At 44.4% G+C, this 72,089-nt stretch overlaps 2 protein-coding genes across 7 annotated transcripts in view; both read left to right on the top strand.

The window, feature by feature from the left end:
- Positions 1-4,002, top strand: part of BLOC1S1 (biogenesis of lysosomal organelles complex 1 subunit 1) — a 10,242-nt gene extending 6,240 nt beyond the window's left edge. For all 3 annotated transcript variants that reach the window (XM_069970065.1, XM_069970062.1, XM_069970064.1), the window contains exons 4-5: positions 2,104-2,236; positions 3,460-4,002. In XM_069970065.1, the coding sequence (XP_069826166.1) occupies positions 2,104-2,236; positions 3,460-3,570 (244 nt within the window). In that variant the 3' untranslated portion in view covers positions 3,571-4,002. The remainder of the gene's footprint in view (positions 1-2,103; positions 2,237-3,459) is intronic.
- A 26,278-nt stretch (positions 4,003-30,280) lies between these two features.
- RDH5 (retinol dehydrogenase 5) lies at positions 30,281-68,840 on the top strand. Of its 4 annotated transcripts, none has more exons than XM_069970058.1 (5): positions 30,281-30,460; positions 49,789-50,118; positions 51,287-51,545; positions 64,825-64,988; positions 66,488-68,840. In XM_069970058.1, exons 2-5 carry the CDS (start codon positions 49,806-49,808, stop codon positions 66,709-66,711), a joined length of 960 nt encoding a protein of 319 aa, XP_069826159.1. In that variant the 5' UTR covers positions 30,281-30,460; positions 49,789-49,805; the 3' UTR covers positions 66,712-68,840. The 4 variants fall into 4 exon arrangements, with proteins under 4 accessions (XP_069826159.1, XP_069826162.1, XP_069826160.1 ...); XM_069970061.1 differs by having other exon boundaries at positions 30,323-30,350; XM_069970059.1 differs by lacking the exon at positions 30,281-30,460 and adding an exon at positions 36,867-37,038.
- Positions 68,841-72,089: the final 3,249 nt, after the last annotated feature.

Genomic DNA, 72,089 nt, shown 5'->3' with positions numbered 1-72,089 from the left:
CTGCGTATACGGTGTGTGGGTTTGTACCCTAAGGGTACAAACACACACAGCAGATACGCAGCAGATTTGATACTGTGTTCAGTTATTTAGATCTAATCTGCTGCGTATCAGCTGCGTATCTGCTGCGTATCGCAGCAGTAAATACGCAGCGTATAAGCCGTGTGTGTTTGTACCCTAAAGCTGGATTTGGTAGTTTTTGAAAGACTGTTTAGATGAAGCGATCTGCGAATTTTCAGCAAACAATCAACAACGATTTTAGAACATGTTGAAAGATCACGGTGAACGATTTATCGCTTGTCGCTTGATCGTACGCATTGTTTACACGAGCGATTATCACTCAAATGCCATAGTTATCACGAAAATTTGAACGATAATCACTCCGTGTAAAGGGACCATTAGGTTATGTGCAGAACCCAGGCAGACCACCTGCCTTGGATTGTGCAGCTCGCGGCCGCACGCATTTCCACCTGAGCCATAGACTCTGTTCTATGGTCAGGCAGATTCTGCTGTCTGCCCGAAAAATGAACAGGGTAATTCTTTGGGCGGATGGCATAGTCTATGGGAATGGCGGAGATGCGAGCGGGGGGCGAGCTGCCAAATTCCAGGCAGGTGATCCACCCGGGTTCTGTAGTGTGCACATAACCTAAGACATGTTCACATGTTTTGTATTTTTTTGTTGCACAGTCGCAGTACTGTTGCGCTTATGCTTTTTTTGGTCACAAAATTGGGGTAAACATTATATGATTTTTGTCATTTGCAATTGTGGTACATTTGTGTCATTTTTAAAAACTCCGTCCTACTGCAAAATATCTAGTATCCCATGATTCCAAGTCATTAGAGGGAGGGGCTGCCGTGTGGATCATCTGTCCCAGATTCTGCCAGATTTGATGGAAATAATAGCACAACATGCACAATTAGTCTTCCTGCCAAACTGACCAAAACCTTGACAGAACCGGACAGACCCTATTTTACATCCATTGTGTCGGTAAGACCCTTTTTATCTGCAGGTAGAGGTGGCTACAAAGTCTCTTCTTCCTTTCCTTTCACCTCCCACTTTCTTTCGCACTCTCGTTCTTGTACTTATTATACAGCAGGAATGCTTTGTAGACGTTAGTAGCCACTTATAACAGTCTAGTGTTTAATCAAGGATAAAAAACAAACAAAAAGTTAGTCTGGGAATTGGATACTGGAGCCTATCTGCCTTTGTCTGATCCTGTCGTACATTACCCCATGGTGTATTTTGTTTATGGTGTGAGCTTGGCATTACTAGATAGCTTGGTGAGAGCACCATACATTCAGTCCAGCTGAGTCCACACTCACAGGATGCAGTCATCATCACATGGCTGGGCGGGTCATTAATGGCTCGTCCTGCAAGTACTAAATCCTGCAAATTATTTTTAATGGTGCTTTTTGCCATTCTGCCAGACACTTAATCAGCACTTAAGGGAGTGGTGCTACAGATTTAGGACATACTTTAGCAGTAGTGAAGGTCTGGACTTCCTTGAACTTAATTTAATAATCTCTTATAATAACTAAAGCCGAGTTGTCTCCACCAGCATAACACTCTGCATAGGGAGCACAGTCATTTTTCACCAATATAATAATAAACTATTGTGAAACCAGATTTTCATAGACCTAGGAAACTATGGGGTATGACCCCAAGATGATTTATTGAATAGCAGTGATTGAAATGATTGTAACATACTGTGATAAATTGAAATAAAAAAAAAAATTACAGCTAAACAGCGGGTGCTGCATGTGCTCCTCTCATCTCGTATATCTTTTACAGATCTTGCCCATAACTTTCTCTACTCACAATTCTACAAGTATTTGCTACTTATTTTATGGCACAGAAAACAATGTGGCCACCAGATGGCGCTGTATGATCACTGGTAAATACTGAACATTTTTTCACAATCATATGCTGAAATCTCCTTCAAGCCATCAAGCAACAGTGGATTTTGTCTTCATTTTGGATTTTTTCCTTTGATGTAATTAGATTGTAGTGGTATTCTTTTACAATGTAGTGGAAGGAATTGCTAAGCAGCCATGACAAATTAAAATATAATTGAAAGAGGAACTATTGTTGTTGTTTTCATGCAGTGTGGCCCAGGCGTATGTAAATCAAAGAAAGTTGGACCATGAAGTGAAGACGCTGCAGACACAGGCTGCGCAGTTTGCAAAGCAGACAACCCAGTGGATCGGCCTGGTGGAGAACTTCAATCAGGCATTGAAAGTAAGTTTCACAGATGATTATGGGTTACTGGGAAGCCAGGCACACCCTGTTTTATCCTATTGTGGCCATTGGCTGCGATACAAAAAAGTATATAACATTTTTTTTTACTGCATAGAAAAGTGCAGGCTCATGTGCTCTCCTGTCCAGTTAAAAAAAAAAAAAAGCAATGCTAGCACATACCACCAGAACAGACATTCTTTCGGCCTCCTTTGAGACAGTGTGGGGCCTAGGGCTCAGGAATGTATGCAGTGTGTACATATTTCTAGAAACCTAAGAAACTTCGATTGAACTGGTTTACACTTTTCCCTTTCGGAATAAACATAGGGGGTCTACAACTGCAGGTAAACATTATAGAATTGCTACAATTGGAGAATGGTTGCTTCCAAGAAAATACACAAATCATAGATGTGACAAAAAACATTCCAAATTCATGAAAGGTGCCTCAAATACAGTATATGAAAGAATCTGAATTTATTTAAAGTGATACTGTGACCTCCTTTTGGGTAGGTGCCATTTTTATTTTCAGCCCCATCATCCATAATACTTTTTGCCTCTGGAGTCCACTGAGTCTGGAGTCCACTGAGTCCCCTCTCCCTGCCTCACTCTAGCACTTGCTGCATTACTTTTGCCCCCAAAGGGACATCACAAGGAGGGGTCGTGGATTACAGTGCTGGACCAAGGCAGGGAGAGATGGCTCAATGGCCAAGGTGTCCCACCTCGGTTACACTGTCCAGTAATGACTAAAAGCCTTTCTGCACCTAAAGGAAGACAAGGACTCCAATGGCAAAGTTATTTATTGTATATGTTTTAGTGCTATGGATGCTAGACGTCTATATTTCTGCAGTAAAATGGAATACGATTGCTCATTTTATACTGTTACAAGCCGTAACTTGTGAAAAAAAAAAGAAACCTCACAAGCTTTTGCTGAACAAAACATACAATCCCAAACATACCATCGTCTTCCAACAAATGCATTTTCTGTATTATGCTACCAAACAAGTTCTTGCTAAATCCTACAACCAGCTTTTGCTAGGCTTATGTGAAGGTAAGCATATAATAGCTTTGGATATGGAGAAGGGGGATTGATCTGTTTGCTTTAACAATGGACGCCACAACTTCCTGGTCCCCCAGTAGCCATGCACGTTTTTTTCACCATATGTAAAATGCATCTGTGTTCAGTTTACATTTTTTTTAGATAACCTTTTTTTTCCTCCCCCATATAGGAGATTGGTGATGTAGAGAACTGGGCCAGAAGTATTGAAAAGGACATGCGTATAATTGCCACTGCTTTGGAATATGTGTATAAAGGCCAACTTCAGCCCTCTGCCTCCTAAACCATAGCGTCCAGCCTAATAACTTCCATACCGCAGTATCTTCAGAAAGATGTGAGATTACTTGAAGAAAGGAACCCTTATGTTAATGTGACCGAAGTGTAAAATAGCTTCTTGCCTTTTGATACGCTGAACTATTTCTTGTGCAATCCATCAGGGTTGCATAATGATTTAACTTCACAATAGTTACGCTGTAGCCTGGGGCTTTGAATAGAGGACTAACATGGAAGTATTATGTTGTATCTTACTAACAGCTTATACTGAATGTCCAAGTTTCATAACTGCTTTCTTGGCTTAAATAGCCACAGTCACGTAAAAAATGCAGAGCAGACAACCCAGAACGTAAAACACATGTCTAGCCAGTTCTGTAATGCATTCAGTGGACTGTATTTCTGAATTATTTTTATATTTAAATGTATTAAATATGTAGAAACATTGGTGTTCAAGTACCAATCTGTGGCTGATGCAGAAAATGCATATTTCTTTTTATAACGCCAACATATTCCACAGCACTTCACAATCCTGGACAACACAACTTCTTTTGGCCCTTTAATGTTGTTTTTTTGGCTGGCTGTCATTTCACTACCTATAACAGCCAATGTTTGCAATATAACAGCCATTGTATGCATCTCTGTATGAGAGCTCCCTAAGGGTATGTACACACTACAGAATCTGCGCGGATCACCCGCTGCGGCTTCCAAAGCTCACGGTCGTGCACATTTCCGCCCGTGCCATAGACTTCATTTCATGGTTGGGCGGATTCCACCGTCTGTCCAAAGAATAAACAGGTTCATTCTTTGGACAGACGGGGGCGAGCTGCGGAATAAGCCGCAGGTGATCTGTGCAGATTCCATAGTGTGCATGGTGAGGGTTTGGCGTTTTTTTTCAATGGAATTTCTTCTGCTTGTCTCAAAAACGGCAATACTTATGCGTATGGTGTTTTTTTTTTTTTTTTTTTTTTGCTTCTTTTGCCTGGCAACTGTGTCATGTGCTTCCTGAGGAAAAGTAAGTTCAGCCATTTTGCTGCTCTCAAGATATATGTGAGAATGAGGGAACTTCCCCAGAGGACTTAGGCTCCTTTGTCTGCCAGGCCAGACCTGCGCCACCTCTGTGGTGGTATTCTTCTCCCCCCCCAAATTCTTGAACCACACCCAGGCCGGATCACTGGTCTCCAACTCATGCACAATGTTGGAGAACAGTGATCCAGCCCAGAGGCGGTACAGGAATCTATGGAGTGGGCGGAAAATACCACCACGGAGGCGGTGCAGGCCTAGGGCATGAATGTTCTAGGCCCTGCCTCATTGATAATGCTACTGAAGATTAAGGCTCTGTTCACATGTACAGACTCGCAGCTGAAATCTCGATGCGAGTTTTGCAGCGAGATCCGCTACGAGTCAAGGTCCTGGCAAGTCCCAGTACTACATACTCCCTTCCAGCCAATCAGCGGCTGGGCAACACACTGATTGGCTGTGCGGGAGGGCAGGACCCAGGGATCCCGTGCAGCAAGGAGAGGTAATGTATATACAGACAGCGGGAGCAAAAGGGGTTGAGGGGGTGGCTGCAAGACCGCTGCGAGTATGTAGTACTGGGACCTGCCAGGACATTGACTCGTAGTAGATCTCGCTGCAAAACTCGCAGCGAGATTTTGGCTGCGAGTCTATACATGTGAACAGACCCTAAAAGATAATTTTTCTGCCAAAACACCGCACCAGCAACATTTTTGAAAAAACATTGGGGAAGGACCTTACCACATCTAAAAAAAATGGTACTCGTAGTTGGGGGGGAGTACAGATTATTCTCTGTACAGTGGGTACAGATTAGCTTTAAACATATCCTTTGTTTAAAGGGTCCCCTGATGATAAGTTGATCACAGGGTACCGTGTTGAGAACAAATGAAATCTAGGGCAGAAAGTGTTCAGCTGAAAGCAAAGAATCATGTCACACACTTACTCATGAAATCTATAAGCTATGTACATCCATAGCAAAAGACTATTAACTCAGAATTCCCTGGGGCCTATGGATTTTCTAAGCCTGTCATCCCTTTCAAGTCAGTGCCTATACATGTACTAGAAAGCCAATTGTAATGCTACATTCTGTTGTCCTCTACTTGTCCAAATCACCTTGTTTTACTACAGAGTAAGGCCCCGTTCACACGCTATTTTGTGCGGCCAGCTGAACATCACTTCATCTTAATTGAAATGTGGGGTGGGCACATTCGCGTGTGCCTATGCTCCAATTAACCATAGCAAGCAATGTCCATGGCCACGAGCCGCTTTTAGGGCCCTTGCACAATAAGGAAATGACATGATAACTTGCTGCGGATTCCGTCTCTCGCCTCCCACGCCATCCCATTTGAAGTTCCGCCCATAGACTCCATTCTATGGTCAGGCGGATTCTGTTGTCCGCCCAAAGAAGTGACTTGTCAATTCTTTGGGCAGGTGACTGAATCTGCCCGAGCATAAAATGGAGTCTATGGGACAGGCGGAAAGTCAAGCAGGAGTGCGCACAGAATTCGCGGCAAGTTATCCACGTGATTTCCTTAGTGTGCAAAGGCCCTTACATTGTGTACACTGATTATTTTGTGCGGCTGCTATGGAACATGTCAGTTTTCTGTGCGGCTGCAGTGTATGCAGATTGTATACACTGCCTCTGTTGTTCCTCAGAAAACAATGTTATTTCAGCCTTTCGATAAATAGCGGCCAATGTTGCAATCTGCAATAATGGCCGTAATTTATTTTAAAAATACATTGTGTGAACAGGGCCTAAAGCAGGAAACCAAGAGTATGTTTCTCAAGGATGGTGGACACAGAAACCTCTCATGCACAAGGGTGTGTGCTGCACCACGTTTTATTGCTGCTCATAATGTTTAGTATGTATACAGATTACAGACAAGTGGGAACGACTAATAAAAAGGTAAGTATGGCTTATTGAATTAAGCACATCAAACTGCTTACATTTTATCCATTTATTAAGTTTACACATTCAAGATTAATCTATGGTAAATCCAAAGTGTATTTTACTAAATATCTCACGCTGACCCTTTCTGTAGCGGATCTGTATGAAGTTTAGCCTTATTGTGATACAGTGGGTATAACCCACAGCCTTTCCATGCGACTTCTGCAGATGTAAAGAAGTGCACTGCAAATATAGGTTTTATCCTTATGGATTTGTCTGTTGCTGTATGACATGCCCAATTCTCTCACATTGGATGCAGCTTATCTAGAGCTACAGTATGTCACACCTGTCTAATAAAGCCTTTTACGTGATATTCTGTACCATGTGCATTGGGATGTCCGGGTTCAAGATGCTTTGATGTGCTACAAAACCCTAGAAAGTGCCATAAAAATGCCAACTAAGGACATGACTGGGGATTGCCTAAAGCAGTTCTATTTCTAGAGCAGGCCTATCATTTTATGCGCTCAACTATTATTTACTAGAGGCAGCTGGTTGACGTTAACACTTTGCCTTGTATCCAGTCGCTCATTATTTTTACTATGTAAAGGCGAGGTTGGGTAGCATCACGTGCTTATATATTCTGGACACCTGCTGTTTTCCCTCAGTATGATTGTAAAGCTTGTTTTATGCCTTGTGTTTTGTCCTCCGCTAGGGAGACGTTAACTGTTAATACCAGCATTGTGTTACTACATCCCTGACCATCTGCCTGGGATCTGATCTACAGCACAGTCATGTAATAACTGCTGTCCTACCATCAATTTTTAGCTTTTTAGATTAGCATGCATCATATTGACATCACTCCAAGGGGTTTCAAGGTGCCTGTTGGCGCTGCAGTTTATCTGCATCTTTTGCACTATGAGCAGGTTCAGTAAGGCTATGTTCACACTACGTAAAAAACACAGCCATATGTCATAACAACAGCGTTATTTTGCAAATAACGTCTGTTATAAAATACGGCTGTGTTTTTTACGTAGTGTGAACCTGGACTAATATGGTAATCTGTGCACATGTCTTTGCATCTAACTTCTTCAACCACTGGTAATCAAATGCAGAGATTTCCAGATTCGGACGGACTCGAGTCATCTCTAGTTTTGAATAGAGATGATCGAACAGGGCCGAGGTTCAGGTTCGTACGAACCCGAACCATCGGCATTTGACTTCCGCTGCCTCAGCGTTACATGGGGAAGGTGGAGACAGCCCGAGTACCGTCTGGAAAACAGAAATACAGCCTATTACAGCTGTCTCCACCTTCCCCACGAAATGGGAAGGCAGCGGGAGTCAAATGCCAATGGTTCGGGTTCGTACGAACCTGAACCTCGGCCCTGTTCGATAGTCCGTCCGAATCTGGAAATCTCTGCATTTGATTACCAGTGGTTAAAGAAGTTAGATGCAGCCCTAAGGAGTCCTGAAAAACAGCCTATGGCCCAGCCTATTGCTCATCTTTATTTGAGACCTAAAGGTAGAGGAGCTTCTAACATGATGGAAGGCCAGAAAGTAAATGAATTTGGCTTTGGTAAAACCAAGCATTAAAGTGAACCTGTGACCCCTTGACTACATCCTGAGCTGGTGACACTACTGGATATATATCAATGAGAGCATTCAGAACATACCTTTGTTTCCTGTGTCTGTGTTTTTATTTTCATAAAAAAAACTTTATTTTGGCTTTGAATAGTGTCAAAGAGGCGGAGCCTATTCTCTTGGAACTAGCACACCCGTGCTCTTGCAGCATTCGATTAGCAGTGGCTGAAAAAGTTGGATGCAGCCCTAGGAAGTCTGAACAGCCTTACCAGCCTTATGGTGTGTTTAGACAGAGATTTATCTGACTGATTCTTGAAGCCAAAGCCAGGAACAGATTTGAAAAGAGGAGAAATGTTAGTCTTTCCTTTATGACCTGTTCTCTGTTTATAGTCTGTTCCTGGCTTTGGCTTCAGTAATCTGTAAAATAAATTTGTCTGTCTAAACACTCCATTAGGGCTGCATCCAACTTTTTCAGCCACTGCTAATCAAATGTTGCATGTTAAGGTTCGCTTATCTCTACTGATGGCTAAACTGGCTTTGTTCAGAAGTAAAAAAATATATATGTGCAGGATGCTAATAGTTCAGTCATGGCCAAAAGTTTTGAGAATGACACAAATATTATATTTTCACATGATCTGCTGCCCTCTGGTTTTTATGTGTGTTTGTCAGATGTTTTTATCACATACAGAAATATAATTGCAATCATATTATGAGTAACAAAAGCTTATATTGACAGTTAGAATGAGTTAATGCAGCATGTCAATATTTGCAGTGTTGACCCTTCTTCTTCAGGACCTTTGCAATTCTCCCTGGCATGCTCTTAATCAACTTCTGGATCAAGTCCTGACTGATAGCAGTCCATTCTTGCACAATCAATGCTTGCATTTTGTCAGAATTTGTTGGTTTTTGCTTGTCCACCCGTCTCTTGATGATTGACCACAAGTTCTCAATGGGATTAAGATCTGGGGAGTTTCCAGGCCATGGCCCCAAAATCTCTATGTTTTGTTCCCTGAGCCATTTAGTTATCACCTTTGCTTTATGGCAAGGTGCTCCATCATGTTGGAAAAGGCATTGTTGATGGCCAAACTGCTCTTGGATGGTTGGGAGAAGTTGCTCTTGGAGGACATTCTGGTAACATTCTTTATTCATGGCTGTGTTTTTAGGCAAGATTGTGAGAGAGACGATTCCCTTGGCTGAGAAGCAACCCCACACATGAATGGTTTCAGGATGCTTTACAGTTGGCATGAGACAAGACTGGTGGTAGCGCTCACCTCGTCTTCTCTGAAACAGTCCTCAGCCGTCCACTCCCTTTACCTTTTGCAGAATATCAGTCTGTCCCTGATGTTTTTTCTGGAGAGAAGTGGCTTCTTTGCTGCTCTCCTTGCTCCAAGAGTCTCCGCCTCACAGTGCTTACCGATGCACTCACACCTGCCTGTTGCCATTCCTGAGCAAGCTCTGCACTGCTGGTAGCCCCATCCCGCAGCTGAAACACTTTTAAGAGACGGTCCCGGCTCTTGCTGGTCTTTCTTGGGCGCCCTGGAGCCTTTTTGGCAACAATGAAACCTTTCTCCTTGAAGTTCCTGATGATGCGATAGATTGTTGACTGAGGTGCAATCTTTCTAGCTGCGATACTCTTCTCTGTTGGGCCATTTTTGTGCAGTGCAATGATGACTGCACATGTTTCTTTAGATAAAGTGTCCAGTGGTGTCATTCTTACTTATTCATGACAGATTGATCTCCAGCCCTGTCCTCATCAACACCCACACCTGTGTTAATGGAGCAATCACTGAAACGTTGTTAGCTGGTCCTTTTAAGGCAGGGCTGCAATGATGTTGAAATGTGTTTTGGGGGATAAAGTTCATTTTCTAGGCAAATATTGACTTTGCAAGTAATTGTTGTTAAGCTGATCACTCTTTATAACATTCTGGAGTATATGCAAATTGCCATTTTAAAAACTGAAGCAGTAGACTTTGTAAAAATTAATATTTGTATCATTCGCAAAACTTTTGGCCATGACTCTACAGTGATACAGCAGGTCCTATGGAGCATGCTGAATAGTGTCATTCCATTGTGCACCATATGCCAATTAAGATTCTTAAAAGGAATACCAGCTGTGTCCATGGGCAAAATGGACAGTTTTTCTCTTTACATTTTATTAGATTTTTTTTATATAAATGCCTTGTTATTTTCATGTTCTTTTATGCTGTGTTTTCATTCATATAAACTGAACAGCCTTAACATTAAAACAGGTAAATAACATTGATTATATTAGTGAGATATATTAGGCAGGAAGTGAAAAGTTGGGAGCCCCTCCAAAAGGCAGGTCTTATGGGGTGTTATTTGCATGCAGTGCTTAGTACTCGTGTTGAGCAAACCTACAGTAAATGTGAGCAATGTGACAACTTTTGACCGCTTTAAAGCCATATTACATGGCCTGATGCACAGTGTAAGCAAGTGCTGATCGCTAGATCTGTGCTCGCTTACAGAACCTATTACACAGCTCCATAATGGTGCAGGGCTTTATATATATTGTTAGTGATCTTGCATCCCTATTGCAAATAAATGGAGTTCATCCGGCGGGTACTGGCCGGGATGAACTTCACTGACACGGCCATGTCACAGAACAGCTGGTGTCTTACGTAGTGTAAACCCGCCCTTAAACTAGATATTCTGGATAAGCAAAAACATAGCTACTTCCTCACAATAACAGCACCATCCCTCTCCTCAGGTTGTGCAAGGTATTACAATTCAGCTCTATTCACTTCAATAGAAATTAGTTTAAAAAAAAAAAAAACATAATTGACCATAATTCCATAATTGACCAACCATTTCTCACTGTCAATTACCATTGCCTATGGAGCTGCATATGTCTGAAAACCAGTGTCTGTTAGTAGCCACGCTGTCATGCTAAAGTTCACAGTGTGAACTGCAGTACGTATTTTCATTGAAAACAATGGATGCACACTGCACAATATTCTGGCAAATATGTTGTTTTAGTTTGACTAAAAGGGAATATGGAAGCCAAACTGTACTAGTGAATACACAATATGTATATTATTATTTGAATGTTTTTATGTATTATATTCTTAGTATTGACTGATGTTACCTTTGGGCACAGTTTGGCAAAAGCTATCAATAGACGCCCCTCTTCCCCATAGTCTTCTGTGATGGGCAGTACCATGGAGGCTTTGTACTGTTACTTAGCCCAAATAGAGCTGCAGATCCAGGATTAGGCATGAGGATAGGGCCGATGCCAAGTGTTCTCTTATACAACTAACTCCTTAGAAACTTGGTAAATTCCAGCAGGAGTTGTAGGACAATATGACTTTGTTCTTCAGCTATATTTGTGGTCCGTTAATAAAGTTCTTATACAATTACTGTTCTATCACATTGCACTTTTGTTCGATTGTTTCTACATATTTTTAGACTTCTCTTACACGGCCATGCTCGTTCCTCATTTTCTGTTGAATTTCTGTAAATTTTCCATTCTAAGTGCTAGACATTATTGGAGATTGTACAGTATCTTTAGTCGACATAAAGTAATGCAAGACTAAAGGAACTTAAAGGGAACAGATCAAGATGATTGTGCTGATATGGCTCCCAGCTGCACCCTCTAGATGTTTATTGCAGCTCCCCTACCATAGTGCTGCGTCTGCCGGGTTACCTTTACATCAGGGAAAAACATGTTTTATTACATCAAGCGGGGAGGGGATGCTGTACAAATTCATATCTTCTACTGTGATCAAGAGTCATAGAGGAGTCGTGGTGAAGCGTTTGTGCAGCAATCTGGCATGCCTCACCACTCCATCCTTCTCCCTCTTTTCCATAAATATTCTGTGCCAGACAGCCTCTTGTGCCGTGCGTGCCATCCTGACAGTTCTGACATGCCCCAGTGATATCACAGGCCGCGCACCTCCTCTCCGTGCTGCTCACATAGGTGCTGTAGACCAGCTCTGTGTCCCAACTGTGGGCATTGGCTTTAGCCCCTCATCGACTGTGCACTTTCAATCAGTGTCAAAGTTCATTGCTGACATCGCTCCCTCCACATACCAGTGGACGCGCTCAGCGCACGTACGCCACTCCTCCGGTCTACGTATGTGAATGCTCCCCCAGTCTACTCTGCCTGTGTGCCCCACAGGTGGCATCTGTCATAGCTGTATATTGGAGGTATAATTCAGAAAATCACCCCCTACATGTGCCTCCAACAAACTCTGCGACTACTGTGAAAGAGCTTAAAGTGTATCTACCAGCTGTAATTCAGGCTCCAAACTGCTGACACTCTTAGGCCCCTTATACATTGACTGACTCAGCGCTGCAAGACTTTACAAGGCTTAGTCATTTGTGCAGTTGGGCAGAATCATTCATTAGGCCTATTGACTTCACAATAGTTACCCACACATGATGATGATTTTATTGCCCATATAAAAGATGCACCGCTTGCTGGCCCTTTTTTACCCATGTCAATTATTGCCTGCTGATAATCTGTACAAGGACCCTTAGGGTACTATTACACGGAATGATAATCGGCCAAATGGGCCCGATTCGGCCGATTATCGTTCTGTGTAATAAAGACAACGGTCAGCCGATGCTCGTTGTCATCGGCTGATCGTTGATATAGGTTCTGACCTATAATTGTCGGGCGCCGACCACGCACCGCTACGTGTAATAGCGGTGCGCAGCCGGCGACTGCAATATATATTACCTATCCAGGCTGCAGGGACCCGGGGAGAAGCACAGAGGAAGAGGAGCTCTGCAACCTGGACAGGTAATGTATAACGTTTAAACAAAGGCTGCAAGGACATCGGATGTTCCTGCAGCCCTTGTTAAACGATTATCGGGCCGTGCAATAGGCCCAGTAAACGGGCGCAGATCTAGCAGATCGGCGCTCGTTTACATTTATTATCATGCCCCCATCGGCCCGTTTAATAGTACCCTTGCTGTTAGGACACAGAGACACATGGTAACTTTTATATATCTGTGCTTCCATAATGCAGAAAATTACTTATATCATTATTCTACTCAGTTCCCTGACCTCCCTGTTGGTATCACTTCTAACTTTACTAATAATGAAGGTTACAGTGTGTTCTGTGTGCAGTTGGAGTGCTGTGGTTTTCCTTTAATCTGTTGTCAATGGACAGACCAGCCCTTCTATTGAGCCCCACTTACTACCAGTGTACAGTATCATTGACATTACAGAGATCAGCGCTTATTTACCAAGGGGATCAGGCTATCTATTATGACGTTTAAGCTGGAAGAGAGGGGGCCTAGTGTTCGAATGTTCAGGCCGCTCACTGTAGTGCAGCATGAACATCAGAAGAAACAGGAGAGGGAGCAGGATCTGCACAGAGAGAGAGAAAAGTGTGAAGGACCTGATCACATGACTCAAAGGTCCTCAACCTTACAGTGTGGGGCTGGGTTCACACTACGTATATTTCAGTCAGTATTGTGGTCCTCATATTGCAACCAAAACCAGGAGTGGATTGAAAACACAGAAAGGATCTGTTCACACAATGTTGAAATTGAGTGGATGGCCGCCATATAACAGTAAATAACTGGCATTATTTCAATATAACAGCCGTTGTTTTAAAATAACAGCAAATATTTGCCATTAAATGGCGGCCATCCACTCAATTTCAACATTGTGTGAACAGAGCCTTTCTGTGTTTTCAATCCATTCCTGGTTTTGGTTGCAATATGAGGACCACAATACTGACTGAAATATACATAGTGTGAACCCAGCCTAAAGATACACCTGGCAGAGAGGAAGAAGACTGAACTGTAAGTGCTGTATATGTTAGTGTCAGTCAGTGTCTCTGTCAGTTAGTCTGTCAATGTCAGTCAGTGTCAATCTCAGTGTGTCAATCTCAGACTGACACTGACTGACAGACTGACTTACACTGTGAGTCAGAGTGAGTCAGTGTCAGTCAGTATCTGTGTCAATAATGTGTGTTTTGTGTTGGTGCATAGTGGAGGGGCCCACTGAGGCTGTCGTCTAAAGGCCCACAAATACCTGGAGCCAGCCCTGAGTGTAATCAGGATTTTCGCCAACATTGGGTGGCTATTGAGGAAGAAATGGGACCGTAGTCCCAGGCTGCATGGTAACGCCTTTGGAAATGTGGAAACACATCCTTAGCATCTGACCCCGTTCAATAGATTTACAGCACCTGCTCCGAGCACAGTACAGCTGTCTGAATGCGCTCTTGTAGCTATGTGTATGTGCACATTGCATTTTTACTTCCATTAGCTCTGTATACTGGATGAAACTGGAGCCTTCTCAAAAGGTTTTATAGCTTTTGAAAGGCTCTATTATCCCGGACCAGTACTGCAGCTCTGAACTACTCGTGTTTATATAAGCTTATCACGTGTTGCGTAATCCTCTCTCCAGACTTTTCATAATGGTTTGGCCAGCTCAAAAGACATTTCTCCTATAACACATTTATAGAAAGTGTTAAAAGTGACTCCAGTCATGCAGTCATGTGATGCAACCTAACTGTGATGTGGAGAGGTCTCTGGAGAGTCCGTAGAGAACATTCCACAGATCCAGGGAAGAGAAATATCGCTCATCTTTTGTAATAATTCATAGCCTGGAATTATAGCTGGACCTTTCTTTACCCCCATCAGGGACTGAAATTTAAAGGGGTATTCCAACTTAAAACTAATTTGTCCCCTATCCACAGGTACAGCACTCGTCTCTCACCATAGAGCCATGAGTCACGTGCCATACCCGAGTGTCTATTCAAAACAAAGGAGCCAGGGGAAATATGGAGATTGCCTTGAGGTTGGACCCCCCTCGATCTCTTACTTGTTCCCTATCCTGTGGATAGTAGACAAGTAAGTTTTAGGTTGGAATACCCTTTAATACCAAAGACCTGCATCCAAATCCACTGGTTATCACATAATGCTGGATTCTGAGGAGCCTCATAAAGGAGATGCGATCTTTGTTGTTTTTATGTTGTTTTTGAAGCCAATGTCAGAAGTAGATCTTTAAAAAAAGGTTACGTATATAGGGAACATTTTTTCCCCCTATTTCTCAATTTATAGTTTTGGCTTCAAAAATTGTGTGTGTCATAATTCCCTAACTACTACTACATAATTAAAGGGGTATTCCTAACTTATAAAGGTGGCTTCCTGCTCCCCTCTGGCTTGTCTCCAGTTGATTGGTAACTTGAAAATGTGCAATTCTTCTAATTCCCATTGAAATAATGGGAGTTGTGCAAATGGCATGGTGAATTATCTGAACTAGTATCATATAATGTTAATAATCCTGTAGATTGTCAGTAAACAACCTTTTAAAAAAAAAAAAAAAAAGGACCAAAATAGCTGATTTATGGTTGCAAAATTCAGTATATATGAAAAAAAATTATAAAAACTCAAATAAAAAAACCCTATCTACATTAAAATGGCGCCAATTAAAACCCCAGATTAGAACAAAAACAGTGGGCCCTCAAGCATCATAGAGAGAATAATCTAAACATGTAGTGATCATACCACAGATGACTGTGTCTTCTGTTCCAGAACCTCCGTGCGTTAATCACTGATACTGGCGATTTACCTTGAGATGAGGTTTCCCTTCCGCTTACCTTACTATAATTCTTGCTTTGTTTCTAGATACCAGGTATCATTTTCTGATGCAGATTCCCAGTATACAGTATGCCTGGTTGTCTCTGATTCATTGTTTTCACTTATCCTTGCAGTAAAAGCTGTACAATAGCATTATTATGTTCTGTGGTATACTTCACTACATCTTTGTATGCAACATATGTGCATATCCTAACAGGATAAATATGAGCCATACCAGCCAAAGGTTGACTTTTTAAGCTATACAGGTCAGAGTTATCATCAGTTTACATAAACTTACTGTAGGTTGATTTCATTATAATGTATTTATTCCCCCCAAAAGAGCGCTGTCATCTATTACACGCATTGGCAGTGAGCGGGTGAGTGCAGGGGGGGGGGGTGCCCGGGTGATCGCTAGATTGTCTGGGTAGCACATAGTAGATAGCAGCGTCTGCTGCCGCCGCTCATATTCCACTGGGCAACGGCAGCAGATGGTTGCTATCATAGTCGTTTGTCTTTCAACATGTTGAAAGACAAACAACAACGATCAGCCGACATCGTTCATGTCGGCTGATTGTTGCCTTCTATTACACAAGACAATTATCAGCCGTTACGAATACGGCCGATAATTGACTCGTGTAATAGGGCCTCAACAAACTATGGCTCTATCAGGTTGTATAGGAGATCTGCTTTGTATATGATAGAGATGGGAAACCTTCATCCCTCCAGCTGTTGTAAAACTACAATTCCCATCATGCCTGGACAGCCTTTGTCCAGGCATGATGGGAAATTATAATTTTGCAACAGCTGGAGCGCTGTAGGTTCCCCAACCGAGGTATATGACATAAAGAAACGCATCATTTCTATATCCAGTGGATTAGAAATTTGCATACAACAAGGTGACTGTGCCTTTTATTAGTTTGGAAAATCCCAGAAAATAATGTCATGTCTTCAGAAGCTTTGATCTCATGTGTGATAATAGGCGGTGACCTATGGTGGTGTTTTAAGGCCTACTTGCCTCTTTGATATAATGGAAAAATCTAAAGAAATCAGCCCCGAAAATGATTATGGACATTGTATGGTTCTTGGGAGCAAATCCCAAATGTCTGAAGGTCCCGTGTTGATCTGATCAAAAGATATGTGAGTTTACACACCATAGAGCCACACAGGCACCATACTATTCAGGAAGGAGTTGCATTCTGGGTCCCAGAGATGAATATACTTTGATCTATTCAAGAACAATAGCTCCTCGGGCACAAATGGGCTTTTGAAATAAACACTAACCTTACTTGCAAAGCCTTGTCTAAATATGAGAGCATTGAGGCCAAAACCTGACTCCAGATCTGTCAGGACCAAGAGGCCAAACCTCTTGGAAGGCCCCAAAACACGTGACCCAAGTTAAAAAATTTAAAGGCAGTTCTACCAAATACTAACCATGTGTATGTAAACTGAGCCGCTGGGAATGTCATAGAAGAAATAAAAGCTGAAATAAATCACTGTCTATTATTATTTTGACATTTCACGTTCTTAATATATAGTAGTGATCCTATATGACCTACGAGAGGGAATGTGGGCTAGAATGTCAGGATTTGTGAAAACCCAAGATTTAATGAGTGTGACTGAGCTGTATGTATATCTTACACATTCCATTACCCAGCACCCAACACCCCTGCCACCCGCTGAGGCTCACTCGTACAGTATATACTGGTGCCTAGTACCTCCTTTGTTTGTCCACTTATATTATACAATAGACTCAGGGATCAGAGGAGGCCACAGTGTTTGAGAAAAGCCTACTATCTTGGGAACTTAAAGAGGCATTCCAGGAGATTGAGCAACAAATTTTTTAAGGGGAAAAAAATTAAAGTCTATTATTGTATTGGTGTGCAGCTGTATACTATGTATTGCTCCTGTCCATTTCAACCTGGGAAGACACTGTATTGTCCTTAAATAAGATAACTAACACAAAGTCTAGAACAATGTCTGTCCGATTGCTTTATCTCACATATTCTGGAAACATCCAGAAACATTTTAATACCGTACCTATATGTAAACACTATTTTTATATGCTGGACCCTATACTTCATAGTTTATCAGGAAACAGGAGGCATGTGTCTATAGTTCTTTCACTGTTCACCTTGCAAAACAGGGTGAGGATGATGAGGAAGTCAGGTTAGTTCAGAGTAAATTGTATATACAGTAGGACACAGAAGTCTTTCATAACTTGTGATCTAACTCTGTCTGCCGGGTAAGGACTCTCCCCTATTAACTGAGAACATTAATTCTCCCATTGTTCTATGTAGTTAATCCTCTTACTGATCCGCATCAGGAGAAGAGTTTAACCAAAGCAGCTGAGCTGAGAGTGTGGGAGCAGAAGACTCTGTCCTGGGAGAACACACAAGGAATGTCAATCACATGACAACATTGTGATTGAAACTTTCACGATACTCTACTACACAAGGCATTATCAGCTGCTTTATATGCAGTGGCGGTCTTTGGCACCAAGCACCCCACTCTTGTGCTCAATACCGCTGGACAGGGCCGCTGCCCCGCTCGCTGCTGCCATCTTAACTGTAACTATGAGCACTCGTATACACTGAGTATAAGTGTTTTTTTTATTGTGTTATATACTATATGGGAGGGGGAGCACACAGGGGTCTGTTTAACTGGGGGAGCGCACATTGGGGGTCTATATAAATGGGGGAGCACACAGGGGGGCTATATAACAGGGGGAGCACAAAGGGGGGCTGTAGACTACTGGGGCTTAACAGAGGGGTCTATATACTACTGGGGGCAGCACACAGGGGGTCTATATACTACTTGGGGCAGCAGAATGGGGTCTATATACAACTTGGAGAGCACACAGGAGGTCTATATCCAAGTGGGGGAGCACACAGGGGGGCTATATACTACTGGGGGAGCACACAGGGGTCTATATACTACTGGTGGGGCACACAGGGGGTCTATATACTACTGGGGGAACATACAGGGGGTCTATATACTACTTGTGAGGCACACAGGTGGTCTATATATAACTGGGGGAGCACACAAGGGGTCTATATAATGCTGGTGGGGCACACAGGGGGTCTATATACTACTGGGGGAACCACACAGGGGGTTTATATACTACTGGAGGAGCACACAGTGGTCTATATCCAAGTGGGGGAGCACACAGGAGGTCTATATCCAAGTGGGGAAGCACACAGGGGGGCTAAATACCCCTGAGGGAGCACACAGGGGGCCTATATACTAGTGGGGGATCACACAGGGGGTATATACAACTGGGGGCAGCACACAGGGGGTCTATATACAACTGGGGCAGCACACAGGAAGTCTATATACTTCTGGGGGAGCACACGGAGGGGCTATATATAACTGGGGGAACACACAGGGGTCTATATACTACTGGGGGAAGCAAACAAGGTCTATATACTACGGGGGGCAGGACACAAGGGGTATATACTATTGGGGGCAGCACACAAGGAGTATATATTACTGGCGGTAGCGCACAAGGGGTATATACTACTGGGGGCAACACACAGCGGTCTATTGTTTTGGAACGCATGTTGAGGGGGGGGCCCCAGACATAACTTTGCTTGGGGCCCCAGAAATGCCAAGACCGCCCCTGTATATATGTACAGAACCACTCGCTAAATTATCTTATTATTATATACTTATTCTGTCCAACAACAATTGCCCATTGTCTAACATAAACTTCAGGACAAGGAGCATACACTAACAATCACTAACAGCAGCCAATATAATACCTATATGGATTATCACCAGTGGCGCAGCCACCATGAAGGCAGACCACGCAACTGCTATGGGGCCTGTGCAAGAAGACTGCTATCTGGCCCTTTCACTGTGAGCATTCATAATGAGTGCTGCGTAGCTCTGACTGACAAACCATTGGCTTTCCGTCCTGCCAGTTTCTCTTGTGGCCGGAAGCAGCATTGCAACTCCAGCCACAAGAGGCTGCTCTCTGTTTATGCTCCCTTCCGAAGGAGTGACGTCACTTGTGCTTTTCCGAGCTGGGAGAAAGAAGGAATGCTGGAGGATTGTGCTGGGCCAGGTGAGTATGTGGGGGCCATACATTTGCTATGGGACCTAGCTATGCACCTGATTATCACTAAAAGAATATAAATACATTTTAAGCTAGGGCTACAAAACATCAGGGGTCACGTGACCAGATATCACTGCGTCAAGTACTTGAACAGGGGAGAGTGGGATGCAAAAAAAGAGTTTAAATTATATCGATGTCAACCCTTTGGATTTCTGCATTGGTTACTAATATAATGGTATTGTTGTTTGTCACAATCATAAAAAAAACACAATGTAACAAAACTAATAACACACAAACAGTCTTTTACTGAGCACATTGAGTAAACATCCACAGGGCAGGGAAAAAGACAGTAAAGTCCTAAATGTATTAACTTGTAGATCCCCCTTAAGCAAATATAACCTTTACAAATTGTATCTGTGGAATTCAGATTAGTGGTGCGTTCACACCTACAGGATCTGCAGCTGATTTTCTGCAGCAGATTTCATTTAAATAACTGAACACAGCATCAAATCTGCTGCAGATCTGCTGCAGATCCTGTAGGTGTGAACGCACCCTAGAGGTGTTTTATGGCCAGTAGCGGATTTTCATAAATCTGTTTCCGGCGGTAGCCTGGGGGCCTGAGCTCCTGGGGGGCCCATGGCCACCCAAAAAGACTGATTCTTTTAGTGGTGAAATGTCTTCTGGCTACAGTTCTGCCATGATACAGTACTGCCATTGTTACAGTGGGTTGGGGGAGGGGGGCAGGCTTATTGAACAGCCCAGGGCCTATGGTAAAGTTATGGCAACCCGTTTATGGCAATAATTCTTAAAGCCTTGTACACACTGTCCTCTTTAGCTCATGCCACAAAATCTTGATAAGGTTTAAGATAGGTTATTCCAAAACATAAAAGGCCTACACACAGGATTACATTACAGGCAGGAGGAGCAATGATGCCATTACATCAAACATGAGGTGAGCACTGTGTGTGTGTATATTGGCTAGGTATATGTATTGGGGCCTCTGATCTTCTAAGGCCTTAGCAATGCACCCTAAAATCCCTGAAATAGCAGTTTTTGTATTTTTTTTAAAAATATATTTAGCATTTGGAATCGTATTTTTATTTTGCCAAGGATGACACATAGGGGGACATTTATGAACATTACGCCAGGGAGAAGGTGCAGATTCGCCATCTGTACGCCCCGCTCGCCCAATGGGTGGGCTGGCGGAGCTTATGGGGGCGTGATGAGGCGGAGAGGAGGCGTGGCCTCCTCCCATGCCTCATTTATCATGATTTATGCCTACTAGCTGGAAGCAGGTATAGATTTGGTACACCAGGCGAAGGTTCGGGCCTCTTAGTGAATCCTGCCGCGAAAAAGGGGACAGGGCTTCATATAAGACCGGCGTACTTGTACGCCGGTCTTCATAACCCCCCCTCCCCCTCCATTGTCTATAATTGGCCTATATACTTACAAATGATTGTTAGATCTCATGCACATGGTAGTATTTCATACCTATATCGTTCAGATTCATAATAGAACGGTCATAGACATTTATGTTCCCATACTGTACCTCCAATTTCATATCATGACCTGTTTCATCGCTGGCCGTGTAACCGAGGTATTCTCTCTTGAATGCATAACTTACTTCTATAATATGAAACCACAGGGACTCTGTGACCCTCACTTTGCCCCGTGCATGAGGCCTGAGGGTATAGTTATTTTAATAAAGTATCCAGCAATAAGAGGAGGGGGATTACAGCGTTATTACATATGACAGTTATATATTATTAATATATAGGAGGAGGATGTTCTTACTTGAATGGTAATTCTTGCATATGAACGGACCCCATAAATATGGTCAGATTTCCTGATAAAGGAGGTTACAGAGAAGAGTACTTGAAAAGTCTAACAGCATCCAATGGTGAAAAATTTTTTTTTTGTATTTCAAATGTATGTGAGCCCTAAGGGTATTTGTTTTAGAATGACCCTTACTTTGACAAAGACCCTTAGGGGGTTGAAATGCTGCTCACATGTATTTGAACTACTAAATAAATTCTGAAGATTTTTCCACCATTGGATGCTCTTGGGCTTTTTCACGTTTGCATGTCCTAGAGAGACATGTCAGAAGTTCATCAGTAAGGTCTGGGTGTTCAAACTCTCACCAATTGTTAGAGCTGGGATAAAAACTCAGCTAAGCACTCACCGTGATCTCCATCTAAGTTTCTCTGCATTCTTTTGTGTACTGGCTGTAGTACCACTAGAGTCCACTTCAGTTAACAAAAAGAAAAAAGGAACAAGAGTAGTTTCCCTCCAGGAGCGTCCCCTTGGCTGGGCCCTTCCTGGAGGGATATCTGGCTAGTTCTGTTTTCGAGACTCTTAAATGAGGCTCCACGGGCTCTTGTTTTGCATATTCATGTTTCCCAGGGAGCAATGCACCTAGGATTTCACTGCATTGAGCGCTTTAACTAGCAGCCGGAAGTGTTATCTTTGGCTGGTCTTCCTGAGATCGGTGATCTGTTTCTAAAAAGTAGAATAAGGCTCTTTTCACATCCAGTTTTTCCTGCACGTTAAGCACATGTGCTGAGAAAGTTCTTGGTGGATAAGTCTATTTTATCCATGGGCCCATATCAACCTGACATAAGACTTTGCCTTTTCTATATAGTAGACCACCACAAATTACATATACTAAGTGTTGTAGAGAAAAAATAAATAAAAAGCAAGAAAAATGGGGAGCGATCTCTTTTCCTTAATACCGACCCTAAAGCATGGAATATTGCATATAATTCTACTCACGTCTCGGAGGGGAGATGGACCTTCTCCCCCCCCCCCCCCATTGCCCGGAACACTGATATTACTCCTTGGTTTGGCTTCTCTGGAGAACAGTTTTCATACTCAGACCAGGGCTCTCTGCTGTGAAGGCTGATATCACTCCTGAGTGATATCAGGAGTGATATCAGGAGTGATAACAGCGTTCACAGCAGAGAGCCCTGGTCTGAGTATGCAAACTGTTCTCCAGAGAAGCCAAACCAAGGAGTAATATCAGTGTTCCGGGCAACGGGGGGGGGGGGGGGGGGGAGTAGGTCCATCTCCCCTCCGAGACGTGAGTAGAATTATATGCAATATTCCATGCTTTAGGGTCGGTATTAAGGAAAAGAGATCGCTCCCCATTTTTCTGGCTTTTTATTACTTTTTTCTCTACATATCCATACTGAAGACTGTACCAAGGATCCGGAGGGTGTAGCGATCCTGACTGAACTGACTACGAGCTAATACTGTGCGTTGTACTGTAGTGAGTGGTGGAGGTTCGCCACTCACCAAGTGTAAGTTTTGTTTTTTAAGTGTATCCAGAAGTATTTTCTGAGAGACTTGCCGCTCCCAAAGTATATTTTTTTCTGTTTTATCATTTAATATACTAAGTGTTAACATTTATTTAACATTAAACTCTATTGATGACATATGGCGCTGTATGCTATATAGTGGCACATCTTAGTCCCAGTGTCGGACTGGCCCACCAGATGACCGGAGGACCCTCCGGTGGGCCCCCAAACTGTATGCATAATGTATAAGAGAAATGTAATGTGAACAGAGACATTAGAATGCTTTTAGTGTTCAGATTCTAACAGTTGTAATATAATCATATTTGCCAGATTAAACATTATAATAGTTGCAGGTAGAGCAGTTCTCCTCAAGTAGTGTTGCTGAAAAGAGCCCATTGGCCCCTCTGCCAAATTAGAAGACACTAGTGTTGTAAAAACCAAGGGGTCTTATATAAAGGTACATTGGTGATAATAATTATATTTTTTTGTTATTAAACAGTTTATTAAAAAAACATTTATAGGGAATGCTGTGGTCTCACTGATATGAAGAATACAAATGCTTCCCACTATTGAGCTATCAACATCCTAGATAGATGTTTTGTCCAGCAGTCTTGGTTTCCATGGATATGTCAATTTGAATGAACTGTGCATTGATCCTGCTGAGTCCTGTTCAATTTATAGCCAGGTAGACATCTCTTCAATAGAAATGATCAGATTGGATATTTACCGCTGTGTATCTTGTCTTTGTTGAGCTGTATCAGCTTTTTCTCTGTTTTCAGCTTTTTCTTTGTAGATAAAAATCACTTCTGAAGAATGAAGGGCAGTATATCCTGGAAGACCTTCTTCAAAATGAATTGCAATATCACATAAAATTGTAGTCACGTAATGTCAACTGTGATTGTAATAGAACTCCATAGGGAAATACATTGTATGAGATTGCATAAATTGTATGAGATGAAAATCAGTGATTTATATAAGTTCCCACTAGTTGATCAAGCTTGACCTTCGGGGATTTACGAGGCACATGGTGATACAAGGCATCTGTTTATAAGGGGCAATTGGTTCTTATTGGCCAATGCTATAGTGCCACACTGGACAGTGGGTGGTACCATGGTGCTGTCATCTGTCCTGGGGGCCATATTTCACCACATTTTCCACATAGTTCTATGGTGTGGGTGTTGCAAGTAATTGGGTTGAGATGAATCAGTTTTATTTATTTTGACATTGAAAGTTCTCGTCACCATTTATTTTATTTTTTTTACAATGGCAGTGTTATACCTGAAGCTGAGACTTTACCTGTCATTATAAAAAAAACATGTTGACGTCAAAGAGATGTGTCAAACATTTTGATCGGTTGGAATGTAAATGTTCAGAACATGACAGATCAGGAGAACGAGCCGGGAAAAGTCCATGCACAGTACATTCTCTTCCGGCTCTGTGTTATGTGACCTAGACGGTTGCATAATGTAAGTCTATTGGGCCATCCAACACAGAGCAGGGAGAGAGAACACACTACGTGCAGACTTCTCCCGGCTGGTCTCCTGATTGGTCGCGGTCTAAACACTCAAAAACAGATCAAAACTGTAAACATGTCTGTGACAAAAGAGGATCCTGTTTTAAAATCTTCATAGTTCATCTTAAGAAGAAGCAGCATAGAGGACATTATAGATCAGTACTGAGCAGTATAAGCTGTCAATCCAGCACTGGGAGAAGATCTGCCATGATTTTACAGTTTGCGCTCCATCTTCCCCCCTTCCCTCTCTCTAGACTTGTATAGACAGCATGTTACTGATACCTCAGTGAGTTGTTAGTCACTCTTGTAAGGGGTATAGGAAATAAGACTTTTTTTCTGTGATCACAACATTACACAGTTTTGTATATATATATGTATATATATATATATATATATATATATATATACACACATATACACACATATATATATATATATATATATATATATATATATATATATATATATATATATGTATATATATACACACACACTACCGCTCAAAAGTTTGGGGTCACCCAAACAATTTTGTGTTTTCCATGAAAAGTCACACTTATTCACCACCATACGTTGTGAAATGAATAGAAAATAGAGTCAAGACATTGACAAGGTTAGAAATAATGATTTGTAATTGAAATAACATTGTTTTTACATTAAACTTTGCTTTCGTCAAAGAATCCACTGTTTGCAGCAATTACAGCATTGCACACCTTTGGCATTCTAGCTATTAATCTGTTGGGGTAAGCTGGAGAAATTGCACCCCACGCTTTTAGAAGCAGCTACCACAAGTTGGATTGGTTGGATGGGCACCTCTGGCGTACCATACGGTCAAGCTGCTCCCACAACAGCTCAATGGGGTTCAGATATGGTGACTGCGCTGGCCACTCCATTACCTATGATAGAATACCAGCTGCCTGCTTCTGCTGTAAATAGTTCTTGCACAATTTGGAGGTGTGTTTAGGGTCATTGTCCTGTTGTAGGATAAAATTGGCTCCAATCAAGCGCTGTCCACTGGGCAGTGGCGTAGCGACCGCGGTCGCAGGGGTCGCCACCGCGACCGGGCTGCTACCAAGGGGGGGCCCGCGAGGCCCCCCCTTACCACTGCACTGCCCGCCTCCCACTCCCTCTTGTGACCGCAAGCAATGTTTTGCTTGCGATCACAAGAGGCAGGGGCCCCCGGCTGTCTTGCGGCCCCCAGGAAGCTTTGTGTGTGGCGGGGGGGGGGGGAAGTACTTCCAGCGCAGGGAGCATCGCGTTAAGAAAAAAAACAGGTCCCGCGAAGCTCCGCCCCCTCCAATCTAAGCCCCGCCTCCCGTCGGGGGAAGCCCGCCAGCGCGTGTGACCTGGGGGCTACAGAAATCATGCAGGTGAGTATAGATTTTTTTGTTTTTAAGGGGATGATGGGGGTGTAGTGGTATGATGATGGAACAAGAGGATGATGGGGGTGTAGTGGTATGATGATGATGGAACAAGAGAATGATGAGGGGTGTAGTGGTATGATGATGATGAAGGAACAAGAGGATGATGGGGGTGTAGTAGTATGATGATGATGATGATGGAACAAGAGGAAGATGAGGGGTGTAGTGGCATGATGTTGATGATGATGAAGGAACAAGAGGATGATGGGGTGTAGTGGTATGATGATGATGATGGAACAAGAGGATGATGAGGGGTGTAGTGGTATGATGATGATGATGGAACAAGAGGATGATGGGGGTGTAGTGGTATGATGATGGAACAAGAGGATGATGAGGGGTGTAGTGGTATGATGATGATGGAACAAGAGGAGGATGAGGGGTGTAGTGGTATGATGATGGAACAAGAGGATGATGGGGGTGTAGTGGTATGATGATGATGGAACAAGAGGATGATGAGGGGTGTAGTGGTATGATGATGGAACAAGAGGATGATGAGGGGTGTAGTGGTATGATGATGATGGAACGAGGATGATGGGGATGTAGTGGTATGATGATGGAACAAGAGGATGATGAGGGGTGTAGTGGTATGATGATGATGGAACAAGAGGATGATGGGAATGTAGTGGTATGATGATGATGGAACAAGAGGAGGATGAGGGGTGTAGTGGTATGATGGAACAAGAGGATGATGGGGGTGTAGTGGTATGATGATGATGGAACAAGAGGATGATGAGGGGTGTAGTGGTATGTTGGAACAAGAAGATGATGAGGGGTGTAGTGGTATGATGATGGAACAAGAAGATGATGAGGATGTAGTGGTATGATGATGATGATGATGATGATGGAACAAGAGGATGATGGGGGGTGTAGTGGCATGATGATGGAACAAGAGGATGATGAGGGGTGTAGTGGTATGATGATGAAGGAACAAGAGGATGATGAGGATGTAGTGGTATGATGATGATGGAACAAGAGGATGATGAGGATGTGGTATGATGATGATGGAACAAGAGGATGATGAGGGGTGAAGTGGTATGATGATGAAAGGGCAGGAGGATGAAGGGGTAGTAGTATTATGGTGGAGGTGGTTGTAGTATGATGATGGAGGGGCAGGAGGATGAAAGGGGTAGTAGTATGATGATGGAGGGGCAGGAGGAGGGGACAACATGGGGGGCATCTGTAAGGGGGATAAAATGGGGGGCATCTATATGGTTGATAACATGGGGGCAATCTATATGGGGGATAACATGGGGGGCATCTATAATAGGGACAACACAGGGGGCCATCTATAAGGGGGAAACATTGGGGGGCCATCTATAAGGTGGACTACACAGGGGGTGTATACAATAGGGGGATATGTACTATAAGGGAGTCACATATAGTCAGGCTACCCACTAAATGAGGGTGTAAAGGGGCCAATACAGATGTGCAGTTTGTAGAGAGATGAGGATGGTGTCAGTGTGAGGAGCCTAATATGTTTGTCTGGCAGATTCTGTGGATTCGTGGCTCCAAAAAGTTCTCATAATGGCCCTGGGCAGATGGAGAAGATGAAAAGGGAAGAACTCCGATCAGAGAAGACGTCCCCTGTGAGTCACCTGATATATTTGCACTGTAATGTATATGGTGTATAGAACCTGTGTACAGTGCGTCCACCTCTATATGACTGTATGAAGTGATATTGGTCTATGTACAGAGGATTATATTCAGTAGCAGCGGTTGTGTTAGTCAGTATGTGGTAAGGGGGGGGCCCAAGTTGACCTCTTGCACCAGGGCCCAAGAGACATTAGCTACGCCCCTGCCACTGGGTATGGCATGGCGTTGCAAAATTGAGTGATAGCCTTCTTTATTCAGAATCCCTTTTACCCTGTACAAATCTCCCACCTTACCAGCACCAAAGCAACCCCAGACCATCACATTACCTCCACCATGCTTAACAGATGGCGTCAGGCATTCTTCCAGCATCTTTTCATTTGTTCTGCGTCTCACAAACGTTCTTCTGTGTGATCCAAACACCTCAAACTTGGATTCATCCGTCCACAACACTTTTTTCCAGTCTTCCTCTGTCCAATGTCTGTGTTCTTTTGCCCATCTTAATCTTTTTCTTTTATTGGCCAGTCACAGATATGGCTTTTTCTTTACCACTCTGCCCTGAAGCCCAAAATCCCGCAGCCGCCTCTTCACTGTAGATGTTGACACTGGTTTTTGCGGGTACTATTTAACCCCTTAAGGACAGAGCCAATTTCGATTTTTGCGTTTTAGTTTTTTCCTCCTTGTGCTTAAAAGGTCATAGCACTTGCATTTTTCCACCTAGAAACCCACATGAACCCTTATTTTTTGCGTCACTAATTGTACTTTGCAATTACAGGCTGAATTTTTGCATAAAGTACACTGCGAAACCAGAAAAAAATTCAAAGTGTGGTGAAATTGAAAAAAAAAAAGCATTTTGTTTATTTGGGGGAAATGTGTTTTTACGCCATTCGCCCTGGGGTAAAACTGACTTGTTATATATGTTCCTCAAGTCGTTACGATTAAAACGATATGTAACATGTATAACTTATATTGTATCTGATGGCTTGTAAAAAAATTTAAACCATTGTCAACAAATATACATCACTTAAAATCGCTCCATTCCTAGGCTTATAGCGCTTTTATCCTTTGGTCTATGGGGCTGTGTGAGGTGTCATTTTTTGCGCCATGATGTGTTCTTTCTATCGGTACCTTGATTGCGCATATGTGACTTTTTGATTGCTTTTTATTACAATTTTTCTGGATTTGATGCGACCAAAAATGCGCAATTTTGCACTTTGGGATTTTTTTGCGCTGACGCCATTTACCGTGCTAGATCAGGAATGTGATTAATTAATAGTTCGGGTGATTACGCACGCGGCGATAGCAAACATGTTTGTTTATTTATTTATTTACTTTTATTTATAACCTGGCAAAAGGGGGGTGATTCAGACTTTTATTAGGGGAGGGGGCTTTTTACTATTAACAACATTTTTTTTTTAACTTTTACACTTATACTAGAAGCCCCCCTGGGGGACTTCTAGTATAAGTGCTTTGATCTCTCATAGAGATCTCTGCAGCATAGATATGCTGCAGAGATCCATGAGATAGGCACTCGTTTACTTCCGGCTGCTGCAGCCGGAAGTAAACGAGTGCCGAGCCGGGGACGGCGCCATCTTGGAGCGGTCCCCGGCCGGCTTCAGAAACGGAGATCGCTCCTCCGGGATAACATCCCAGGGGAGCGATCTCCGCCACTAGACACCAGGGAACAGCTGAATCCGGTAATGGGATGCAGCTGTCATGTTTGACAGCTGCATCTGATTACTGTATTAGCGGGCACGGCGATCGGACCGTGCCCGCTAATACCTACGGTCCCGGGCTACATGCGGCACCCGGGACCGCCGCGGTTCAGAGCGGGGTCGCCGCGCGGCCCCGCTCTGAATGTCCTTACCGGCATCAGGGCGTAAATATACACCCGATGTCGTTAAGGGGTTAATGAAGATGCCAGTTGGGGACCTGTGAGGCGTCTGTTTCTCAAACTAGAGACTCTAATGTGCTTATCTTCTTGCATAGTTGTGCAACACGGCCTCCCACTTCTTTTTCTACTCTGGTTAGAGCCTGTTTGTGCTGTCCTCTGAAGGGAGTAGTACACACCGTTGTAAGAAATCTTCAATTTCTTAGCAATTTCTCGCATGGAATAGCCTTCATTTCTAAGAACAAGAATAGACTGTCGAGTTTCAGATGAAAGTTCTCTTTTTCTGGCCATTTTGAGCATTTAATTGACCCCACAAATGTGATTGATGCTCCAGAAACACAATCTGCTCAAAGGAAGGTCAGTTTTGTAGCTTCTGTAACGAGCTAGACTGTTTTCAGATGTGTGAACATGATTGCACAAGGGTTTTCTAATCATCAATTAGCCTTCTGAGCCAATGAGCAAACACATTGTACCATTAGAACACTGGAGTGATAGTTGCTGGAAATGGGCCACTATACACCTATGTAGATATTACACCAAAAACCAGACATTTGCAGCTAGAATAGTCATTTACCACATTAGCAATGTATAGAGTGTATTTGTTTAAAGTTAGGACTAGTTTAAAGTTATGTTCATTGAAAAGTACAGTGCTTTTCCTTCAAAAATAAGGACATTTCAATGTGACCCCAAACTTTTGAACGGTAGTGTATATATATCACATTTATGGAAAACAAGAAAATAATTTTCCCAGTATCCCTAATACTCCTTGACTTGCTGCCAGTTTTCTTTAGATTTTTTTTGCCTCTCTTCACTACAGCCTGTCATCACTATAACAATGTGTTAATAGCACAATCTCCTCCTCATCCCCCCTCTGTAAGTAAGTCTAGGAAAATCTCTCCTTCAAAGCTGATGGACTTTGCCTACAAACAGGGTCCATCTCACAATCAGCCTGGCGGAGGGAAGCGCAGCACAACACTGCCCAGAGGTAAAGAGATTGTTACTACAACTAATAGCCAAAGCCTCTGACAGCTGTTTCCAGAGACCCAGAGATCCTGCTCCACCCAAATACTGTATACCAAACAGGAAAAGCCTAAGGTAGGAGCTGCAATGACTGTGTGTGCTGTGTGCATTTCATGTCACTGACAGGCACTGCTGTCACAATGCTCTGTTTGTTAATAATTTACTCCATCTCTACTAAAGTGACCACATGCTGGCTTGTGTCTTTTATCAGATCAGTGCAGATGGTATAGGAAGTTTCACTAACATATGGCGAGCTACTACTTACCTATAACATCATGTGCTGGATGCTGAAGTCTAAATTGTACATGAAGGCACTGCCGGCGTAGTGATTTATTGTATTGTTATGTGTATTGTTATTGTTTGGTAATATAATGGCTGTCAAACAAACAGGAACATCCCCAATTACCTATTTGTTATAGTGCTGGGCTGTTTTTTCAAGATCTCCAGATCAACCTTCCGATTTACTTTAAGCTTATAAGAAAGGATTACGGAACCAAAACGCTTCTGATAGCTATAGTAGATTGATAGTAAACTTCATGCAGCATTAAAGGCACCTGTTGCAATTTAATATTTATCACATTTACCACTCAGATCTGCAAAATGTTGGGTACTGAGCAGAAGCTGCCACCAACACGACTACTTAAATAGAGGACTACATGAATTTTACTTCTTGTATACAGTATACTGATGGGGAATATAGTGGTGCTATATAATAAAGTAATTATTATTGGTATTGTTAGCAGATTTTTAAGAAAATTTTCTGTTAAAAGTTAGACTGGACAGGAGTGAAAGAGAAGGCAGCCTGAAATATACAGAGATTAATAAAATTCCTTAAGGGTAGCTTCACACGTACCGACTCGCAGCGTTAATAACGCTGCGAGTCGGCTAGGTCCTGGCAGATCACTTTCACTACATACACACAGCGGTCTGAACGACCCCTGCGTGTATGTAATTCTGCCGGCCGCTTAACCCTTTCAGTTATTAACGCTGCGAGTCGGTACGTGTGAAGCTACCCTAATTGGTTATTGTCGTTTCAAACTTCACGCCACACAATTGCCCATATGATTCTTTACATTTTTATAAATCACTAAATGACTCCTTACTAAGAAAAACAGCTATGTATTGGCCACTAGATGTCTCCCTTCTCTGAAATCTGCTGTCAGCTGCCTGTTGTTAGGGGAGATCCCTCTTTAGTGGACAGACACATAAAAATACATTATAGTAAGGGGGAGCTATTGTTCTGTGCCTCAGAGAAAATGGTGAGAAAGATTATGTACCTGTGTCTGCAAAGGACCAGAGGATCTACAATGTCCATGCAAGGTAAATCAAGGCTTTCCTCTCATAGCAGCTACAGGGATTAGTGTAACAATTTTCTTGCTTTGCTGTTTTTTTTCTTTCTGCTTTCTTGCAAAGCCAGTGCATAAGTTACACCTCCATCACATGTCCTTTGTAGTAGTGTACTGTATAAATAATCCCCTAGCACAATGCCAGGTTGTTCAGTGCTTAGGGTAACCCTTTGCTTGCTTTCCTGTTGTTTCTTCCATGTCTGCTCACATAGCATCTTGCAAAACCCCTGTACATCAATAACTTCTTCTCTGTCCACATGCCAAATATGTTTAAAGGGAAATTCACAAAAAAAATCTTTCAGATCAACTGGTGCCAGAAAGTGCCAGAGATTTATTTACTTTTATTTAAAAAATCTCAAGTCTTCCAGTACTTATCAACTGATGTATGTCCTACAGGAAGTGGTGTATTCTTTGCAGTCTGGAGAACAGAAGAGGGTTTTCTATGGGGGTTTTCCACTGCTCTGGACAGTTCCTGACATGGACAGAGGTAGCAACAGAAAGCACTGTGTCAAACTGGAGAGAATACACCACTTCCTGTAGGACATACTGCAGCTGATAAGTACTGGAATACTTAAATATTTTTTACACAAGTAAATTACAGATCTCTGGCACTTTCTGGCACCAGTTGGTTTAAAAGAAACATTTTTTTGGTGAGCAACCCCTTTAATTATTAGCATGGTGCAAGAAAGTTCAGTGCATTTTCAAGAGCATTATGTCATAGTATAGCAGACGAGAGTATGTGATGGTAAGAACTGATGCAGGGAAAACTAGATGTGCGTCTGTTAATTATCTCCATTATACTATAAAGATATCCTGTTCACAGAGTCAAATGTGATGACCATACCCCTACAACGCAAATGAAGGAGGTTTTGAATCCCTGTCCCCGCTCCCTTCCTGGTTGGGAGTGGATGGGACAGTGGATTTTGCTGCAAAATCCAAAATGCTTAGCCACATCTGATTTAACTAATTTATCTTTCAAAATAGTTCTTGTTTTATAACACCTGAAACTCTGGTATATATGCCCATCGCTGATACTCATAATACCCCAATGTTTATGTTTTACTCCAATAATTCTGGGTAGAAGATCAGTAAAGGTAGTGATGAATAGTATTCTATAGCACTGACTCCTATTTCTTAAGGGGGTCTGCCTTGATCTTTCTTTAGTTTTAATCTTATGTCGGTGGAGCAACGTCTACCTCCAATATATCCAATGTGTCCAGGATCCTACTAGCCCTAAGCATTTGGCTATATAGGAGAACTCTAACCATAATTCTAGGATGGCAGCTCTCAAACCTTAAACATGGCTTTTTTGTATAGATATGTATAAAGAACAATACCATATACTGTGATATTGATGTCAAGAAAATGTATAGAATTCTCAGAATGAGTAAATGAAATGTTCTCATTAATGCTATTCAGAAACCTCTGCAATGCCAGCAATTGTGTCACACTCCTACTTCCAGATCATCAATGAATCCTCATCAATGGATCTCCACCACCCTAGCACAACTATCCATATATATGACACTCCTCCATCATAGCAACAAAAATATTTGCAAAAGTGGGTGCCACATTGGTGACCATGGCCGTGCCCTCCCTATGGATGTACAATGTGATAGCAAACAGAAAATAATTATTACAGAGGACAAGATCCAAAATTGCATCCAATAAAATCATGGCTAATAACACAATCTCACATTTACCCAATGAGGTTCTAACTGCTTTCATACGTGCCTCGTGTGATGGAGGTATAGAGGTTAACAACATCAAATGAAGCCAGTATTACCCCAGTGGAATTTCCAAGGCTTTCACTTTAAATAAGAAAATAGCTGGAGTCCTTTCAATTATATGTTTTATAATGTGTGCACTGTACTCACTATGCATCACAGCATAGGAAATAATCTGATATAACTAATGGGATTATGTGGTTCCTTAAAGGGAACCGATCACAAAAAATTGTCGCTGCAGCTATAAATACTTGATTATGCAGCCAGAGTACTCTTTCCAGCCATGTAAGTAATCAGTATGATGATAAAGGCCATGTGTGGCTGAAACGCGTACTTGATGTACCCTGATGCATACTGCACTACAAAAATAAACTTAAAGGAGAAGTCCGGCAAAATTCTTTTATTAAAGTATTGTATTGCCCCCCAAAAGTTATACAAATCACCAATATACACTTATCACAGAGAAATGCACATAAAGTGCTTTTTTCCCTGCACTTACTACTGCAGCAAGGCTTCACTTCCTGGATAAAATTGTGATGTCACAACTCCCAGAGCTGTGCGGCTGTGGCTGCTGGAGAGGATGATAGCAGGGGGGACACTGAGGGACACAGGGCACTGGACACTGAGCATCCCTCTGCCATCATCCTCTGCAGCAGCCACAGCCCGCAGTCTGGGAGTCTGGTCGTGACATCACCATGTTATCCAGGAAGTGAAGCCTTGATGCAGTAGTAAGTGCAGGGAAAAAAAGCACTTTGTAAGCATTTCCTGTAATAATTGTATATTTGTAATTTGTATAACTTTTGGGGGGCAATACAATAATTTATTAAAAATTTCTGCCAGACTTCTGCTTTAAAATGATCTGGTGAGTGCTGAGTTTCCTTCAATACATATTACTGTTCCACCTTGTGCCACCTTTATATCTGCTAACTAGTCATGGCTGGCAGGAAAACTCTTTGTTATCAACTCCTTCCTGGGAGCGTCTATGTAAAGGAGCCATTAGCATCACAGAGAGGCCGTCCCTGAGCACTGGCGCTCCCAGGGAGGCGTGTTTAATAAAGAGTTTTCCCACCAGCCGTGACTAGTTAGCAGCTGAGGACCGCCCCCGTCCCTACCTAGGTAAGACTTACAAAACATGTTTTTGGGCCATATAAGTAATGCTCATAGCGATTACTTGGCTGGAAATAGTGCCTGGGGCCATATAATCACATATTTATAGCTGCGGGGGTAATTTTATAGTGATTGGTTCCTAACACTGCACTGTATTATGTAGCACAGTTGATTAATGTTATGCTAATTATCATATGTAACAGTGTGTAAATATCACTGAGTGTCTGAGAAAGGATCCGTGATGGAGCAGAAATGTTGCATGAAATTGTCTGTTATAGAATAAACTTCACAGTTTGATTCACCAATAACCTGTGAGAGTGCTGCAATAATTCATTGTTGCTATGCATTGAGGAGGACCTTGATCAAGTCTTCTATTCCTGCCACCCAGAACCCTACATTATCAGTGCAGCTCTATTAAGCGATAGAGAAATAGATAGATACATACATACATACATTATATATAGCAGCTCTGTGCTCCCATCTTTGCACACTGCAAGTGAATTACTAATATAAATATACTATTTCTCAGGAAACTGGCAGTTGTTCTGGTTATGGATCTGTAGTGTGTCAAGGTCTAATAAAATATTGGTTATATGAGATGTAAATTTCATTTTATTCCCCTATTGTCTGGGGCTTCTCATTTTTATTCATGATATTTACTCTCCCATTTTATGCTCCTTGTGTGCTGATCCAGAGCGGCGTTGTCTCGTATCTCATATGAGTCACCTTATTTATGTATAAAAATACACATCGAGTAATAAAGAGCTTTCGAAGGTTCAGCAAGAACAGTCGAGACAAGAGATCAAGGAGTTGATGTAGTTTCTAGTCAATGAGGCTTTCAGAGCACCACACTTATCTTATAGGATCACAACCACATACAACAGATTTTTTTTTTTACTTCCATACAGTGGAAAATATGCAGTAAATGTAACAAGTCCATAGAGGTGACCGCATATACTGTATTGCTGCTGAAACTCTATGTGTAGTGTCCCAGTACAGGTGTGCCACTAAGTCTTATTCCACCTGTCCAAAGGTAACTCTGTAAGGTGTCACACTCTGGGATGATGGGTGCCTTTCTGCACCACCACCACTTGGTGTCTCACTCTCCCCTGTCTTTTGGCACAGCTGAAGGTATGCTAAGGGTTAAGAGTGTGTTCTTTACTGTACTGTTCTGTCCAATCAATAGCTTTGGTGCCTCACTGTCTTACCCTATCACACTCCTACACCTCACCCCTTCTAGCTCTTTCCCCGCCAATAGGAGGTTAGTCCTGGTCACCCCTATATAGGAGAGTTAGTTCCTGGTGGGAGGGTCTTCTTTAGTGGATGGTGAAATAGAGAGTCAGACAAAACAGAGTTCCTGCTGAGGCGTATACCCAGGCCTGGCCTGAGGGCCCGAGCCTTTGTCAGGAACACAGCCTACAGATTCTTTTAGAAAAAAGACTTTCAGAAGGAACTATGCACTGCTAAACCCAGAGGTGGGATAACTGTCACCTGGGTTCAACCTTGTCTATACCAGGGATTCTTCTACAGTCAGGACTGTCCAACTCTAGGAATAGTCTTCAGTGGAGCAAATAGCATTAGCTGAAGTACTCCATTGGATCTTAGCTTCAAGCCTGGGTCTCGAACTACAGAACCTGACACTTCATGGACTTGTTTGGCAAAAGGCGGTCTTTCTCTTATCTACTTATCTACTCTATCATGCAGACAGAGAACTGAATTGCTTAGGCAAGGTCCCCAAGACAGCCTCCTAACCTACTTAACTCAGCTACACCTTCTTAACCTACTCAACTCTGCTACACCTTCTTAACTACTCTCTGCACTCCAAGCACCCACAGCTAAACATTCTGTGTTCTCCATAAAGAGAAAGAACATTGTATCACTGTGATTATTTTAACACACTTCCTACTAAAAAGTATTAAACTGCATTGCACTGAAGTTGTTCTTGGTTAAGTGCTGAATTCTGTGCCCATTCTGCTCCATCGCACCTGCACCCACACATTTGTGCTACCCTTACAATGCCCAGTGCCAGTGGGTCCGGGGGTGGGTATCACCATTCCTGGCCTCTGTGACAAGTGCCCAAGAAATACACCAACAAGCTGTTACCACCTTGTAACCCCAGACCACGGCATTTGCACTTAGTATCAAACATGGTGTAAGATAAAACTGGCTCAGTTGCCCCTAGCAACCAATCAGATTCTAACTTTCATTTTCCAAAGAGTCTGTGAGGAATGAAAGGTGGAATCTGATTGGTTGCTAGGGGCGACTGAGCCAGTTTCACTTTACACCATGTTTGATAAATCTCCCCCTTCATAACCCTATTACACAAACTCTACGCCTACTTTTGGACCACCCTGTATATATAGCTGGTACATTTGTTTGATATATACTGATATTAGGCATTCACTGAGCTTTCGGTGAGTACAGGAAGACAATTTAACCAGTTGGTCAACATTCTCCATCCCCTCACAATAAGGTATGTCAGTGATCTTAGGGTGGAGTCCTTAGAGAGAGTGGTGACAAGTGCTAAGGAATATGGACTGTAACACTGTGGGGTTCCTGGCTCTTTCCTGCGGCCCTGGACGATCAAGCACTTAGAACAGGTATAATATATGTGGGCCTTGTGTGTGTATATCTGCAGGGCCGGCCTTTGGGGTGTGCGACCTGTGCAGTTGCACAGGGCGCATCACTCCTGGCAAGCTGGGGGGCGCTCTGGCAGACAGCTGCACATCTAACTGCTCTGGCAGACAGACGTTCTATCTGTCTGCCAGAGCGCCCCCCTAGCTGACCGCTCACCCTTCGAGCACAGTGGTTGTTCTGGGGCGCTCCTAAAGACAGTTCCGGTAAGCCCCGCCTCCTGCCGATAAGCCCCGCCCCGGCGCGTACTGCGAATACGGACTCTCTCCTTGAAGTGTGGCCATGACATTATCTGGGTCCCCCTCACCATGTCATCCTCTGTGCCTCCTCCTGTCTCCTTCCAGACCACCATCAGTATCTCCACCTTACCGACCTCCATAGTGTTATGTGGACACTGATGTGGTTGGGGATCTCAGACATTAGGAGGATTGTACAGCATTAGAGAAACATGGCTGCTTTCCTCCAGCACACAGCGTGCACCCCCTGTGCACAGGTGACACCACATATTGCAGCTCCCTCCAGTCTCTTCTCTGGGGCTGAGCTGCAATACCACAAACAACCTGGAGCTGTGCTGTTTTATTTTTAAGCAAATTAAATGAAATCCTTTGATGTTTCTCACAGCTGAGGGTTTGCTATTCCCTGACAGACAGCAGAGATACTGGAAAGACATGCAACTATTAGAGAATTCCAGAACTTTTCATACAATAATCCCTTTAATTCCCCTCTGACCTTGGGAGTCTTTGCCGCAGTCACTCGTGACCCCTCGGTGACTCTCCATTTAAATCAAAAATTTTACGTTAATCTCTGTCAGTGTGGAGTCATCTTCCTGTACGGGGGTGGCGGCTCCTAGGAGCTGAGGTACCGAGTAGCCAGGACGGTTCCCCGAGGAGCCAGGAGGGGGCAATACTGAGTGCTCACTGATTGGTCACCAGGAGCGGCTATCTCCAAAGCCTGATGATAGACATGGAGCGCCGTTTCTAGGTTACGGGCTCTCTGTGTTATGGCGGGAGTCTGTGCGCCATGTTATCCTGTATGTGCTGAAGCCGCAACGTGTCTGCTGTGGTGCTGATACAGTATCTTATACTCAGTATTATGGAGGTCACCCAGCTTTCCCAGTATCTTATGCTTAGTATAATGGAGGTCACATAGCTTTCCCAGCATCTTATACTCAGTATAATGGAGGTCACCAGCTTTCCCAGTATCTTGTAGTCAGTATGATAGAGGTGACCCAGCTTTCCCAGTATCTTGTAGTCAGTATGATGGAAGTCACCCAGCTTTCCCAGTATCTTGTAGTCAGTATGATGGAGGTCACCCCCACTTTCCCAGTATCTTGTAGTCAGTATGATGGAGGTCACCTAGCTTTCCCAGTATCTTGTAGTAAGTATGATGGAGGTCACCCAGCTTTCCTAGTATCTTATACTCAGTAGGATGGAGGTCACCAGATTTCCAGTATCTTGTAGTCAATATGATAGAGGTCACCCAGCTTTCCTAGCATCTTGTAGTAAGTATGATGGAGGTCACCCAGCTTTTCCAGCATCCTATAGTCAGTATGATGAAGGTCACCCAGCTTTCCTAGCATCTTGTAGTAAGTATGATGGAGGTCACCCAGCTTTCCTAGTATCTTATACTCAGTATGATGGAGGTCAGTATAATAGAGGTCTCACAGCTTTCCCAGCATCTTGTACTCAGTATGATGAGGGTCACCCAGCTTTCCCAGTATCTTGTATTAAGTATGATGGAGGTCACTCAGCTTTCCTAGTATCTTATACTCAGTAAGATGGGGGTCACCAGCTTTCCCAGCACCCTGTAGTCAGTATGATGAAGGTCACCCAGCTTTCCCAGCATCCTGTAGTCATTATGATGAAGGTCACCCAGCTTTTCTAGCATCTTGTAGTAAGTATGATGGAGGTCACACATCTTTCCTAGTATCTTACACTCAGTATGATGGAGGTCACCCAGCTTTCCAGCATCTTGTAGTCAGTATGATAGAGGTCACAGAGCTTTCCTAGCATCTTGTATAGTAGGCAGTATAATGGAGGTCACCCAGCTTTCCCAGCATCTTGTATAGTACTCAGTATGATAGAGGTCACCCAGCTAGATATACTGTAGATTGATAGGTAGATACCTAGATAGATAGATATAGAGATACAAAGAGAGATAGATAGTCTGTTACTATTGGGAATATCAACAGGAGGGGCGCCTAAAGAAAGTTTCGCCCAGGGCGCCATCTACCCTAAGGCCGGCCCTGTATATCTGTATCATAAAACTGAAAGTCTGTCTGTCTGTCCGTCTGTCCTCTATAGACTTCCAAACGCCTGAACCGTTTGACCCCAAATTTGGCAGGCAGGTACATTGGGTGCCCGTGAAGGTTAGAGCGAAGGTCCTGTCCCCGCCAGATGTACAGGAGGGGAGGGGGAAGAGCGCCCCATAGAGATGGCTGGGAAAATCTCCACACTGCACACACAGGTGATATAATAAGCACTGCACCTCCTCAGCAGTAATGGCAGTTGGAAGCCTTAGCAACCAATAGGATTACTACTTTCATTTTCCCAGGGAGCTGCAATCTGATTGGAGGGCGGCTGCCTCACAACAGATCCACAGAAATAATTGGCAGACCCCCTACTCCAAAAACTATATACTACAGGTATACAGGACCCCCAAAACTATACAGTACAGTTACACAAGACCCCCCCCCCCCAACTCTACACTACAGGTATACAGGACCCCCAAACAATACACTACAGGTATACAGCACCTCCACCAACTATACAGTACAGGTATACAGGACCCCAGGCTCTCTTTATAACACTGTCAATGTTGTATATAACCAGGCTCTGTATATAACACTGCCAATGTTGTATATAACCAGGCTCTGTATATAACACTGCCAATGTTGTATATAACCAGGCTCTGTATATAACACTGCCAATGTTGTATATAAACAGGCTCTGTATATAATGCTGACAATGTTGTATATGACCAAGCTCTGTATACAGTCTGACATGACATCTCAGTTGGGCTATTAGGTATTTAGGATCTTTAAAGTTTTTAGTTTATTTTTAGCGTGCATAAGCTACAATTTACATAAACAGTGCAGAACTGTCAGGGTATATAGTGTATAAAGGGGTATATAGGGCTCCTGGCGATTTCCCCTTAACCCCTTCCCTCCGCAGGACGTGCCGGTATGTCCTGCGGAGGGAAGGGGGTGGGGAGGTTCAGAGAGGGGCCGCGCCGTGGCTCTGCTCTGAACCGCCATGATCCCGGCTGCTAACTGCAGCACGGGACCGCGGCTATTAGCGGGTGCCACCGATCGGCCGCACCCGCTAATTAGGACAGTTAGATGCAGCTGTCAATCAGGACAGCTGCCTCTAATTGTCTTGTGTCCCCCTGTCCCTGGTGTCTAGTGGCTGGATCTCCCCCCTGCGATGCGATTGCGCGGGGGGGGGGGGGGGGGGAGATCCGGTGTACTAAGACGCTGATCCCGGCTCGGCAATCTATTTAGATGGTCTGCTGCAGACCATTATAATAAAGCACCGAATTCAGCATCAAATTCAGAAAAATTGTGATAAAAAGTGATCAAAAAGTTACAAGTAAGGTACCGATAGAAAGTACACATCATGGCGCAAAAAATGACACCTCACACAGCCCCATAGACCAAAGGATAAAAGCGCTATAAACATGGGAATAGAGCGATTTTAAGGAACATTTAGTTGTTTTGAAAGGTTTTGATTTTTTACAAGCCATCAAATAATATAAAATATTTATTACATACATGTTACATATCGTTGTAATCGTAACAACCTGAGGAACATGCATAAAAAGTCAGTTTTACCATAAGGCGCATGGCACACAAAACCACCCCAAATAAAAAATATTACGTTTTATCTCCAATTTCACTGTGTATATAATTTTGTTCTGGTTTTGCAATATATTTTATGCAAAAATTAAGTCTGTCATTGCAAAGTACAATTAGTTGCACAAAAAATAAGGGCTCATGTGGGTCTGTAGGTAAAAAAAAATGTGCTATTGCCTTTTAAACCCGAGGAGGAAAATACGAAAGCACAAAAACGAAAATATGCCCAGGATGGAAGGGGTTAAACAAAAAAAACAAGGGTATAGAGTGGCTTCCTGAGCACTCTTGGAACAAATCTAATTAACACACTTACACTTTATACCCGGGCAGCGGCGCCTTTTATTTCTAGTAGCAATATAAGTTTAATAACATCGCAGTATACTGTATATGTGTACATATAGATATTCTAGGTATAAGTGTGTGCTGGTATAGATATATACAGTAGTGGATTATAATAGGGGCGTTTTGGGCGGCAGCCCGGGGCCCTGAGTTCCTGGGGGGCCCATGACCACCCAAAAAGACTTATACTTTCAGTGGTGTACTGTCTCCTGGTTACACTTCCGCCATGATTTGCAAAAAATCCGTTTTTTTTAAGGCAATTTTGCACAAATCAGGATATCATGACATTATCTATACTGTACTATGAACACCAGGCTAGTGCTGCCATAGTTACAGTGGGGTGGGGGGGCCCAGGCTTGGTGAACAGCCCGGGGCCTATGGTAAAGTTAATCCGCCCCTGGATATATATACTGTTAGTTAGTAAAGATCCAGGATACGGTGGAGCATCTGGATATATGTTATACTGTATATACATACACATTATTGGTCACATGGTGCTTGGTATCCAGGAGATAAGAAAGGAGGAAGCTGTGTGTAGTTTTGATCTCTATATAATGCATTGTATTAGCATATACAGTGGTGCCTTGGATTACGAGCATAACGCGTTCCGGGACCGTACTTGTAATCCAAATCACTCTTAAACCAAAGCAAATGTTCCCATAAGAAATCACTGATGTGGAGACAATTGGTTCCGTATACAGTATAGCAATCAGCATGTGGAGTATAATGTATAGTAAGTGCATAAACCTGAAAACACAGCAGCAGTTTGAAGATACAGGATGAAACTGCAGATCCCCATATTGCAGTAGTGTAGTACAACAGGCTAGAATAAAGAAGCAGCACTGCTGTCAGAGGTCTGTGTGGTCACATGACAGCAATGGGGAAGGAGGGGTGTGTGTTCAGCATAGACAAATCAGCAAGTGAGAATCACAGAGCTGTGTAGGAGGACAGTGACAGAAACTTTATATCCAGCAGTTTGAATGGCTGAGTGTAAGTGCAGGCACATTATAGCAGCAGTGTGTAAAGCTGAGTGTGAGTGCAGGCACATTATAGTAGCAGTGTGTATAGCTGAGTGTGAGTGAGGGCACATTATAACAGCAGTGTGTATAGCTGAGTGTGAGTGCAGGCACATTATAGCAGCAGTGTGTTTAGCTGAGTGTAAGTGCAAGCACATTATAGCAGGAATGGAGAGGATGGGAAACACAAGGGCTGAGAAAGGCTGCAGGGAGCATGAAGGAACGAGCAGGGTAAATGTGGGCACATAAATGCAGCACTCTGTCCGGGGAGCGAGGGGTTACAGCTATGAAGAGATTAACTCCACAGTCCTGTCCCCTGATGTAAGCCTCAGCCTGAAGTGGATCTACCATGATTTGGAAGGTGAGGGAGATTTTCTGGGTCAGAGTACAGTGCTATAGACCACATTATGCAGTATTTGTGTGCCAGGCTAAGAGTGGACCAGAGGCACTTAATATCCACAGACCAGATTTCCTTTATCAGTACAACACAGACTTGTAATATGGCTGTGTGCATGAAGGCTTTGGTGGCTTAGTTTGTAGCACTGTTACACTGCAGTGCCGGGTTCAGCTTCCACCAAGGACAACATCTACAAGGAGCTTGTATGTTCTCACCATGTCAGCCTCTGGTTTCTCCAACACTCCAAAACCATAGTAACTCGTGAATTTAGACTGTGAGCCCCAATAGGTACAAGAGCCAAAGTGTCCCAAGATTCAGCAAGAACTGAGGACTACAAGGCCTGAACTGGATTATGAATTATCACCAGAGGTTGGAGCAAGAACGGTGGGAAGACCAATAGATGAGAGAGACTGGGACAGTACAGTCACATTATTGCATATGTGACTGTACACTTACAGTTTTTTATGTTAAGTTGTTTTTTTTTTTATCCCTTTTATTATTTAAGCTGTAACATGTGAGAACAGCAGATGGAGATCTTGTAATCTTGTACACCAGCATTTGTCGCAAAGTGAGAAATCAATATGGCGCAATCATTACAAGCTGTCACCTTCACTATTGCTCATGCAGGGCGTGGTGTATTGTTGGGCATAGGGCACTATATAATTTTAGTTCAGGTATGAACCGCTCTGTATGGTGATAATATGAGCAGCTCATATAGTCATCATATGGACTTATAATCATAAAGATCTAAGATAATTTCTGGTATATAAGTATAGTATTGTGCTGTCCTATATGACCTCAGGTAGCACTCATAGATTGCCTAAGCTGGCGATAAACCTAGTGACCGGGTAGGCCAAGGAAGTGTTGCAATCTGGTGGAGACGTTTCTGGGGAAACTTCATCTGGAAGCTATGAGAGACAATACACGTGGGTGCAGGATGTCCTGGACATATTGCTGAGCTGTTAGTTTCCCTGGTATCACTACTAGACTGATTGTTTTATGTAAGGGCTCCCCAGGTTACAACAGCAGGGAGTAGTGTGTCACTCCACAGCAAAGACAGGATTAAAGCACTCAGCATGAGGCCTCCATACTTAAACTCGATTGGTGTCATATCCCAAACAGAATCTGGATTTTTCACTAAAGACAATCTTTTAACCAGAGGTACACTACACAAAAGTAGCCTTTGAGAGTTTTACTTAAAGGATAGCAGGGGAAGCAATTTTACACCCTCTGGTGGCAAACTAGGGGCCCAGGTTTGTCAAATTTTGTCAAATAGCTGTGAAAACTGCTGGTAGCAATCGATAGCAGCCCAGTTTTTTAGCTGTAGTACAATAAAAGCTGAGCTTACTGCAGATCCCACATTTGCCACATTGTTTTCCTCTGGCAGCAATGATCTTAGACAAAAATAGCCGTATAATATGGCGTGTAATGGAGCATGCAATGGTTTTAAACAATTTTTACTTATACATTTCCTTTGCAGTACAAAGCAAATGACTTATACTCAGAAGAAGCAGTAATGGCTCCTAGGAACGCTCATTCAGCCAATAATCAGCCAGTATAAGAGTGCTAGAGATCAGTCAGGAAGTGGGAAAATGCTCGTTCATCGGCTAATTTTTATCTTTTATGTGGCCAGTAAAATTTATTGTCATCAACTGCACATTTCTCTGTGTAAACAGGAGATTCACGGCCAGTAACAATGCACGTTAATGGCTGTATGAATGATACACTGATCATTGGTGTGGACCACTTGTGCAGTCATCGCTCATTTGCAGCCAAGGGCCCTATTACATGGAGCAATAATCTGCAGTATTAGGCCGATTCGGCAGATCATCGATCCGTGTAATAATGACAACGACCAGCTGAAGACAACAATCATCAACTGATTGTGTCTTTAGGTCCTGACCTAAAATCATAATTCGCCCGACATCACTACCGATGTTGGGCGATGGCTGATGATTGTGTAAAAAAAAATTAATAAACTATACATACGTCTCGGTGCTCCCTGATGTCCTGCTAGTTTCAGCTCCCAGCAGTGTCTTAAGTGACAGGCTGCTCAGCCAATCACTGGTCACGACACTGTCCCGGTGATTGGCTGAGCGGCCTGTCACTTCAGACACTGCTGGGAGCAGGCCGAAGTTAGCAGGACTTCAGGGAGCGCTGAGAGGTATGTATAGTTTATTATTTTACAAGGGCTGCACGGACATCACTAACGATATCTGTGTTAGGACCGTAAATTGGCTTAGTAAGCGAGCGGCTATCTAGCAGATCACTTACACCAAGTCAACAGGTAAGCAAGTGAGCTGGACGCTGGACTCATGTAACTTGCAAAGTACTACATTGGGGTTTGTGCACACTGAGGAAATTTGACAGAAAATCGGTCACAGAATTCTCCGCTTGCACCTGCTTGTAGACCGTAGACTCCCAGAATGAATTCATTCTTTGGAAGGACAACAGAAACTGCCTGTGCATAGAATGGGGTCTGACACAGGCGGAGATGCGCGCGCCCACCACAGTACGCAAGCGGCGAACTCCACAACGGATTTTCTGTGATATTTCCTCAGTGTGCACATACCCTTACGGTGCGTGCACACTACGGAATACGCGTGTAAAGGCCGCTGCGGATTCTGTCGCTGGCCCCTGCTCGCGGCAGCATGCATCTCCGCCCGTGCCATCAACACCATTTTATGGCCAGGCGGATTCCGCCGTCCGCAGAAAAAATTGACATGTCAATTCTTTCGCTGGATGGCGTAAAGTGTCTGTGCCTAGAATGGAGTCTATGGCACGGGCGGAGATGCGTGCTGCCGCGAACAGGGGCCAGCGACGGAATCTGTAGCGCCCTTTCCGCGCATATTCTGTAGTGTGTACGCACCCTTAGGCTATGTTCACACAACATATTTTTTCGTATTTCTACATCCGTTGTTGCTGATTGCAACAGCAGCCGTAGTTAATACGAAAAAATACGTTGGCTTGCTGTCTATGGGGTCCCGGCCGGAGCGTATACACAAAGTATACGTTTTGGCTGGGACTCCTAGTGGCGCCGCAAACAACTGACATGTCAGTTTTTTGCAGCTGCCTCAGTACCACAGTACCGGCCGGGATGATCTTTTCAGAGAGGTCACGGAGCGGCCGGTCTCTTACGCCATGTGAACATGGCCTTATGGTGGAAACTGTCAGCAGGTCCTAAACTTCTTAAGTTGCTTTGTACATAAAGTATTACTTCAGACTAGGCACTCGGGACCAATGGCTGATTTCCTCCTGTATGGATGTCTACTGGAGTTTACAATAGATGTCCAACCTTACCCTGGCACAATGCTTTCTGGATTCATGTATTAGGGTGCCAGAAATGAATAATTAAATCATTAATTAATAATAATAATTAAATTAATAAATAATTTAAATTGGGTGTCCAGGGATGAATGGCATAAATTTTACATTTATCATTGTATACAAATTTTCTCTCTTTGCAGCACTATAAGAATCGCACACCCCTCCCCCCAACATGTGTGTTGTCTGTATATTGTTATTGGCGATGGCTTCTTCCACAGGATCAATAATGGCTGTAAAGATGGAAATGTCTTGGCCTGGAGAATTGAGTTTGGGTGTATATGAGCGCTGGCTTTTGTTCCATTTCCATCTGAACAGAAATAGTAACATAACTCAGAGTTGTTGACTACAGACAGTCACATTATAGTCTTCCGGAAAACCGGGAGAAAGGTTGTTTATTGTATGTGGAGCGTATAGCAAAGATAAAAGCAGTCACATATCACATGAGGCTTTCACAACAAAGCGACAAAGAGTGTTGGCATACTTTGCAATTAACCACTTCTCGCATGTACAAATGTTTCAGTTATCAATAAGCCTATTATATGAACCGTGATGCCTCACCATGTGCACTTAAAGGGGTTATCCAGGATTAGAAAAACTTAGGTGCTTTGTTATAAAAAGCAGCACCATACTGGCGCTGTTTTTGGAAAAAAACAGCTATGTTTTCGTCATTCTAGATAACCCCTTACAGCACTTCAGGCAGTGTAAGGTGCTATGTTATGTCTAGAGCAGGACTGGAAGGGTTTACTGAGTAGGCATTTTATTTAGCAAAAAAAAAGTGCAAAATTGCCCGTGCTCATAATGATCATTTTTGCACATGGATTGGAGATCTTCGTGCAGACATGAAAAGTAGGACTGGAAGGGTGTAATCGTGCTAATGATACATACTCCCCTAAAAGTTTTTCCCCCATCCACAGCACAGAGAATAAGTAGCCAATCCTTGGGGGTCTGACAACTGCAACCCCCACTGATCACGAGAATGGAGATCAATTCAAATCCCCAAGTGAATGGAGCAGTAGCAGTTCATAGCAGGGGATAATGGTGCGTTTACACGAAACGATAATTGGCCCGATCGTATGATTAACGATGTCGGAGTAACGATTTTTTTTTTCATAACGATCAGCATTTAGACGGTACGATATATCGTACAGAAAAATCGTTTTGCGATTGCGCGCCCGCAGCCCGGCCCGCTCGCAGCCCGCCCCCCCGCTCGCAGCCTGGCCCCCCGATCAACCGCAGCCCCTTGCGCCGCCCCCCGATCGCCACCCCTGCCGCCGCTCTGATCGCCACATCCGCCGCCCCGATTGCCACCCCCGCCACCGCTCTGATCGCCACCCCCGCAAGGCAGCACTGATTGGCTGAAGAGGGGAGCCGGGAATTTCAAACGGCTCCTCTTCAGCCAATCAGTGCTCCTCTTCAGCACTGATTGGCTGAAGAGGAGCCTCTTCAGCCAATCAATGCACTGAAGAGGGGAGTCAGAGATTTCCAAGACCTGCTACCTGGAGCAGGTAACGTATGCTCGTGGCCGGGGTGGCGGGGGCGATCGGAGCGGCAGCGGGGGTGGCGATCAGAGCGACGGCGGCGGGGGTGGCGATCAAGCCGGTGCAGGGGGCTGCGGATGAGCGGGGGGGCCGGGACTTTCACGCGCCGACTGTTTACATGGAACGATCTGCAAATTTTTTGCGAACGACGAACAACGATTTAAGAACACGTTAAAAGATCAAAATGAACGATTTCTCACTCGTCGTTCGATCGTTCGCTGCGTTTACATGTACGATTATTATTCGAATTTGATCGTTATCTTGCAAATTGGCGCAATAATCGTTTCGTGTAAACGCAGCATTACAGAACTCAATTTTAGAAATCTGTGCAGGTTCCAGTGGTCAGACCCCACCAACTGGCAAGTCATCCCCCATCCTGAACACCTGTTTAGGGTAGCACCTAAGGCTGGGTTCACACTACTTTTTTTGCAATCCCTTTTTTTTATCCGTATTTAAAAAAAAAACGTATGCATTTGTGTGCCTCCGTTTTAATCCGTTTTTCCATTGACTTCTTTTTAAAAAAAAAAAAAAAAAAAAAACGGATTAAAACTGATCCGTTTTTTTTTAACGGGCACAAAAACGCAGTCGACCTTATTTTTAGTGGAAGTCAATGGAAAAATGGATCAAAAGGGATCCAAACAAATGCATACGTTTTTCCATCCATTTTTTCGTCCATTTTTTGCAAAAACAGATGAAAAAAAGGATCGCAAAAACATAGTGTGAACCCAGCCTAACAGAAATTACCATGTCTATACTGCCTCTTAGGGTCCTTTTACACACACAGATTTATCTGACAGATCTTTGAAGCCAAAGCCAGGAATGGATTTGAAAAGAGGAGAAATCTCAGTCTTTCCTTTATGACCTGTTCCCTGTTATAGTCTGTTTCTGGCTTTGGTTTCAAAAATCTTAGACCAGCACAAGGTATAACACCTGTGTGCCCAGGTGTGTTCCTTTTTCACAAACCATACCATTCTTAGGGTCCATTTACACAGAAAGGGTGGGTTCATACTGAGGAATTCTCGCGGATAATGTCCGCGGAATTCCGCTGTCTGTCCGTGCGCACAACCGCACGTCTTTCCGCCGGCTCCATAGACACCATTCTATGGGCTGGCGTATTCCGCTATCCGCCGAAAGAAGTGACATGTCACTTCTTTCGGCGGATAGCGAAATACGCCCGCCCATAGAATGGTGTCTATGGAGCCGGCAGAAAGGCGCGGCCGTGCGCGCGGACAGACAGCGGAATTCCGCGGACATTATCCGTGAGAATTCCTCAGTATGAACCCACCCAAAGATTATCTGACATATTATCTGCCAAAGATTTGAAGTCAAAGCCAGAAACAGACTATAAACAGAGATCAGGTCATAAAGGAAAGCCTGAGATTTCTCCTCTTTTCAATCCATTCCTGGCTTTGGCTTCAAATCTTTGGCAGTTAATCTGTCAGATAATCTTTCTGTGTAACTGGACCCTTAGTTTTTTGTTTTTGTTTTTTTACATTTGCTTATTATTCTAACACTGGAGTTTTCTAGACCTTTTTAAACTAACGTTCTAAAGTTGGCTATACACTTCAGATAAATATCAGCTAGGGATGAAAATCAGCAATGGGGCCTCAAAACTCTTACAAAATAGATGGATTTCAATTGCCTGATCCTTTTCTATCAGGGAAGATAATGGTGCGTTTACACAGACAGATTTATCTGGCAGATTTTGGAAGCCAATACCAGTAATGGATTTGAAAAGAGGAAAAATCTCAGGTCTTTCCTTTATGACCTGTTCCCTGTTTATAGTCTGTTCCTGGCTTTGGCTTCAAAAATCTGTCAGATCAATCTGTCTGCTTAAACACACCATTAGCCAAAAGACTTGTGCAATGTCTCCACAATTAGAACACACACATGTGCCGCTGAAGTTAATATGCATATGTTCAGGGGGATCAGGAAAAAGATAGCTGTTGGCTATTGTGCTTCTGCCCATTCCTCTTTATTTATATAGTACCTATAAAGGTAGTTTTACGAATGTGTTGATTTGGACTAGACCTTAAAGTTTGAAGTTTTAACCCACTTATATAATATCTTTCCAATTATTGCACACAGCAGATATTTTTTGCCTTCTTTTCTAACGCAGCCCTCTAAAAGAGATCCATGTGGTGCTACGTGGTCCTGTTTGCCATTGCTTGGGCTATCGGATGGTTTCTCAGAGACAGACAGACTATCTCACGAGTGTCCGACAAACACGTCTTCATCACAGGATGCGATACAGGCTTTGGCAACCTACTAGCCAAGAGGTTGAACAGAAAAGGTTTTCAAGTCCTGGCGGGATGCCTTACAGAAAAAGGAGCAAATGACCTGCAAAAAGCCTGTCCTATGGGACTGAAAACTACTTTAGTTAATGTCACCAGCCCAGACAGCATCAAGAAGGCGGTGGAATGGGTGAAGGCGGAGGTAGGAGACAGAGGTAAGAACTGAATATCAGGAAATAGTATATTTATTAACAATAATATGCAAACAGTGCACACACGTATCTTATGATAGATTTAGCATTTTTTATTTCATTGTTTATTTGTCTGTTTTGGTAATTTGTGTTATTTGATCAATTGTAGAATATATTTGCTCTATAGAAATGAAGATTATTATTAAAGAGGTTTTCCAGGATTAGAAAAAGCACAGCTACTGTCTTGCAAAAACAGCACCACCCTTGACCTCAGGTTGTGTGTGGTATTACAATTCAGCCAGTGGCGGACATGCCGTATGTGCAGCCGAGCTGTCTGTACATGCGGTATGTCCGGGTTGGTAGTTTGGGTTAAGGTTGGCACATGTTTTGCACAGAGGTCCTATGCAGTCTGTGTCTGCCCCTAAATTCAGCTCCATTCACTTCAATAAATTAAGCTACAAATCCCACGTTCAAAGGGTACGTGCACACTATAGAATCCCGGTGGATCACCAGCCACGGATTCTGCAGCTGGTCCCATAGTCTTCATTCTATGGTTTGCCAGATTCCGACGTCCACCCTAAGAACAAACCCGCTCATTCTTTGGGTGGATGGCGGAATCTGGCAAACCATAAAATGAAGCCTATGGGACCAGCGGAGAGAGTGCAAGCTGCTAAATCCGTGGCGAGTGATCCACTGGGATTCTGTAGTGTGCACACACCAAAACTGAGGACAGAAGTGGTGCTCTTTCTGGAAGAAAGCAGCCATATTTTTCTAAGCCTGATAACCAGTTCAATGGATTTAACAAAGCAACATATATAGCCATTAGGGCTTGATTCACACACACACAGACTAACCTTTAAAGTGACTGTACCACCAGGCCCAGGCTGAAGCACTGAAGGTGGGCCGACCCACCCTTAGTGGGAGAAAACCCTAGCCCCTCCATGATGTGACTCCATTAGAATCAATGGAACCCTATCATAGAGTGGGCTGGGGTTACCTCCCACTAAGGGTGGGTCGGCCCGCCTCCTGTGCTTCAGCCTGGTGGTACAGTCACTTTAATATTGTGTATATAGTCGTGTTCTGATGTTTCAGTCCAAGCAACTAACAATGCTTGTAACATTTATTTTTACCTCCAAGACCTTTATTATTGCTCAGATGGTTCTTTGACAAATTTTCTTTCCATCTCCTATAGGTCTCTATGGTCTAGTTAACAATGCTGGTGTTGCCAACCCAATTGGTCCAACTGAGTGGATGACGCTTGGAGACTTTAAGAAGGTTATGGAAGTAAATACATTTGGCACTATTGGAGTGACTCTCGGTTTTCTGCCATTGATAAAACGGGCAAAAGGAAGAATTGTTAACATGGCCAGTGTACTTGGGAGAATATCAGCCAATGGAGGGGGTTACTGTGTGTCCAAGTATGCTGTGGAGGCTTTCTCTGATAGTCTTAGGTAAGAGGCATCAGAGTGTATAGCCTTTATAGGGAATCACCTTATTTTTAGCTGAAAAACCTTCGAGTGTTATGTAGCTAGTGTTCCCTTTAAATTGCATGGACACTCAACTGAAATTCTGGTCCACTCTGTCCCGGATATTGGAGGGTGACTGTTACCAATCCCCAGAATGTAATGATGTAGAAAAGCGGAACTGGGCCTGTTATGCCCCAGCTTCAGCTGGAGGCCTGAAGTGAGGTAGAGATGGCATTTTCATTTAGTGTGAAATCCTGGACTAGGTGAGTATTATGTATGTTTGTTTGTTTGTTTGTTTGTTTCTCTATTGGGACACAGGATACATTATTACTATATGGGGCACAGGTGGCAATATTACTATATGGAGGCACAGGGAACATTATTACTATATGGAAGCACAGGGAGACATTATTACTATATGGAGGCACAGGGGGCATTATTACTATATGGAGGCACAGGGGGCATTATTACTATATGGAGGCACAGGGAGCATTATTACTATATGGAGGCACAGGGAGCATTATTACTATATGGAGGCACAGGAAGACATTAATACTATATGGAGGCACAGGGAGACATTAATACTATATGGAGGCACAGGAGACATTATTACTATATGGAGGCAGATGGATCATTATTACTATATGGGGCACAGGGGGATCATTACTATATGGGGGAGCACAAAGGGCATTTTTACTATTTAGAGGGTCAGTAAGCACTATAAATAAATGGGGACACAGGATGCATTATTACTGTATGGGAGCATATGGAGCATTATTACTATATGAAGGCACAGTAATCACTACTATTACTATATGGGGCACAGGGTGCATTATTATTATTATATGGAGGCACAGGGAGCATTATTACTATATAGGAGCACAGGAATATTACAACAATATGGGGAGCACAGGAGGCATTATTACTATGTAGGGGCACACAGGGCATTATTACCACATAGAGGCAGAGGGGAATATCATTACTATGTGGAGGCACAGAAGGCATTATTACTATATGGAGGGACGCATGGGGCATTATTACTGTGCAGGGATACATGGGGGATTACAATATGGAAATACAGGGACATTGTTATTATATGTTATTATACAGGAGCTGGGCTAAGATAGCTGAGTGATATGTCCTGCTTGCACTAATATGACATATAGCCTATATCTAATATGGACTATTATTAAAGTGTCTATTAAGCATGTAATACACTCCTTGTGTAACTTGGATATGTCCATTGGGAACATTTATCTAAACCCTCACTGGTCAGGGCGATGCACAGTCTATTGCTGTGACTTCTATTTGGTGATAATTATCATACTCTCCTAAGATTGAGTGCTGACGAGGGTGTGGTCTTTTCCAGCTACAGTAATATTAATAATCAACACAGCATTAGAATCCCCTGGTTGGGGAAATTTGTGTCATGTCTGACTGGTGTATTATCCCACCCGACCCCCCCCCCCCCCCCCCCCCCCCAAACCGCTTGTACCATCGGATAGCTGCTGTTAATCCAAGATCTGTCCTGGAGTCCATCCGGCAGGTAATGCAGTTATTGTCCTAAAAAACAACTTTTAAACTTGCTACCCTGTGCCAATCTGGCATGGCTCATGCATTAGACTGGCACAACCTCCTATCCCTCCTCCCTGCCCTCCTCATGATTAGGAATGCTCTTGCCAGGTATTCTATTCATCAGCTGTGTGAATACTGCACATGGGCTGGATCGCTAAGGCACCTGTGTAGTTTTCATTGCAGAGGATTAGGAAATATCCTGTCAGTGGCCTTCCTAATGATGAGGAGGATGGGGAGGAGGGACGGAAGGGTGGTGCAAAGTTAGGGCACAGATACTCTAGGCCAGGGTTTCTCAACCTGCCTGGGGTACGCGGCGCAGGTTGAGGGGGTACGCGGGTAAGGGGGGGAAGAATAAAATTTAGTTTTCAGTGCCGGGACACTGCTATCACTCAGCAGTGTCCCGGCACCGATGCCCGTGGCTGCTCCGATCTCCCTCCCAGCTGCAGCAGCTCTGTACACTGGTGATGCTGCTGGGAGGGAGGAGAGTAGTGAGAGCAGTTCCATTTAGCCGGCGACCACGCGATGCACCGGCAGTGACATTCCCCGGACCCCACTCAGCTTGTGATAGGATCCCGACTCCCCTTCCCTCCCGGACCACACTCTGCGGAAAACGGCAGCCCGCCCTCCCCCTGGCTCATTATCGATCGGGTCCCGGGATGGAGGGCGCCGGTGCTATGCGCCCTCTGTTTCAGGAGCGCAATCACCGAGCGCCGCTATCTGCAGAGTGGGGTCTGGGAGGGAAGGGGAGTTGGGATCCTATCACGAGCTGAGTGGGGTCCGGGGAATGTCACTGCCGGTGCATCGCGTGGTCGCCGGCTAAATGGAACTGCTCTCACTACTCTCCTCCCTCCCAGCAGTATCACCCACCCGCGGGTGCTATGGGGCGATTGCGCCTCCAACAAACCCTCTCTTCTCCCTCCCCCACTCCCTCCTTCACCTACTCTCTCCCCCCCCTTCTCCTCCTCTCTCCCCCCTTCTCCTCTCTCCCCCCTTCTCCTCTCTCCCCCCCCTTCTCCTCCTCTCTCCCCCCTTCTCCTCTTCTCTCCCCCCTTCTCCTCCTCTCTTCCCCCTTCTCCTCCTCTCTCCCCCCTTCTCCTCTTCTTTACCCCTTCTCCTCTCTCCCCCCTCTCCTCCTCTCTCCCCCTTCTCTTCTTCTCTCCCCCGTTTCCTCCTCTCTCCCCCCTTCTCCTCTTCTCTCCCACTTCTCCTCCTTCTCCTCTCTCCCCCCTTCTCCTCTCAACCCCCTTCTCCTCTCAACCCCCTTCTCCTCTTCTCTCCCCCCTTCTCCACCTCTCTCCCCCCTTCTCCTCCTCTCTCCCCCCTTCTCCTCCTCTCTCCCCCCTTCTCCTCTTTCTCTTCTCTTCCCCCTTCTCCTCTTCTTTCCCCCTTCTCCTCTTCTCTCCCCCTTCTCCTCCTCTCTCCCCCCTTCTCCTCCTCTCTCCCCCCCCCTTCTCCTCTGCTCTCCCCCCCTTCTCCTCTTCTTTACCCCTTCTCCTCCTCTCTCCCCTTCTCCTCTTTCTCTTCTCTCCCCCTTCTCCTTCTCTCGCCCCCTCCTCTTCTCTCCCCCCCCTTCTCCTCCTCTCTCCCCCCTTCTCCTCTTCTCTCCCCCTCCTCTTCTTTCCCCCGCCTTCTCATCCTCTCTCCCCCCTTCTCTTCTCTCCCCCCTTCTCCTCCTCTCGCCCCTCCTCTTCTCTCCCCCCTTCTCCTCCTCTCCCCCCCTTCTCCTCTTCTCTCCCCCCTTCTCCTCCTCTCTCCCCCCTTCTCCTTCTCTCTCCCCCCTTCTCCTCCTCTCTCCCCCTTCTGCTCCTCTCTCCCCCTTCTCCTCTTCTCTCCCCCTTCTCCTCCTCTCGCCCCCTCCTCTTCTCTCCCCCCTTCTCCTCCTCTCTCCCCCCTTCTCCTCCTCTCTCCCCCCTTCTCCTCCTCTCTCCCCCCTTCTCCTCTTCTCTCCCCCCTTCTCCTCCTCTAGCCCCCTTCGCTTCTCTCCCCCTTCTCCTCCTCTCTCCCCCCTTCTCCTCCTCTCTCCCCCCTTCTCCTCCCCTTCTCCTCCTCTCGCCCCCTCCTCTTCTCTCCCCCCTTCTCCTCTTCTCTCCCCCCTTCTCCTCTTCTCTCCCCCTTCTCTTTCTCTTCTCTCCCCCTTTCTCCTCCTCTCGCCCCCCCTCTTCTCTCCCCCCCCCTCTTCTCTCCCCCCTTCTCCTTCCCTTCTCCTCTTCTCTCCCCCCTTCTCCTCTTCTCTCCCCCTTCTCCTCCTCTCACCCCCTCCTCTTCTCTCCCCCCTTCTCCTCTTCTCTCCCCCGTTCTCCTCCTCTCTCCCCCGTTCTCCTCTTCTCTCCCCCCTTCTCCTCCTCTCGCCCCCTCCTCTTCTCTCCCCCCCTTCTCTTCCTCTCTTCCCCCTTCTCCTCCTCTCTCTCCCCTTCTCCTCCTCTCCCCCCCCCTTCTCCTCCTCTCTCCCCCCTTCTCCTCTTCTTTACCCCTTCTCCTCCTCTCTCCCCTTCTCCTCTTTCTCTTCTCTCCCCCTTCTCCTTCTCTCGCCCCCTCCTCTTCTCTCCCCCCCTTCTCCTCCTCTCTCCCCCCTTCTCCTCTTCTCTCCCCCTCCTCTTCTTTCCCCCGCCTTCTCCTCCTCTCTCCCCCCTTCTCTTCTCTCCCCCCTTCTCCTCCTCTCGCCCCTCCTCTTCTCTCCCCCCTTCTCCTCCTCTCCCCCCCTTCTCCTCTTCTCTCCCCTTCTCCTCCTCTCCCCCTTCTCCTCCTCTCTCCCCCCTTCTCCTCCTCTCTCCCCCCTTCTCCTCCTCTCTCCCCCTTCTCCTCTTCTCTCCCCCTTCTCCTCCTCTCGCCCCCTCCTCCTCTCTCCCCCCTTCTCCTCCTCTCTCCCCCCTTCTCCTCCTCTCTCCCCCCTTCTCCTCCTCTCTCCCCCCTTCTCCTCCTCTCTCCCCCCTTCTCCTCTTCTCTCCCCCCTTCTCCTCTTCTAGCCCCCTTCGCTTCTCTCCCCCCTTCTCCTCCTCTCTCCCCCCTTCTCCTCCTCTCTCCCCCCCTTCTCCTCCCCTTCTCCTCTTCTCTCCCCCTTCTCCTCCTCTCGCCCCCTCCTCTTCTCTCCCCCCTTCTCCTCTTCTCTCCCCCCTTCTCCTCTTCTCTCCCCCTTCTCTTTCTCTTCTCTCCCCCTTTCTCCTCCTCTCGCCCCCCCCTCTTCTCTCCCCCCCCTCTTCTCTCCCCCCCTCTTCTCTCCCCCCTTCTCCTCCTCTCTCCCCCCTTCTCCTTCCCTTCTCCTCTTCTCTCCCCCCTTCTCCTCCTCTCGCCCCCTCCTCTTCTCCTCTCTCCCCCCTTCTCCTCCTCTCTCCCCCTTTCTCCTCTTCTCTCCCCCTTCTCCTCCTCTCACCCCCTCCTCTTCTCTCCCCCCTTCTCCTCTTCTCTCCCCCGTTCTCCTCCTCTCTCCCCCGTTCTCCTCTTCTCTCCCCCCTTCTCCTCCTCTCGCCCCCTCCTCTTCTCTCCCCCCCTCCTCTTCTCTCCCCCCCTTCTCTTCCTCTCTCCCCCCTTCTCCTCCTCTCTCTCCCCTTCTCCTCCTCTCTCCCCCCCTTCTCCTCCTCTCTCCCCCCTTCTCCTCCTCCCTCCCCCCTTCTCCTCTTTCTCTTCCCCCTTCTCCTCTTTCCCCTTCTCCTCTTCTTTACCGCTTCTCCTCTTCTTCCCCCCTTCTCCTCCTCTCTCCCCTCCTTCTCCTCCTCTCTCCCCCTTCTCCTCTCTTCCCCCTTCTTTCTTTTCTCTTCCCCCTTCTCCTCTTCTTTACCCATTCTCCTCTCCTCTCCCCCTTCTCCTCTTTCCACCTTCTCCTCTCTCCCCCCTTCTCCTCTTCTCCCCCCTTCTCCTCCTTCTACTCTCCCCCCTTCTCTCCCTCCTTCTTCTCTCTCCTCTTCTCTCCCCCCCTCTACTCTCCCCCTTCTCCTCTTCTCCCCCCTTCTCTCCCTCCTTTTCCTTTCTCCCCCCTTCTCTTCTTTCCCCCCCCTCTCCTCCTTCTTCTCACAAGTGACCCCTCTACTCTCCCCCTTCTCCTCTTCTCTCCTCCTTCTCCTCTTCTCCCCCCCTCTCCTCTTCTCTCCCCCCTCTCCTCTTCTCTACCCCCTTCTCCTCTCTCCCCCCTTACCCTCTTCTCTCCCTCCTTTTCCTTTCTCCCCCCCTTCTCCTCTTCCTTCCCCACCCTCTCCTCATTCTCCTCACAAGTGACCCCTGAGATGAAAAAAGACGTCACTTGTAAGTCACTAAATTATGTTTTTTTTTTCATAGAAAGTTATTTAGTAGGGGTGCCCCAAGGTAAAAAGAAATTTCCAAAGGGTGACCCCATCACAGACCTCTCTGTTCAGCATTAACCAATAGCAACATCAAATCAACCATCAAAACATCTGGCTACATAGCGAGGTATCTGACTACATGGGGGGAGGTATCTGGCTACATGGGGGAGGTATCTGACTACATGGGGGAGGTATCTGGCTACATGGGGGCAGTGGCGGTCTTTGGCACCAAGCAACCCAAGCGATCGCTTGGGGCCCCCAACATCCAGGGGGGCCCCCACGCCCCTCTCTTATGCTCAAGACCGCTGGACAGGGCCGCTGCCCCCATCTGAACTGTAACTATGAGCACTCGTAATGAGCGCTCATAGTTACATGCAGCAGCTATGACAGGGCGGGAGACATTGGCTCCCTTCCTGTCAGTCACTCTTGTGGCCGCAGGAAGGGTTTTCCCTGTGGTTACAAGTGGCAGCTTTGTCCTTGTGGTGCTGGCGCTCCAGTGACATCACTGGAGCATCGGCGCCAGGACAAGGGGAGTGCGGCTTCTTGTGATCGCAGGGAAAACCCTTCCTGCGGCCATAAGAGTGAAGAGAAGAGGAGACGCTCGGACCCAGGTGAGTATAAGAGTTTGTTTTATTGTGTTATATACTATATGGGAGGGGGAGCACACAGGGGTCTGTTTAACTGGGGGAGCGCACATCGGGGGTCTATATAAATGGGGGAGCACACAAGGGGGGCTATATAACAGGGGGAGCACACAGGGGGGCTATAGACTACTGGGGCTTCACAGAGGGGTCTATATACTACTGGGGCAGCACACAGGGGTTCTATATACTACTTGGGGCAGCAGAATGGGGTCTATATACAACTTGGAGAGCACACAGGAGGTCTATATCCAAGTGGGAGAGCACACAGGGGGGCTATATACTACTGGGGGAGCACACAGGGGTCTATATACTACTGGCGGGGCACACAGGGGGTCTATATACTACTGGGGGAACATACAGGGGGTCTATATACTACTTGTGAGGCACACAGGTGGTCTATATATAACTGGGAGAGCACACAGGGGTCTGTATACAACTGGGGCAGCACACAAAAGGTCTATATAATACTGGTGGGGCACACAGGGGGTCTATATACTACTGGGGGAACCACGCAGGGGGTTTATATACTACTGGAGGAGCACACAGGAGTCTATATCAAAGTGGGGGAGCACACAGGAGGTCTATATCCAAGTGGGGGAGCACACAGGGGAGCTAAATACCCCTGAGGGAGCACACAGGGGGCCTATATACTAGTGGGGGAGCACACAGGGGGTATTTACAACTGGGGGCAGCACACAGGGGGTCTATATACAACTGGGGCAGCACACAGGAGGTCTATATACTTCTGGGGGAGCACAAGGGGGGCTATATAAAACTGGGGGAACACACAGGGGTCTATATACTACTTGGGGAAGCAAACAAGGGGTATATACTACTGGGGGCAGGACACAAGGGGTATATACTATTGGGGGAAGCACACAAGGAGTATATTTTACTGGCGGCAGCGCACAAGGGGTATATACTACTGGGGGCAACACACAGTGGTCTATTGTTTTGAAATGCAGGTCGAGGGGGGGGCCCAGACATAACTTTGCTTGGGGCCCCAGAAATGCCAAGACCGCCCCTGCATGGGGGAGGTATCTGGCTACATGGGGGAGGTATCTGGCTACATGGGGGAGGTATCTGGCTACATGGGGGAGGTATCTGGCTACATGAAGAGGTTTCTGGCTATATGGGGGAGGAATCTGGTTATATGGGGGAGGAATCTGGCTACATTGAGAGGTATCTGGCTACATGGGGAGGTATCTGGCTACATGGGGGAGGTATCTGACCACATGGGGAGGTATCTGGCTACATGGGGGAGGTATCTGACTACATGGGAGAGGTATCTGGCTACATGGAGGAGGTATCTGACTACATGGGGGATGTATCTGGATACACGTGGGAGGTATCTGGCTACAATGGGGGAGGTATCTGGCTACATGGGAGGTATCTGGCTACATGAAGAGGTTTCTGGCTACATGGGGGAGGAATGTGACTACATGGGATGAGGTATCTGGCTACATGGAAGGGTATCTGACTACATGGGAGGAGGTATCTGACTACATGGGGGAGAGGTATCTTACTACATGGGAAGGTATCTGACTACATGGGGAGGTATCTGGCTACATGGGGGAGGTATCTGGCTACATGGGGGAGGTATCTGGCTACATGGAGGAGGTATCTTACTACATGGGGGGAGGTATCTGACTACATGGGGGAGGTATCTGACTACATGGGGGGAGGTATCTGGCTACATGGAGGAGATATGTGGCTACATGGGGGGAGGTATGTGGCTACATGGGGGGAGGTATGTGGCTACATGGGGGAAGGTATCTGGCTACATAAGGGAGGTATCTGGCTACATGGGGGAGGTACCTGACTACATGGAGGAGGTATCTGGCTACATGGCGGAGGTATCTGGCTACATGGGGAAGGTATCTGGCTACATGGGGAAGGTATCTGGCTACATGGGGAAGGTATCTTGCTACGTTGGGGGGGGGTATCTGGCTACGTTGGAGGTGTTATTTGGCTGCAGGGAGACATATCCAGCTCAATGAGACACATCTGGCTAGCGGCAAATCTGGCTCCATGGGACATACCTGGCTGCAAGAGGCATACCTAGCCAAAAGGGGCATATGTGGCTGCAGGGACATATCTAGCTGAAAGGGGCATATTATTACTTGTCCAAGCTTCTGCCTGCTTCCCTAGCTCCCAACTTATTGACTGCCTGCTGCAGCCACGATCTGTGACCTGCGAGACTGAGAAGCAGGTGGGAGCATTGTCAGGTAAGTATGATCTGTAAGGCCAGGCAGCTAATACGTTAAATAGGCAGTGGCTACATTCTGTTAATGGAATGAAAATCTGCTGCAAAAATGCAAAACTATGGGCCACAACAGTACAGAGTATTGCAGTGGATTTTCTGCAAAATGTATGGGTGTATCTTCCCTAGGGCAAAGATTATAATGAATCGTATCCTTGGGGGTACTCGGCTGGAGCTTCTTGTCGCATGGGGGTACTTGGCTTGAAAAGGTTGAGAAACACTGCTCTAGGCCATGTCAGTTTGGCACAGGGCTGCAAGTTTAAAAGTTTTTTGTTTTTTTTAGAACAATAACTGCATCACCAGTCGAACGGACCCCAGGACAGATCTTGGATTAAAAGCAGCTATCCGAAGATACAAGTGGTTTGGGGGGGGGAGTCAGATTGTGGGTACAGAGTCACTTCAAGAATAATGCACTGATGAACACTAGTGTTGGAGATCTAAGCTCTAAGTCCCATGCTATAGTGAATTCCATTTTAAAAGTTTCCTAGTGTCATTTATTTTGCAGATGAGTGTCATGCACAAGAAGCTAATTATAACTCCGATTGGCTCCTCTGATGAACATTAGTGTTGGGGATCTAGGCTCTAAGTCACACGCTATAGTGAATTTCACTCCAAAAAGTGTTTAGTCATGTGCTATGAATAGAACAGTGGACTGCTTGACATTGTAAGACACGTAAACAGCGGATGCCCGAGTCTGCCTCTAACTATAGTGTCCTGCACAGATAGAAAAGAAAAGAGAACAATTCTGATCAGAGAAGACACCACCTATGAGTCACTGGTTGTAGCTGTAATTACTTATACAGGTTACAAATCTTCTATATTATACAAGTATGTACCTCTTTATGGTCACTGTATGGGGGTAACACTGGTTATACTGGTTGTTGGGGTAGATACAGTATATGTGGTCACGGTAAGCAGGGATTATTTGGCCCTTTTATAGTGTTAGTATTGAAGGACTAGGCTATGTTAGTGTTTTGACTGAGATACTAATATTCTAATGATAGGCTTATTCTGTGTTTACACGTAACGATTATCGTGCGAATTTGAACGATAATCGTATGTGTAAACGCAGCGAAGATCAAATGACGAACGAAAAATCATTCATTTTGATCTTACAACATGTTCTCAAATCATTGTTCGTCGTTCGCAAAAAAATTGCAGATCGTTCCGTGTAAACAGACGTTCGCCAATTTAACTAATGTGTGAGATAGGCTTAAGCGATCGCAAAACTAATTTTCCATACAATATATCGTACCGTCTAAACACTGATCGTTATGAAAAAAGAATCGTTACTCCGACATCATTAATCGTACGATCGGGCCAATTATCGTTTCGTGTAAACGCAGCATTATAATTTGCTATTTAATTTGCTCCACTCAACAGCTGCCAACACTTGCCGCTTCTCCTCCCCTCCTCCCTGCATTTTTGTTTGTTTTATAGACAGTGCTTGGCTTTCAGTGACGAGCTCTGTTTTCAAATCTCATGTGCATACGAATTGAGGTGACTGATATTGATGCCTTTACCACATTGCACCTCAATACATATATACATGGCATGCACAGGATTTGGAACAAAGCTAGGGTCTGGACTGGAAGCCAAGCTGTCAATCAAACCAGGCCAAGGATGGGAGTTACAGGTGTATGGAATTTCATTCATTTTCTAAATACCAATACAAGAGTCACATTTTTTCCGCATTACAATGCAGCTGCTTTCTGCACAGAAATCTAGGGACATCTGATGGCAGAGGCAGATTAGGAGTCGGAGAAAAATGCAGAGCAAACAGTCTGTAATATGTGTAGGGCCATGCATGAAGATAATCTACCTTAATTTAATTCTGGGCTTTGTAAATGTATCTCTACAGAATAGGAAGATGAATTGCCTGTTTAGTAGTTTTATCTAAGACTTTGGCTTAAGACCACTTTCACGATTATAAATTTTGATCAGTATATTCTATCACTATTGGTAACCAGTCAAACCAGTAGTGGAAGATGAAATATACTAGAAAGATTTGCACCTCTTTCAGAACCACTACGGATCTTGTCTTACAAGTACTGATGCAAAATACTGGGGCGATTCAAGGTTTTCTGCTGCCTGAGGCAAAATTGGATATGGCACCCCTGGTCAAGTACTACCTGCAATCGTTGGTGAGGACAAGAAAGAAAAAGTTTTAAAGTTTCCAATTCCACCAGTGTGTAACCAGTTCTTCAATCTTTATTGCTTCTCCAAGAATAAAAGCCCCTGACATACACAAGAGTCAATGCATTATGACTGCTCATGGTGATCTTATTCATGGTCATACTACCATTACACCTTGTGCTCCATATAAAGGGGTAGTGATCACTTGTAGTGTAGTGATGTGTGACACATATAAAAATACCTGCAGACACTGTCTGCAGTCCTGACCTCTTTGCATTCTAGTCTCTCCAGCTATGTCCAGTTATCATCTGCAAGTCATGGTGTCAGTGAAATCAGTGGTCTGTAGCAGACAGTATAATTTATGGCCACTCCATAAACTCTGCTGCCCCTACAAATTTGCCGCCTGAGCAATAAACTCATTTCGGAGAAATGGCCCTGCCTGTGAATGTAGCCTAATCATATAAACGGACCAATGGTTTATTATCAACTGGCTGCCATTAACATATAAAGGGATATTTGTTAGAAGATTTCTATAAAAATAATTTCCATGATCAAAATGATTCCCTGTTGTTCCATATAATGAGGATTTCCATACCATAAATTGATTGGCCTAAAGTTTAGTAGGTGAGTTAATTTTTAGGCTTGAAGAGACTATTGTTTTCATAGTCTCCATATTGGTTTGTTGGCTTAATGTACTGGCTTATTGGATTCTGTGCATATATATATTTTTATTTATTTTTTATTTTTTTTCATAGTCCTTTCCAGCACAAAGATATATGCCATTTTCTTAATAAGTAAATAAGGTTCCACAGCCCAGGGGTGTTCCACAGCATGGTGTAAGTCCAGGGTTAGTCAGCCCATCTCCTCTTATTCCCCACCTCCATAATCTCTGTCAATAAAAGGGTGTAGGTGCATGAAAGCGGAGGCGTGGAGGTAGTGACTAACAGGAGATGGGCTGGCTAATTCTGGGCTCCTGCCGTGCTTTGGAACACCTCATGGGAATATGAGCCTCATTTACATATTAGAAAAAAATCTTATATCTCTGTGCTAGAAAGTGGGTGTTGAGAGACGCAGGGGTGATCAGAGTACCGAGGCAACTGTGCAATGTTCTGGAGTCCACTTCTAATTATTAATGCGGCACTATCAGCAGGTTCACTGGCCCGAACCTGCTGATAGTGCCGCGTTAATAATTAGACTCAGCCGCTATTTACCTAATGAGTCCAGGGCTGTAAGTCATATTCCTATGCGGTCCGGTAAAAGGTAGTTTTCGGTCGTGGAGCATTTGGGCGTTCCCCATGCTCCTGGAGCACCGGCTCTGCCCGCCTAGCCTGCCTCCTCCCGGGCCGCCCCACTATGCATATTCATATATGCATAGCTAGGCCACTTGTTACGGGCTGCTTCCTGAACATGCGCCGTAACAACCGCTTTAAGATTTGTGCATGGGACCTGCCAAGCCTCGTACAGTTGCCCTGGGTGCCCACCTGACTAGTGTGGAACTGCATCTCTCTCTAAGGGTATATGCACACAGAGTTCTATTACACGGAGCGATTGTTAACGATTAACGACTAACGATAAACGATCGCAAACAAGATTGTTTATGGTTAACTTAAAATCGTTTACCATATTACACAGAACGATAGTCGCTAGTTACAATCGTTACTATGATCATTTATTCCTTCTGATCCCAGCAAAACAATGAAAAGTATGCAATTACACTGAATGATTAGTGATCAAATGTGGAACTTGAGCAAACGAATTTTAGGTTCAGATCTAAATCACCGATCAACGACATGCGAACGATTTTCTGATCATTGCCTGCAATTACACAGAACGATTATCGTTTAAATTCAAACGATAATGATTTTTTGCACGATAATCATCTCGTGTAATAGGGCCCTAATACTCACGGAAAACTCTGTGCGGAATCCGCCATATTTCCCCACGTGCTCCCGCTTCGCTCTCCGTAGGCTCCATTCTATGGTTGGATGGATTCCGCTGTCCGCCCAAAGAATCGATATGTCATTTCTTTGGGTGGACGACGAAATCCGCCCGAGCATATAATGGGGCCCATCTGATATGCGGAACTTCTGCACAGAGTTTACCGCGAGAATTACTCTGTGTGCATATACCCTAACTGAACAACTTGTATAGACCCACTGTGCTACTGAAACAGTTTCACTTTAGGCCAAGCTCAGTAGCGGAAGGAAAGTACCCAGTACTTTTTCATTTTTATCCCACTCCAGGATGTAGAAGCAAGACTTGTACACTGCACATCTCTAAAATGACCCTCACTGTTAATGAGAAGGTTGGTACCATGTCTGGTTATATGGCTGCCATCTATAAATGTCTTGGTATTTTTTGTTTGCATCCTACAGGAGAGATATGCAGCACTTCGGTGTCAAGGTTTGTATTATAGAGCCTGGCTTCTTTAAGACGGCGGTAACCGATCTGGATTCTATTGAACATTCATTAAAGCAGCTTTGGGACCAGATGCCTCCTGAGACAAGGAAGAGTTATGGGGATGTATATTACCACAAATGTGAGTATGGGGCTGTAAATTATGCAGAACGATATGCAGCCTCTCACCATACATTTCTCTAGACTGTCACTTCTTTAGTTCTTTCCTGCAGCCATAGCTAGTGCTGTAATTTAGCAAAAGAGATTGGAGAGATTGGAGTTACACAATGTACAGTGATGAAATTGCTCTAGACCAGCTCTGCACAACCTCTCTGGGACACATTTTAACATGTACTACTCTACTGCAACAAAACAGACATTGTATCAAGCAGAACTGGAAGATATAAATACAGAAGTATCAAAAAATGACTCTACAAGATATAAATTTCTTATTCCATACACAGCCATAAGAGTAAATCTACCTGCCTAATATTATATAGGTGCCCCATGTGCTGCCAAAACAGTTCTGATCCATTGAGGTATGAACTCCACAAGACTTCTGAAGGCGTCTTGTACTATCTGGAGACATTAGCAGCAGACCCTTATAGGGGTACTTCTGTGATTCTAAAAAAAAAAAGTTTCCAAACACTCCTTGGATTACTTACTGCGTCACTTTGACACCTCTCCAATGGTTCTGTACCACTCTGATTGTTTGTTCAAAAGTTTTCTGAATGATTGTAGATTTCTAAGATATCGCCACCTGGGAAACTACATCTCCCGGCATGCCGTGCATCTCAATTATTACTGATACAGGGATCATATGATGTCTGTATAGCTAACCTGGCCCACAGAGACACAGATCACATGTACTTCTCAGAGGGGGAGGATGAGAGGAAACTACTCAGAGACAAAGTGGATTCAGATTAGTGTGGGTTTTTTTGCACTTTTGCCTGAGTGGAATACTCCTTTTATTGGGCACTGTCAAAAAAAAAAAAAAAAAAAAAGATATATATCTGTGCTGTCAGTTTCCAGATCAATCTATACTTACCACACTGCTTGTGATCCTGCATCTGGCTTCTCTAGTCCTCCGGCCACCAGCTGTATCTTCAGGCCCGGTCTCCTCTGGCTGTCAATCAGTCCAGAAAAGGTAGCGGCCTCAAAATACAACTGGCAACTGGAGGACTTGAGAAGCCAGATGCAGGATCACAAGCAGCATGGTAAGTATACGCTGCTTGTGATCTGGAAACTGACAGCACAGATATATACATATTTGTGCTGTCAGTTTCTCTTTATCCTTGACCACAAAATCCATGCTTACACAAGATGATGTGCGGCTGATAAAGATAAATTTTAAAGCTTGCTCTATACAGACGATCAGCTGAGGATCAGGCATTTTCCTGTTCCTCAGCTGATCGCTGTCACTTTTACAAGGGCCGATTATCAGCCACAGGAGCATTTTATAGCAACACTCTTGGCCAATCATCAGCCCATGTAAAATGCTCTTAAGTAAGTACACTCATGAACATTTATTTGGCATATGAATTTATTGGTTTAGAACTCCATTTAATGGCATCCTAATATTATCTTCAAACATTGAGCATTAGTACTAATACCTTCCAACATTGTTAATTTCACACCTAGATATGAAAGTGCAAAGGCTGATCATGAATTTCATCTGTGACACCGATATCTCCAAAGTGCCAAAGTGCATCGAGCATGCCTTACAAGCTGCGTACCCCCGTACAAGATACAGCCCAGGATGGGATGCCAAGCTGGTGTGGCTACCCGTCTCTTACATGCCAGCCTTCATCGTGGATGCTGTCCTCGGCTTTGTTCTACCTAAACCAGAACAGAGAGTCTGCTAAGATATATTCCTGAAAATTCTCTGGATCTGAGTCATCGTAAAGTAAAGTGCTCATTTGTAGACTGGGACAAAGCTCGTTTTGTATTGGAAATGTGTGATCGCTAAGAGGCTCTACGCCTGATCAAAACGAAATAATGTATGTTCCTATTTATGACAGGGTAACAGATTTTCTACATGTTTGCATCATCACTTCTGGTAATTATGCATTGTACAATGTGAGACTGTGAAACATAAATATTACATGATTAGTAGCAGGCGCCACTGACCCCTCGCTAAACCAATGGCCGCTGTACATAGGATTAGTTCTGGATGACAAGTAAGAAATCGTCTTCTGTTACTGGCCTAGATAACACAATGTCCATGTGGTGGTGATCTGATCTGCATTGTAGACTCTAATGTGATGCTTACAGTCATTTTTGTGGTTCTGGTCTTCTTTAGATCAACTTGATCCATTTTAGATGTTTTCACATACGATGAAAAAATTATCTAATTTCTGTTCATACTAAAATACACACAATGATCAACCATGACGTTAATCCACCTCTTCACTGTCCCCGATGTTTCCCTCTAAATGGAAAAAGTATTATTCAGTAAGACTATTGCAGAGATAAAGTGATAAACCATGTGAATATCAAACAGGAGGGAAAGGAAGCTTGCTGCTACACATGGCTTTATCGACATATCACAGCCTATAGGGAAACTTTTAGAATTTCCTGGAAAAGAGAATGGGCAATCCATAGTGGTACAGGGTGAGTCAAAAGTCTCAAGACCCTCAGGACAGGAACCAAAGGGGAAATTCACATATTCGATTACCCCAGCAAGTAATGGATGAGGAGGTCTATCTTTTGAGCTGGAACATGGCTGCCATCATATTGGATCAAGGGCAAGTTTTTTACACTGGGAAGGCAGTCACGAGCATATCAAATAAAAGCAGAAACGTCTCAGAAATGGACTGCCGTTGTTACATTTGTGGTTCAAAAGTTATTAACCAAGAAAGTTGCATTCTGTTGAGCTTCAGCTCTGTGTTCAGCACCATGCACAACACACTGGCCACATCAAATAGCTGTGCATCACAGGAAATGTTCCTGGTTGTTTTTGTTGTAACATTCTGTGTTGATAACTTTTGGACCACAAAAGATTTTGCACATCTGATGGCGGCAATCGATTACTGAGACAAATTAAATTTTCTTTAATATGCACCTGGAAAAACTTGCACTTGATCCAATATGGCGTCTTTCAAAAAGGTGGCCGTGTTCCGGACATAGCCTGAAATATAGGCCTTCAGATATGTTATTTTCTCTTTTGCTTCTAAAATTAAATGTTGTCCTGAGCCTTTTGTCTTGCCTTGTAGTTTCTCAAACAGAGGTATATTAACAACTTGTCTAATTTCACATCTCTAAAGTGTCAAAATGTTAAAGATTTGGCGATTTCAGAGGCAATGTCCACACTTTGAGGTCATTGTCATGTTCCTCAAACCATTTCTGAGCAATTTTTTATCCTACAGAAAGTGGCCACTACCATTAAAAAACTTTACTAACATAAAGAGGTGTATGTGGTCTGTAACTACAGTATGTTTACGTAGGTGGTATGGGTCAAGGTAAAATTCACATAAAGGCCAGGACCCAAAGTTTCCCAGCAGGTAATTGCTCAGAGCATCACACTACCTCCACTGCCTTGTCTTCCCAAAGTGCATCTTGGAGCAATCTCTTCCCCGGGTAAGGGCACACACAGCTGACCATCTACTTTATGTAAAGGAAAGCAGGATTCATCTGACCAGGCCTTTTGCTCCATGTTTTGATGTACAAGTGCTTATCGTAAGCATTTCTGGTGTCAGGCAGGGGTCAGCATGTGCAGGTTGACCATTCTGTGCAGCAAACTGTGTTCAAACACTTTTTACGGTACTGGACCAGATGGACTAGCCTTCGCTTCCCACACATCAGTGCAATGCCTTGACCAATTGACCACTACATACTAGAAACACACAAGTTCTCCCACATGGAGATGATCTGACCCAGCCATCTTACCATCATAGGTTGGCTCTTGTTAAAGTCCCTCATATTGCTTAACCATTTCTCCTGTTTCTGTACATTTCAACTGGATACTTTCTTGCAAAAAAAAAAATATATATATATATATATATATCTGTTCATAAAGTGTGTTTGGTGTTGTACCTCTGCTCCCCTGTGATAGATAGGGCTGAATTGCAATACCACACACAACCTGTGATTAGTGGTGGTGCTGTTTTTGGAAGAAAGCAGCCTTGTTTCCAAGATAATTCGGCCCTCCAGCTGTTGCAAAACTACAATTACCAGCATGCTTGGGCAGCTGAACATAATGGGCACTGAAATTTTGCAATAGCTGCAATGTGAAGGCTCCCAATTCCTGCTTTATACTAAGAATCTGTAACAATCTGACATATAACATACCAAAATGTATTAATTTACATTCTTGATTTTACAATAAATCTGTTTGAAGTACAACTTTTGCTCATATTATGGTTGTTGTCGCCATTATATGAAACAAGCAAAAAAAAGGTACAACTACAAGTGCCGCCTTATCAATGGCCTGCTGTTCAGTTATCGGTAGAGATGGGAATAAAAAGTCCAAAGATGAGCAAACTAACAAGAGGCCAGGAGGATATTTCTTTGGCACATAGGTAATAAAATGTAGCCAATATGTATTGTACAAGTGACCGATCAGCTGTACTGTAGTGTTCAAGGAGCCTTTGTACAATAGGAACAGTGAATCAGATTTCATCACCGTTTCACACATCTGAATGGGGCTATACAATTGTCTATACTATATATATATTTTTTTGTCTACACATTACCATCAGTATATCCCCGAAGGGGGAGCACCACTCCCTATGAAAGGGCAGAGAATGGCAAACGCTGGGTGTGTGTGAGAGCAGCCTCAGAGGCTATACTAAATAATGCAGGTTAAGGAAACTACAATAAAACTTTATAGGATTTTATCACTATACACATTATTTTCCTTACCGCTTTACAATACCATTCAGAACCACGTACCAGGCATCATGCTGGAGGGGGAGCATTTCAGGATGTAATGCAGTGTGCACTTCGAAACCTGTGCAGCCTGCGGCACGTATCGGCCGCAGTAGCTTTATACCTGAAAGAATAAGGTTTAATGTCCCCGCGTGCGGCAGGTATTCATCCATCTGTTAATCATGCCCCCCTGGAAGCATCGGCACACAGAGGGCTCCTATTGGCTTACACGCCAACGCTATCAGGGAGGCGGGATTAACAAAGAGCATTACTCCTAGCTGTGCCTAGTTAGGAGCTCAGGATCACCCACATAGGTAAAGGCCCTATTACACGAAACGATTATGAGCCGCATTCGGCCAACACGACCGTTATGTCTGATAATGGTCTCATGTAACAAGACATGAACGATGTCGGCTGATCGCTGTCTTCCCGCAGAACAGAAGCGGCGGCAGCAGACCGCTGCTATCTTCTGTGGGCTTCCCAGACGATCTAGCGATCACCCGGGCAGCACCCCAGCCCCCCCCAGGCTCTTACCCACTCGCTGCCAACGCATGTAATAGTGACAGCAGAAAGTGGGGAACGAACGAGGGGCTATTCCCATTTTAGGCCTAAAATTAACGTTGCATTAGCAATGTGCATCACCCTAGCTAGGCTTTGTGTTCCAACAGTATAAGATCCACACTGATCCAAACTTTTTAGTCTCCTCTCAAAAGCTTTTCTTCTGTTGCACCAGTTTAGTGGAATTTCCTCTCCCAGACAAGTTAAGGGTATGTTCACACTATAGAATACGTTCGGAAATTTCAAGCAGACACTGCTTGAAGTTCTGCCTGTCCCCTTGATACGGTATGATACTCTCAATCCTCCGTTTGCCCAAAATTTCCAAGCGTATTCTGTAGTGTGAACATAACTAAATCTTGTGGTGATCCCTTTTAGGGTACCTCCTACAGACAGGGAAAGGTAGATGATTGGTGGGAGTCTGACTACTGGGACCCACAATGATCACATGAATGATTATCAACTGTCCCTTGAGAGAATGAAGTGGCAGTGCTTGGCCACAGAACATTGCCAAGTGCTGAACTCTGTTAGGTTATCCTGGGAACAGTGGGTCATTATTCATCTTGGAAGAGCCCCTTTAATTCTCAACATACAAAGTATAGGCCCACTACACTGCATAACGTTACTTATAATTTGCACAGACATTTTAGGATTCCACAGGTTAACATCTCACACACCAAAAACACTAAGGGTCCAATTACATGGCCCAAGCATAAAGTGTAAACAATCTGCTAGATTGGCGCTCGTTTTCTGAGCAATTACACGGGCCGACTATCAGGCGGCAAGGGCTGCACAGACATAATTAGCGATGTCTGTGCAGCCCTTGCCTTTAGTGTAAAATAATAAAAGTATTTACTTACATTACCATGTTTCCCGGTGTCCTAGGGCCTTCCCTGGTCTCTGCCTTCCGGTCTCGGACAGTGATTTGCTTAGTGTATACTTGACAAAGACCCTGGATAGGGTCAAAACGTCGTATTTCATGTAAGCTGTTTTGCTAATAAAGCATTGAAAGATTCCCTGTGGATGTTGTTGGACCTTCTCTACTATATATTACCTGGACCCACTGGAGGGATTACGGGTCTACCAGCGTGCATTCGACACCAAGGCACTATTGGGTCTATTGGTGCTGCTGACAAACACTGCTACTTAAAAGCAAAAAGTACTATAGCACTCCTCCTTAAAGACTATCCAGTCTAAAAATAATGAAAAAACTTTGCAAAAATAAAGATGCAATAGTTACCAACCCCTACCAACCCCGGTGTCCAAACAGGGTCAAAAACAGTCCAAGTAACAAAAAGGTAACAGCATCTCACAAGGCGGAGGTAGATAAAAAGCAAGTTATTTTATTCCAGCATGGCACAGATACAACGTTTCAACCGCAATGGTCTTTTTCAAGTACTTGAAAAAGACCATTGCGGTTGAAACGTTGTATCTGTGCCATGCTGGAATAAAATAACTTGCTTTTTATCTACCTCCGCCTTGTGAGATGCTGTTACCTTTTTGTTACTTAAACACTGCTACTTGGCTTAGTGGCTTGTCAGTGCAGAAACTGGACCAGTAGGGAACAGAAGGCAGAGCTGCAGAGATCGGGGAACAAGGTAAGGTAAGTAAACAGTATTTTCTATATTACAAACACTAGGCATCGGCTGCACATCACTATTATACGCAACGATGAGCGCCCCACGATTTTAGGTCATGACCTAAAGAAATGATCCGCCGATTATAGTCTCATCTGCTGATCGTTCTATATGCCGATCGATTCAACCGATTATCACTCTGTGTAAAAAGGCCCTAACACTCCTAATCTTTGTATTACATT

The sequence above is a fragment of the Dendropsophus ebraccatus genome, chromosome 5 (assembly GCF_027789765.1).
Source record: "Dendropsophus ebraccatus isolate aDenEbr1 chromosome 5, aDenEbr1.pat, whole genome shotgun sequence".
In the NCBI taxonomy this organism is placed as follows: Eukaryota; Metazoa; Chordata; class Amphibia; order Anura; family Hylidae; genus Dendropsophus; species Dendropsophus ebraccatus.
Note: the sequence above shows the minus strand (reverse complement) of the source record. Positions and strands in the feature narration are given on the sequence as shown.

What these genes read in the sequence shown, in the direction of transcription:
- RDH5 (XM_069970058.1), top strand. Translation starts at nt 49,806, where the DNA reads ATGTGGTGCTACGTGGTCCTGTTTGCCATTGCTTGGGCTATCGGATGG. An exon ending in GGCGGAGGTAGGAGACAGAG is followed by an intron (nt 50,119 to 51,286) that starts GTAAGAACTGAA and finishes CATCTCCTATAG; the next exon opens with GTCTCTATGGTCTAGTTAAC. An exon ending in GCTTTCTCTGATAGTCTTAG is followed by an intron (nt 51,546 to 64,824) that starts GTAAGAGGCATC and finishes TGCATCCTACAG; the next exon opens with GAGAGATATGCAGCACTTCG.